Source organism: Pyrus communis, chromosome 14 (assembly GCF_963583255.1).
Source record: "Pyrus communis chromosome 14, drPyrComm1.1, whole genome shotgun sequence".
NCBI classification, from domain to species: domain Eukaryota; kingdom Viridiplantae; phylum Streptophyta; class Magnoliopsida; order Rosales; family Rosaceae; genus Pyrus; species Pyrus communis.
The window spans coordinates 5,925,148-5,995,662 of NC_084816.1; the positions used below are offsets into that span (position 1 = coordinate 5,925,148).

Below are 70,515 nucleotides of genomic sequence, written 5' to 3' on the forward strand. Positions count from 1 at the left end.
AACAATATCAAGAATGTTTCGTTAAAACTTCTTTTAACTTTTTGTTTATTCTACGCAGGAGACTGCGTAGACTGAAAAACAAAGAAGTAGAAAAGAAAATGAATTAGCCAAAAGACCAGGTGGACTCTGGAAAGAGAGCTCTAATTAGCAATGTGATTTATGACCTTTTTATTTAGTATTTAAAATATAGTATAAGAGGTACTTTCCAGTTCCAACCAAGCATGAAATAGTTGACTGTGATATGTCATCACCACATAGGTTTAAATTCCAGTCAAGAATTCAAACTATTATTTCCTTGCCAAAACAATCCCCAACAATTATTCCCACGCGCATTGGAGATGGAGAATTTATTCGGATTTGCTGGGACTAGAGTGGTGCAGCACCCCAAGTTGTACAAAATTTTAGGGACATTGAAATGATGCTAAAATTATTTATTTAAAGTTTAATTGGATTATAGTTTCCGGTGATAGGGTAGTAGAAATATAGCACATTTGATAAAAAAGTTAGGATTTAAATCAATGCTGTGAAGTTTGTTAGGATTTACACTTAAAATTAAAAGTTTTATCAATTCTCTGTTAATTGTTAACATGTGAACCTCCAAACTAAAAGTTTCGTTTTAGCCTCACATGTATGGCTCACGTGCTAACAATTAACGGATAGTTGATGAAATTTTTAATTTTGGATCTAAATCCTAACAGACTTCACTTCATAAGTTTAAATTCTAATTTTTTATCACATAAGTTATATTCCGATTACCTTATCACCATGTAGACTAATAGTTCAATTATACCTTTATTTAAAATTGAACAATATTTGGTTACTCAAAGATGAGTAGAGACTCCTACTCAAAATTTCTCAAAATTGTTTGTTGTCAATTTATAGAACCTCATGTTTTATAATTAGAACTGTTCATATTATAAATCACCATATAAAGATCGCCTTTGCAAAAAAATCAATTAAAACTAAGGTCATTTAATCATCAAACTATTTAAAAACAAATGAATGGTATTGGTAAAAGCATTACACACTCTCTATGTATTTGTTACAATAGATTGACTAAACAACCTTAGTTTTAATTTTTTTTTTTTTTTTTTTTGCAGAGATGATCTTTACAGTGTAGTTCATAGTATGAACAGTTATGATCATAAGTACAAAGCTTCGTAATTAAAACGCTAAAATTTTTATGTAGAAGTTCCTACTTATTTTTGAATAGTTAAGTATTTTTTTTAAAATTTTGCAAGACTTTATGACCACTATCGTCCAAGAAAGTATGGCTCGACTAGCATTGAGAATTACTGATGAATAGAAAAAATATTGTGTGATTACAACGTGTATCCTAATCTAACATTTTGAATTTAAAACTTTTTTGGTTACTGTATTAGAAGTCAAAATTTATTTTAATCACTGCATTTTTAATTCAGTCAATTTAATCGCTACGCTGTTAAAAGTTAACAATTTTAGTCACATCCTTTAGTATGCAGTTTATATATTATCCATTAATTGAATAAAATTAAGAAAAAAATAATTTACAAAAAACTTAAAATTCATTTTATAAATAAAAATATTGAAGAAAAAAAAAGAATTAAGAGATTGCGGGCATGGGGGGAAACTTACAGAGGATAGAGCGGAAAGCATTTTGGCTCGGATTTAACTTCGTTGTTGAAGAATTCAGGAGCAGCTAAGTCTAGTTCTTTTGGGTCACCGACATATAATCAAAGCAAATCCATTGAGTTAAAAAAAAATGTGGCCCTTAAATTGAAACCCAATTCGATATAACCTTTATTATTATTTTTTTGGTAAAAAATCCCAATATAACCAAATTAAGGCTCATTTGGAAATATTTTGAAAATGACTAAAAACATTTTTAAAGAAACTGTTTTTAGATTTCAAAAGCACTTGAAATGCTTCAGCAAAAAGTCTCAATTATGTGTTTTTTGTAAGAAACACTTTTAAGTGTTTTTTTTTCCTCTCTCTTTAGAATTCACTTGCAAATTTACTAAGAATTGATTCTAAAATATTTTTGTCAAAAATGCTTTCAACTATTTTATGAGCATTTCCAAACGAGCCATAAATATAAGATATTTGATTAGAATAGACATATAAACCTAACAAGCAAGTAAAGTGCAAGTGCAGTAGAGACGTTGGGGGAGGAGTGGTAGGACCACCACTCTTTGTCTAATGCATTGTTCAGGAAGAATCTGGTAAAGTGGCAAAAGGTATATCCAATTGAGAGAAGGAAATGATGAGACCCTCCAATTTGGAAGTACCATTTTTTCTGCTGGTTTTTCAAGTTTTAAATCCAGAGGGCGGAAAAGCTTGTTGATGATCATGAAGCCGGCAAAGTTGTTCAATTGGGAATCTCTTCACCCGGGCCCATAACTGATGGGGACATTGCTGTATTAACACCCATGGGCCCTTGATTTGAATTGGATGTGGGGCCATGATTTCTTGGGCCCAAGCTGCCACTGTGCACGAGCTATATGGTATTCGAGTGCAAGTGGAAGCCATGGTTTTTGTAATTTTTGTTCAGTAGTCCGGACTACTCAGTAGTACGAAAAATGAACGGTTATAATTGAATTGAGAAAATATTATTTTTAAACTACCAAAAAATATACTATTTTTAATTATTTTCCAACCAAATGGATATAAAATTAGACTACTATTCAGTAATAAGGAAAATGAACGATTATAATTGAATTGAGAAAATACTATTTTTAAACTACCAAAAAAAAATACTATTTTTAATTCTTTGCCAATCAAATGGATATAAAACTGGACCACCCAATAGTCTGGACTTTTGAAGACTTACCCCGATTTTCGCTTGCAATGGGGAATGAATGTAAAATGAAATTTCGACAAAGTTGCCTAACTAAGACAACTTTCATGTAGGAGAGCAATTTACATAAAGCATCATGTTTTAGTTCAATAATATGATGACGTGAAGAAAAAGAAAATTACACATAACATTGCATTATTGGACCAGAATGTCAAAATAGCGATGAACTCTTTCGCATGCAAGTCCTCCAAACACTTGGTGGGATGAGTGTATTTCGTATCCCGCGTAAAGTGATACACATCAACTTAATGAAGAGAGAAGAAACATGGTCCATGTCTAGTAGGGAAGGGTGAAACCACCAGTAAGATAACATGACACCAACTCTTACTTTAGGCTCAGAGCAGTGATGTTGCTCCATGCACATAGCTGTATATACCGCAGGTCAGAGGAGCTGGCAATGCATCACCAGGATATCATAACATAATGCATCACCGGGATATCATAACGTTTGCCAGTAACTCACGTAACCTTTTCTACGTCTTAGCTTCTTTCTTTTGTAGACTACAAGATCTTAGTAACAAACAAGAAAATATTTGGGGGAGGGGGAGGGGGAATGAACATAGAAGAGCAAATACCTCATTCTGCAGACAGGTTACCATACTGCCATGGGTTGAATTCAATTGATGTAACATCAACCGTATCAATGGAGTCAGAGCTATCAATTGAGGCTCGGTATTCAGTGTATTTATTGTTATATTGATAGACTTCCAAGTCACCCCAAGGTGTAGGTGTAACTTCCTCTGTCAAGTCAAACCATCTTGGCCTAAACTGATGCTGCTTGGCCTCTCGCTCTCTCTTTTCAGCTCTCTGCCTCTCCTCCAATCTGAAAAGAAGAAAACGGCAATCAAAGGGACAATCAGTTTTTCGGGGGAACAAAGACTCAATATGCATGATGACCAATTATGTTAAATTGAAACAAACTGATGGAAGTTTTGCTAAAAAGTTCCAACACCATCTGATTCCTTAATGGAAATAACACAAAATCCTTTTTTGTTTACAGAGAGAGAGAGAGAGAGAGAGAAAGCAAGACCTGCCCTTTTCTGCACCGGATTTGGACAGATCCCCCTTCTCAAGTGCATATCTATCAGGCCGCAAACGAGAGTCTGATGCCAACAACTTTTTAGGAGCAGTGTCAAAGCTATTTATTTTATGTGCAAAATATGTGTACTGAAATTTGTCATTCTTTGGAACATCGGCAACATGCCAAACCTGCAGAAAAGATAAATGTATACTCTTCAGCATCTTGCCCAGCGAACTTAATTGAAATCATAAAAGGTATGATCCACTTTAAAATAAGGTTCCAGAAACAGCGAGCCTAGCGAACAAACTACTCATTATCTTATTGAAACTTTTGTTTCTGTACCAAAGGACGCAGCTGAAACCTGACATACAAATACTAGTGACGACTTTCACTAAGCATGAATAAGTAACACGCTTTTACCACACTGGTGGGACACTAGTTGTCTTAATTAATCACACACTATAATTGGTTATCCAAGAAATAATAGCATCAAAATCTCTTACTTATGGTCAATATATGCGTGCGTGTGTGTGTAATGTGTATGTGGGCGTGTGTGATTTAACTCCAAGAAAGTAAATGCACATGTTGCAGATTAAACTTAAACCGCCTGTATAAAAAAAAATGTCACGGCCAGAGATTTCACCCTTTCCACAGCACCTACTAGAAAAATTTAGTACAACAGACAGATTCCATGAGTAACCTCTTTTAATTCTGTGCCTGGAAGGGGTTCCCCTTCCAAATCACATGGTTGATAACTCAATGACTCGTTCCATTTCCCAGTCATCAATATCTGAGGTTCCTCTGCAGCATTATAAACATATCCATCCACTTCATAGCGGCCAGCTCTGCAACCAAATATAACTTTTAATTGTACACCACTAGCAGGTGACAAGTGACACAAAAGAGAACGGATAACTACTAAGATGATCGTATTCACTAATTTTGGGAGCTACCGATGGACATTAAAAAAGTGTAACAAATCTTTTCTAATTGTAGTTGATTGTATTGGGATAGATTATTTACAGATCCAATAAATCATTCAGAATGAAGCAGCCTTCTTGACCTTGTAATTTATAGTGACATTTGAAGCCATACATTAAGAGAAAAGGCAGGGTCCAAAATCTATAGAACATTGTAGATAGTTCTAAGCCCTCTAGACCAAAGAATGTACCGGCAAGAATTAACAAGGCTACAAAACAATTGAATAATTCATAGACAAACGAGCAGATATTTCATGGAATTCAAAGAAGAAAATATACCCAAACCAGCCACATGGCTGAAAATATATCACAACTTTGTCCCCAGTCGTCAGATTGGTCATGACCATCTCCCCTGGTGAATCAACCCATGTCCGGCCAAATATCAAGTTGTTTACCTTTGTGGGAGGCGGCACTAAATCTAAGACAACACCATTTCTTTTAAGAGTCACACGTGTTCTGCAAACAAACCAATAGTACGCAATTATATATATTTTTCCAAAACTTCCAGCTTAAAACGATTAACAAGATATAGGAAACATGATGATGGTAAATAAAAGTACACTTGAAATTAATAAAGTTTCACAAAACAAACCATCTGCATCAACAAAAGTACAAACCAACAAATTGAATCGACAAACAAATGTCCATAATAAAAAAAAAAGTTCACCTAATATCTTGATATATGAGTAGCCATGTATTGATATAAAAATACAACTCTTATAAGAGCAAAGCTAAAGCAGGTCAATCCCTCACTAAGAAATAGCTTTAGAAATTGCTCAAAAAACGGAACAAGAGGGATAAATGAAAACCCTTCTATTCACACACGGTAATGGCATCCAAAATGCAAACTACAATGTTTGGGAGAACATAAAATAGGTTCACAACTAAATATTTGTTAAAAGAAACATGAAAGCAGTGTATTACCTTCCAACAGGGTAAACATCAAGCGAATTCCCTAAAAATTTAGTTTTAAGTTTTGAAGTCACATCATAAGTGAAATGCTCATTCTCTGCATGCCCAGCACTCATTGGTGGATGATGACTCACCTGGAATAATGATGTATGATGAATCATTTAACATTATTTATAGTGTTAAATGGAAGACAGAAGAACATGCAAGAAAAACTAATGAGGAAGCACTTGAAATTCTACAAATGATTACTCAGACGTATAAAATAGCTTTAGGGTTGGTCCATCTCTTGAAGGTTCCCAAAAGATCTTTTGCGAAGTTCTCACAGAAAGGGTCTTTTTGGAGAGGTTCTGAAATCAACTTATCCAGGAAGATGGTACTTTTACTTATTGAGTAGGGCAAAGGTCTAACGACCTCAAAACTCTCAAAAGCTCATACTCAGGACAACTAAAAGACTTAGGACAGTGGTATCCCCCAAAAGCTCACCTGCTCTGCAATAAATGTTACCCCTGAGTGATTAACCATTTCATAGGTCTCCCCAAGGATAGGGTTGAACGGCTTCCATGTCCGCTGGTAGGCATAGTAGACCGATATAGCCCATGATGCTGCAATGAATAACATACAGTCATGCAAACAGTAATACTTGCACACGAACCGCAAAAAAAATTCAAATGAAAGGCACTCACTGGCAAACGCCAACTGCATATAAGGATCCTCACATTCATCAGCGCGATCCAACAAGTATGAATACTCCATTAACTGTCACAGACATTGCACAATTTATACAATAATCAACTATAAATACAGTGTGCATAAAATCCCAGGCATACCAAACTGTGCAGATATTAAGTAGCACAAACCTCAGCCATCTTCTGCAACATTGTCATCGGCTCAAAAATAAGTACAGGAAGAGTCACCATTGATGTCACATCTGAGCCAATATACTTCTGCATCATCCTCCAGTAACTATCTCGTTCCTTAAACAGTGAAAATGCAGAGAGCTCAATGTTTCAGGATGAATAAGCCATGCAGGCTAAGAATAACGAACAGAATTTTATTTTTGAAGAATAAAAGCAGAAGCGATGCAGTTTATTAGTTAATGATAGGATGCCTATCACAATGGCAAGACCACCAAGATTCCACAAGCTTTGCACTTTAATTGCCGGATTAAACATGGAAATGGCAAATTACAACACCTATATATATATATATATATATGAATAACAAAAATAAAGACGACATGCCTTCCCGAACAAATAGCCAACAAACATATAAAAACACAGTTGAAATAGACAATACTCTAACTCCTAACAACCCACTTATCAGCAAGAAAATGGTAACTAAGAGAAACACATCCCTTGAAAGATAGAAAGTAGAAACAAAAAAATCATTGTACCTCCTGCTTCCATCTTCCTCTTTGAGCTTCCTCCTCTGCATCTTCTTTGCCTCCCTCTGGATTGATGACTTCCACCCCTTCATAACCAAGCAACCTAAAAGCAGCAGGAGAGCCAGATTCTCAACCAACAGAACTCACTCCTTAATAAAATATCATAAGGACTAGGGCATATTTTTCATAATTAGTAAAGTACACAAGAAAATGAATGTAGCGCACAAAAGTACAGAAAAAACACCCAGAATATAAGTAGCACGATGACGATGAACATGAAAGTTATATATATAATGACTCAACCAGATAATTAATATGATGCTTACTCTCTGGTATATCAGGAAAATTCATTATAATTTTAAATGCTTTAAAAATATAAGTAAAATCAAGTTTGTACCAATATCTATAATAAGTTAAGAATTTCATTCCCAGTTAGAGACCTGCCTCTTTAATAACTAGTGGAGTATTATCCAAGGCACCCTTACCTAGCAAGTAATAAGCACTTCTTTGTTCAAATACTTTATAGCAAGAGAATTATGTTAACGACTATAACATGGAAGAACCATCTAATACTGGCCTGTGCATAAATATCAAAACTACATGACCAATTCCTTATTCAAATCTAAGTTTGTAGGACCCTAATGATCTTAGATCACATGCAAACACACATACACAGAGTACTTGTTATAATCTCCAACATAAGACGTCTCATCAGCTGATTAAAACACTAGCTCAACTGTCCCCTAGTAAGGGAGACACCCGAGGCTCGATCAAACAAAAAAAAGAGGTAAAAAAAAAGAGGTAAAAAAAAAAAAAAAAAAAAAAAAAAAAAAAAACCTCTAGCTCAAGTGAAAAATCCAACTTGTATCGTAATTCAAAAGCAGATACAAAGACCACATTGTCTCTTAAACCCTTCTAAACCAGAATTCAGTATCCTTGGTATGATCACTAATCAAACCACGAAATGCTACTTAGCGAAAACCCAAAATTTCCATTCACTATCCTTGTTACGAAAACTAATCAAAACCAAAACTTTCCATTCAACAATTCACTATACATCACAGTCATCAAATGCAGCCCGAAACCCCGAAAGAGTGACACATTTCGGTAAAAGAGTTGGACCGAATCCGATCACATGAAAAATAAAAAATTCACAGCTCAATCAAATTACAGAACCTAAACCAAACCATGAACTGATTACGAGTATATCTACACAGGAAACAAACAATCAGGGTTTGACGAAGACGGCATGAGTTCAATTCCAAAGGAAGAAAATTTCAAGTGTAAAAATGAATTACGAGAAAGGAAGAAAAAAGCTAACCCGCCGACGGATCGGTGCATGGCGTTGCCGAACATGGAGAGGCCAGAACTCATGGCTGCGAAAAAGCCCTTGCTCTGATCCTTCTCTGGGCTACCCATCTCTCTCTCTCTAGATTCTGTGCCAAATGTTAAAAGCCTAATTCGAAAATTGGAAAATGAAAGGGAAGAAAAGTACGAAAAACAGAGGAAAAGCGTACGGAAAATTTGCCAATAGGATTAAGAAACGAGGAACCTAGAAACGGAGAGAAGGGAGGCAGGTGGGGGTAGATCTGTAATTTCAGATAACAGCGAGGACCTGACGCACTGGCGATCAGTTTTGGACGTTTGACGTCTCATTAGTTAAAAATAAAAACTTCACTAATTTAATAATCAACAACTACGTTATGTAACTTTAAAATTTAATTTAAATCCTAACATAGTAACATTATTCGGAAATCAAATCATTTTAGAAGCCTTTTAACAAAACACACGAATTCTAAATAGCCATGTATATTTTTACGAAAATACTCTCAACTTATATTCAATATAAAGTCATATATTATAAAAATGTAAATCAACTCGATACTATATATTGATACTGCATCAATGTATTGTTGTTACTATATCAAAAATATTATTGGTATTGTATTAATATGTTGTTATTATGGTATCAATAAAGTTAGGGGTATTTTCATGTCTTTATATAACCATTTTGGCAAATTAGTACAAATGAAGTATTAGTATACTTCTAGATGATATTGTGAAGGTTGTTAAGATTCGAGCTGTTCGTATAAATTATTTTGTTTGATATTTTTCTTTGTTTAATGTTGTGGTTTTGTTTAATGTTGTGGATCCATAATGTAAATATATCGTTCATTCTATTAATAAAATTACCAAAATATTTTGCTCGGTCTTGGACCCAAATATAAAAAAAGGAATTAGAATAAGATCAGAATTCGATTTCTTTCAACGTGACGTGAAATTGAGTTAGGAATAAGACTGACCTACTTGATGAGAATAAACGGTGTCGTTTTGGGCGTTGGTCTTTTAGAACAATCTGGATACCCAACTTTACCAGCAGCAGCACCAAACTACTTACTCCCACCCAAAAACCCAATCGCATCAGATCTACAGCGAAGCTCTTCCATTTTTCTATTCAATTATTTATTTTTCAAATTTAATCTCTCTCTCTCTCTCTCTCAATCTCTCCGCCCAAATCCAAAACCCTAGCGAGCTCTGATCGTCCCTCTGCAAGTGCGGCAGAAACCCACTGAATTGTGTGAAGGTTTGGGGCGGATTTTATTAATTCCAGTAAAAGTGTGCGCTTTTTCGAAGCATGAAAGAAGGTAAATCAGTGAAATTGAACGGTCAACAGCAGCAGTCGCAGCAGCACCAGAACGGTCACTTGTCGCCGTTCAAATTCGCCAAGTTGTTGGATCCGGAAGCTACGTGGGACAAGGTACTACAACTTCCCCATCGTTGATCACTGTGATTTGTTTGGTTGCCGGGAAGTTCGATGGAGAACGAACTAGAAAAAGAAGTTTGAATCTCGGGTATCTATTGAAGCATTGCAATTTATAATGGGTTCCTGAGATTTTGGAATTTAAGGGCAATATTGAAACGCTCAAATTTATTGAGTATAATGAGCAGAAACTGTTGGGGAGGATTAATAAATTCTGCTTTGGTTAATATTTCGCATGGCTTTCTGATTGCCCTGTTGGTAACTTTGACTTGAATGATTTACTTTGTGTGTTTGTGTATGTGTGCAGGATCAATTGGGAGATGTCTTGCATTGGATTCGACAAGCAATGGCCCTCGCTTGTGGGCTGCTGTGGGGTGCAATACCGTTGGTCGGAGGTATATGGTTCGTCATGTAAGTTGATGGTTGCACACCTTCTTCATTGCTTGTCACAGTTTCCATTTACTCGACGCCATCATTGTTTTGTGTTGCTTATCGGTGATCAGCTCGTTTAGCGAGAATACTCATTCGGATCATTAGGAACCCATCAAATCAAATCTTAGGCTGGAATCTCCCAATGGAACGTTGTTAGCCTAATGCTAAGAAATCAGTAGTAACGGACTTTAAAACTTGTTTGGGGCTGCCGTTATTTGGATTGTCAAAGATAATTACAATTACGCGGAGACTTAGATTCTCTAGGCTGTAGGTGTTACTTTCAAAACATAAAACAATTCATTCATGATTTGTATTTAATCGTTAGGGGTGTTGAGTTCAGAAGCTTATCGCTGCTGAGAATCTTAATAGCCTAGATGAACACTAGTGGATTCTAATTTTAGAAAGTTGTTCTCCGAATCGACATATTAAATGAAGAGCTAGTGAACTATTTGAGTCTTGCCTTCTTTGGGGATTATGTGAAGAAGCCATATAATGTCATAGAGCAGTTACAGCAGCTACCTTATTGAAACGTATGCTAGAAGAGTTACCCTGTTAAACTTTAGTTTTTGTAAATCATATTGCTTGACATGGTCTTGGCCTTGGTGAGTTCAACTGTAAAGCTGGAGCATTCATCAAATTGCTTCTGCAATATTGTACTTCTCAAAAAGAGATAATTGCCGTAACTTGGAACTCAGTGCAGACAGTTTTCAGTTTACTGTACCAAGTTGATAGGTTTACGCAGAGTTTCAGGTCAAGAGAAAGGAACATGTGCTCAAATTGGATGTCATTACTTCCCACATAATCGTTTTATCTTTTGATGGTTTTGAGTTTTCACTAATGTAGCATATGCTTCCACTGTCTTCTGATAACATTTTTCTTTTTCTCAAAATTATTGTCATATATAATCATTTTATGGTTTTCTTTTTTTTCTCTCACAGTTTTCTGGTGATATCAACTGGAATTATATATGGCTACTACGCAATGATACTAAAGGTTGACGAAGAAGACTTTGGTGGTCATGGAGCTCTTCTCCAAGAGGGGCTTTTCGCTTCTATAACTCTTTTTCTGGTAATTTTCATACTTTTACGGCCTCTTACCCCTTGAGAAATTACCACCTTGTATAAATTAAGATTAATCGGTTTCCTTGAGTCATTGACCTTTTTCTCATATCCCCTTGTTTCTGTTTTTCAGCTTGCCTGGATTCTAGTATACAGCTTGGGACACTTCTGATTCGCTATCCATCCATTATCGCCATCATTTCCATTGCGGTGGTGTTCACCTATAGGACTTTGGTTGCATGAAGAACGATAACCTTGGATACGATGAGAAAGTTCCCTTTAGAAGTCGTTAAGTCATTACTGTTTCCTCGTTTCTTTATGATTAAGCAAACGTTATTAGCATGGTGATTAGATGTTCGGGTCAATGTTCCTTCAAACGTCCACGCAATGTAGCAATGTCTGGCCTGCACAGAACTGATGATAATCAAAATTGTTTTGGCAGCCGCAAATAAAAGTACCTGCAAGCATTATTCTTGTAGATTTAGCTGACAATCATTTATGTGCTTGAGCAATTTTTGAGTGTGACGAGACGATGCGCAGAGTACGTTATATGCAGGATTTACAGTCGTTATGGAATGTATTGCTCAATGAGTAGTTTATCTTCAAACTCGGCCCAAAAAAATGGGGCACCGGTTTCACGAAAAGCAGGAACAACTTTTGTGGTTAGTCCCAAAATTTGGATGTGAAACTTTGGGAGTCTTCATTTCAGCACAAATAAACGAAAGGCATCATATTGTCAATTTGGACTAAACACGCAAATAAGAATTTATGCAATCAGATCGACAATTTGATAACGTAATATGTCATATTTTATTCAAAATGAACATTTCCATTAGGTGGAACTCCCTACTGTATATACCGAACAATAATATCAGAATGCGATCGAAGAAACTCAGCTGTCGAATGACCAATGACAATAACTTGTGAGAAATACATTCGGACTGGCTCTATTCAGGTAAGAATGAGGTTTATTACATTATAATTTGGAAAGAAGATGACTTGAATGAATTGTCCTACTGTATATAAGCTTCCAATATGCATTTGTCCTTTGGAGTTCGAAGACATTTATAGCCGTCTTCGGAGTTGGCTTCTGCCTCTTCGCGAAACAAGATAGATACGGCCGTAGACCCATCTTCTACCGAGTGGTGAAACAGATTTCTGCACAAAAATAACCTCCAATGTAAACAAAAAACATACTCAATGATTTGATTCTATAAAATGGCAATGGAACATATATCTTTTCGAACTCCTACATCCATTCAGTAATCAGAGAACCTATCAACATTTCAAAAACATAAAAACGGAAGTATCAACAGAACCAAGGATTTGACCCGGGCAGTTTAGCGCCATGAGAAGAGCGAAGGAGGCACTTTCCCAAGTGAGAAAGTGAGGCCATTTACCACAAAACCTCACAATACCTAAGATACACAACGTGGCAAGAGCGATGCTATATATATCACATTTCTGACATATCTTACATAAGCAGGATTGACTTCCGTAAGAGATATGATTAGCAATGTTTTAAATAAATGTAGTTTTATTGAAATTGCCAAGAATATTCGGTGCAAGAATACTTTCCAATCCTGTTCAGTTACCCTTTACAGAAGCCATTTACAGTAATAGGTTCTGGGTGTGTACTGGTTAAGATTATGAATCCTCAATTAAATTACTGATATTTGCTTTGGATTTTCTCATAATTGTTTTCAGACCTTTACAAAATAAGAACAAATGTTAAACATATGAATTTTCGGATGTGAGAAACAAAAGAGAACTAAGTTACCTCAACCTTGGTACGGAACTCTAACAAGCATTCACACACATGACAATTTGCTCTATGCGGTGAGTTATTAGACTGATCGGATTCCACAAATGCAAACACCTACAGAAAGATTATGTTGAAATCAGAAGAAGAAAACGGATGTCTAAAAAATTAATTGTTTTTAGAGTTCTCAGACTGAATCAACTGACCTCATCGCCACAATTTGGGCATACCCCTTTTAGTGCCACTAAGTCATTTCTCCATAGGCCTTTAAGTACTTTAACTGTGAAAAAGGTCACTTTAGAATATGCTGACACTTCAAACAATTATAATATCATTGAAAGTTATACGTATTCCTAATCGATACCCAACACCCACAGTACATAGCAAAAGAATTTGACATCATATTTGAAAGAAAAAAAAAAGGAAAGAAAAGCAAAATTCCACAACATCTAAAATTCTTAACGCTTTAGAAGAGAATGAATGCAGGTTTACTTACCGGAAGCTGATCCAATTGGGTAACCGATAACACAACCCAGTGTCATGAAGAGAATGGAATTTAGAATGGAAAGAGCAGACGCTTGGTTTATATAAGAAAATCCCGGATTGAAAGCATCTTCATAAGCTAGTCCCACAGAGTAAACTATGGGCACAAGACACGCTGAAGTGCCAAAAGCAAGAAAGACGATCCAAATGCTCGCTAATGCAAAAACCTGTGATAAATCTTCCTGCCCTACATCCATGTCACTCAATATTCAAGGGGAGAAAGAATGACAGAATCCACTTTTTCTATTCACCAAATATCATAGCATAACAAATGGTCCAATAACAAAAACAGTTTGGTTTATAACTAACGTCGCAGTTGGTAACTGAGCCACATACATGAAGGGACGATTGTCAACAATTGATGTATGTAATTCTGCACCAAGTCTCATGAACATACATCAACACTGACAATCATCCAAACGTGCGAGCAAACACTTTGTTTGCTTATTTAACCAAATGAGTGGCAAACTATCAAATCCCAATTACCCTAACGTCAATTCAAGCATAACTATACTTTCATTTCCTCTTATCTTCCCATATTTTAAAGCAATATTCATGAATTAATGCCAAAATTAGAAACAATACTTCAAAAAAAAAAAAAACTCAATAAAAACCAATTACCTCAGCATCTGCATAAGTTGATTGTCTCCTAAGACTACAACGTGGGTATTTCATGACGCATTTCGAGCCGTACCATCTTAGCTTCAACTGTTCTTCCAATCAATTGCAAAATTTGTCAACAACAAAAACCAAAACTTGAAACAAAAAAACATTGGCCTGTCAAAAATCTATGAACTCATAAGTCACAGAATCATACCTCTACTCTATCAAACATGTCATCAACTATCAAAGGGTCGCCACTGTAATACGCATCACGTGCCTGCCACGTGCACCACCAATCAATCAAATTTCAAAATTCATCCAAACCCAGAAAATTAAATTTAGTTAATTGCTGGAAAAAAATATGGAAGGGGCTTACTTGGCTGTAGAGGGCTTCGAGGGTTTCCTTGCTGGCGGTTTCGATGGGGCCGACGTAGATACAGTAGGGGCCCTCGGCGAGGGTATCGCGGGTCGTCGGATAGTTACCGCCGGAGGAGATTCGAACGGAGAACGGAGCTCCGGCGGTTCTAGGGTTTACTCTGGACCCCACTAAGCGCGGAGTGAAGGAGGCGCTCGTGGCCGCCATGGAATTGGAGCTGAAGTAAGCGGTTGAGAGAGGGGAGAGAGAGCGAGAGAGTTTGGGCCACGGAAATGGTTTTGGCGCGTAAATATCTGGGTGGTTTGATTGGCTGTGGTTGGTCGGAAACATGGAGAGGATGCTTTTCAAGGCGATACGCGACGTCGTTTTCATGAAAGAAGGGACAAAGCAAAAATGGAAAATTAAAAAAGACTGCGTTTGCCGGGAGTCGAACCCGGGTCTATTGCTTGGAAGGCAATTATCCTAACCGTTGGACTACAAACGCTCGCTGTTAAGTTCGTTTCTGAAAAGTTACTAACTGTTAAATCTTGAAACATTGCAAGTTAAGAACTTTGCACAAAAAATTGGATTATTACTCACTCAAAAAAGAGTTTGTGTATACACAAATATTTTGAATTCCTTACCTAATGTATGGTTAGTGAGAAGGGTTAGGGCTGGTATAGCATTGTTGAAATTATTTTAAAGGCTTTTTAGCCAAAATGGTCATTGAGATTTAAATAATCCATCACTTTGGTCTATGAGATTGAAAATCAATAGAAATGGTCTCTGAAATTGTCCACCATTCAGTATTTTGGTCCTTCTGTTAAAAACTCCGTTAAGTGTCCCAGAGCTCTTGGCCAAAAGTTGGGGCAATTTTCAAAGCTTCGTAACTCAATCATTTCTTAACCAAATTCGACCCATAATATATCAAAATGAAGATAGGAAAATGTAGAACAATATTATACCTATATGGAAGCCCAATGGTTGCTGGAGATGGTCGGAAAATAGCCTGAAAGGTGATTGGTCTGTGGAAAAACTGAAAAAACTCGTCGGAAACTGGATAAACTTTAAATGTTCATAAATTTTTCAATACTCAACGAAACCGAGTGATTTAAAACGAAAATCATACTTCTTGATGAGACAAAGAGAATGGTACCTTTCTCGACAGCTAAATCGCCGTGGTTTGGCCGAAAAATGGCTCGAAAGTTGGCAATCACTCGATTTTGTTGAGTATTGAAGAAGTTATGAACGTTTAAAGTTTACCCAGTTTCCGGCGAGTTTTCCAGTTTTCTCACAGACCAGTCACCTTTCAGGCTTTTTTCCGCCCATCTTCGGCAACCATTGGGCTTCCAAATAACTATAATCTTGTTCTACACTTTCCCATCTTCGTTTTGATATATTATGGGTCAAATTTGGTTAAGAAACGATTGAGTTACGAAGCTTTGAAAATTACCCAAACTTCCGGCCAAGAGCTTTGGGACACTTAACGGAGTTTTTAACGGAAGGACCAAAATAATGGATGGTGGACAATCTCAGGGACCATTTCTATTGATTTTCATTATCAAGGACCAAAGTGATGTGTTATGCAAATCTCAGGGACTATTTTGGCTAAAAAGCCTATTTTAAAAGCAACTTGTTAAAAAAGATGAGGTTCAAATTGTGTTTTGTAAATTAAAAAAAAAAGTGGTTTTTGTCAAAATCATGGGTCCAAAACAGCAAAAAGCAGAAGCAGCTCTACCTCTGCTTTTGAAAACAACGTTTTTTTTTCTTCCCAAACTAGCCCTTAGATGTACACAGATTCTTTTTTCTAAAAGTTTGAATTTTAAATGCATGATCTTCGTTGACAGTGTGATCCAGATTAGTAAAATTCCACTCTTTTTATTTGGCAAAGGAATATGGAGTACTTTGCAATGTGATTTCAACGAGTGAGTTGTTGTTGCACTCTAAACAAGTCATCTCACACTTTCTTTGTATAAATATAAGAGAAAAATTGCATTGTGAGAAGTGTATGACAACTATTCTAGAGTTTTAGTGACAGTTCGCTTTCGAGGAGCATGTATATTGAAGATATATTGTTCTTGCCAAAGTACCAATGATGAAAGTTGAAGCTCTGTGATTCCAAATACCAATAATTTGAGAGTGAAAAAGAATAACCCTACAAAAGAAGGGGAAAAAACTACAAAACAAAAGTTAATGCACACTACACCTCTCATCTGCCTAAGGCAAAATTTAAATACGCTGTCTCTCAAAGAAAGGATCCCACTCATGTTCCTCCACAGTCCCAAACAAATTGTACTTCCAACTCACTTTCTCTGCATAATCAAAGCTTGTGTTCTTCCCTTCTCTCATGTCCTTCCTAATTGTTTCCACTCTCTCAAGAACCCCTTTAACCGCAATGTCAAATGCATCGTCAAGCGTCTCCAATCTAGACCCTGGATCCGCGTATATCACTCTCGGAATCAGCTTCACAACCTCCTCTCTCATCTCGTAAACTTTCTGCCTCGGAATCTTTTGCAGTGTCGTCTCAATGCTCACCTTCCCGTTTTTTATGTCGAATGCTGGTATGAGGACCGAGTATTTGGTGTAGTCCTTAGGGAGGTGCCATACGTATTGGACGTATGCGGACCCTGGGTGGAAGAACACCGGAATGCAGCCTGCGAGGATGGAATCGAAGATTGATCTTCGGGTTAGAGAGTCTCCGGGAGGCTGTAGGCAGAAGACGGAGCCTTGGAACATTTTCATGACAAAAACAGGCTTGTGGCACTTGTCCGGACCAGTTGTGCATTCTAGGAGCTTGCATTTTCTCCTTGCTGCCCTGCATTGGTCTATGATTTCGTTGCGGATTGAATTTTGGAGATTAGGCCTAGGACCGCCTGCGAAGGAGAACAATATCCGCCGCTTCTGCCTCCTCATTCGGTTTTGCCATTGGAACACCTCATTGTCTTTTGAAGGGTGGAAGTATGTTGGATATGGTATGGCAAAGTCATTGCTGTTCCAAGGGCTGGATTCTATTGCCAACATTGTCATGTTTTTCGATTCGGGCAAAAGCATAAGCTTCGTCCCCCACTCCGAATCCTTGTCAGTCCATCTCCGAAAATCCCATGTAATTCTTCCTGCCACCATAAAATGATCTCTCCCCCACATTTTCTTCCACTCTGGTTTTTCTCTCAGCCATTTCGCAATTTCAAGTGAGCCAGAATCTCTCGTGGATATGCTCGATCCCCAAAGGTAGCGCGCCACGTCTAGGCCAGCGTAGTAAGGTACGAAAATTGCTGAAGCTAGTGATGAGTTTTTTGTCAAACAGTTGTACTGCTTCATTCGGCTGTGGAATATGACCTCTAGCAAGAACTGATTTGTAGCAAACCAACCAGTGTTTGAATAAACTTTTTCCAAATTGGAAAGACGGGGACCAAGGCCAAAGTTTGAAGCGAGCTCACACATGTCAGTCCAATTGCTAAGTGAACCACATTTCTTCAACAAGTCCTTGTTAAATTTGCTAGGGATGTCATGAACATATATGTACTTACCTGTGCATGATTCAGAAAAGGATTCCGAATCCGATTCATCCCTTTTATCCAAATGTTCTTCTGGCTCATCCTCTTCATCCCCGTTCTCAGATTCAGCTTTATTTTCTCTAGGATAGCGCACTTGGTCATTACGGTCATGAGGCTCTGATTCCTTCTTAGAAAGGTGCCCAAATTTTTCAATGCCGTGTTCTTCGATTCCAAAAACATCTTTCGTTCTCAAATTAAAAACCCCACCACTTCGGTCATTGAAAACGATGTTCATATGACCTTCATCTCTTGTTTTTGTATTCCTACTTTCATTGGTTTCTTCAGGCAGAGAAACCGAATCACCGGAATTTCCAGACTCATTAGCAACAGTAACAGAAATGTCGATATTGTGATTACCTAACAATGCAATCAAGCTCTTTCCTACCATGAACTGCGAGTGGTATACACAAAGCAATAGAAACCATATAAGGAATGAGGCACATACAAACCAATATTGGTTGCGGCAGGCTGCGAACGTCACGAAAGGCCTTCCCATGTTTTCACGAAAGGCCCTCAATCGTAACCTTTTTCGATTCGTCGTCGTAATTGTCTCCCTTGTGTAAACCTTGGATCAATGAAAATTAAGAAAACTCAATGGAACAATGTGAGAGGTACAAGAAATGGAACCAACCCAGGTAAGAAAAAAGGGAGAAAAAGAAACCCCAAGAGGAATATCAGAAGATTAATGGTGTTTTTGATTGGAAAAAAATGAAAATTTAATGTGGAATTAGATGCATTTGAGAAGCAAGAAAATGAAATGCATGGGATCCGAAAAGGTTTGCATGGCATGAGTTTCTGCAGAAGAAATTAATGTCCGGTTTGCTTGGAAAGTGGACTGGAATTTCGAAGAGAGAGGGAATGAGATCTAATGGGGGACGTTGCTAAACAATTCATTGTAGCGTTCTAAATATACACAATACTCAATCAGTTTCTTGAAAAACCATCACACTTCATAGAAATTCACTTCAAACTTAATATTTTAGCAAAATTATTTTGTTCAACAATATTTTTAGAGTTTAGTTAGTTCAACATTTGGACTTCGTTATTTAGAATTAAGTATCGAACTTGTTATTTAGAAAAGCCGAACTTGATACATTTTCACTTACAAATTAAAAAAAAAAGGTATTATTAGACTATAGCGGTATTGAATAATATCAAATGGATAGTAAGTTAATGAGAATTGGTTAAGTTGGTAATAATAGTTTTCTTTACTAGATCAAGACCTAAATTCAAGTCGTGTTAGTATGTCCTGACCCGAAATGGAGTAGACTCCCTTCTTTCTAATTTGTTTTTTTTCACCAAAAGAAATAATATCCAATGCCAAATGGTAAATATATTAATACTCAATGTTTTATTTTTTTTAACTTTTACAATGAACAACCAACATTTTAATTTTATCGAAGTGGTCAACCAGAAAAGCCGAAATACATAGTACAAATTTAGTTTGTTGTTTCTCTTCTTCGAATTCTTTATCCACGCTCTATAAAATTAATCAATTTAAGTTCAAGAAAACCATGTAAACTTGCATGATAATAAACAATTCAACGTATTATTGCATGAATATTATAAGCAACATTCAAATTAAAACCTATCATAAAATTGACTATGCAAATACTAATTAATCAAAGAAAGTGTATGAAACAAAGGATCATTTACTACAATGGTGAAAATAAGTTGAGTCTTTGTATGAACGTCCAACCAACATTTTAATTTTATCGAAGTGGTCAACCAAAAACGCCCAAATACATGGTACAAAATTAGTTTTTTGTTTCTCTTCTTCGAATTCTTTATCCACACTCTATAAAATTAATCAATTTAAGTTCAAGAAAACCATGTAAACTTGCATGATAATAAACAATTCAACGTATTATTGCATGAATATTATAAGCAACAATCAAATTAAAACCTATCATAAAGTTGACCATGCAAAGATTAATTAATCAAAGAAAGTGTCTGAAGCAAGTGGTCATTTATTACAGTGGTGAAAATTATGAAAGCGCTCAAATTCCGTTGGTGACTAATATAACAAAATCTATCGTTTGATAAAAAAAAAAAAAAAAGTGTCTGAAAAACTAGCATGCACGAACATTAATCCAAACAATTTAAACCACCACATATACTATAATATAAACCTATGCTGGCTGACACACCCCGACCGAGATCAGGGAATGCTGGCCGTCACGTGGAAGTGACGTAACCATGTGCACAGTGCGGAAGCTAATAAATAATAATAAAAGTACGAATAAATAAAAACCCAGCTATACACAAAGTAAATAACATACATGTGCAAGCGTAAGTGTGAGAAACAAAGTTTAGAGCACGGAAGACCTAATGCAGTCCGGGCGAAACAACACTAAATAAACACACAAAAAGGTGGTCCTACACTGGTGATAATCTGTCAGATAAGCCGGGAAAATCCTTTGGGGAGCCACCAAAAGTGCTAGCCAACCTAGAACCTGGAGGAGCGCAAAACAGAAAGCGTGAGTGGGCAAAAACAAAGCTTTTCAAAAACCATTTCATAAACAAAGTTCTAACTCCTTGCCGTAAAACCTGTATACTTCCCAGAAAATATAATATACATATATATATAAATCATGCTCATAATTATGCCATGCCAAATGCCTCGAAATAAAATGCAAGTACTCAGGTAATGCCAAACAATGCCATGTAATCTGTCAGCCGGAGTCACCTAACGTGACCTGTACGGCTGAATCTAGAGCTCAAATCTCTAACTCACTGATTATACCTGCACACGAGTCAGAACCACCTCAAGTGGTCTGTACGACAGGACTGGGTGTATAATAAGTACGCTTAAGTGCTACGATCACGTGAAGACTGAGCGAATAATTGCGGGTCACATACGAGTCGGAACCACCTAAAGTGGTCTGTACGACAGGATTGTGCACCTAACTTGGATCCAAGATGAGCGTGTGGTGCGGGAGGTGAACATCACGTAAAAGACTGTGCCCAACTCTGGGCGGGAGCACTAACATCGGGGGTGCAGGTTATAAGCTCTCTATGCATCTCAAATCACTACTGAACATAAACATAAACCATAACTTACCTGACACTTACCTGTGCGTCCGCAGCACCAAACATATGTATATATGCAACTAATAATGCAATTAAATGGGTAAACATAATGCATGGCATAAAAGCGTATAAACGTTTCGTTTCACTTTCTGGGAAAAACATAAGTATATAGGTATATACGGAAAACCAAAAGCCCACTCACTAGTAAGTAGAAGGGTCGTAACCTCCTTGCCTCGAGTGACCGCGCTCGTCCTCGGGATAGGTCTCACTTATATACGAAACAACTATAAATACGTAAATTTTAAAGCACATAACCAACAATACGAAATAACTTCTCATACAATACTCAAATGGGGTGTATGAATACACCAACGTGATCTACTCAACCTCATGAACATCCCCATATTTTTAAATTAATTTTTCGACGCCGCACGCGCCCCCACGCGCCGCCCACGCACAGGCACGTGCCTGGCACACTGACGGCGTCAGTTAACGCCGTTAGGAATATTCCGTCCAAACTGACGGAATATTCTATCATCTTCTTCAGCCAACCCCCGGCGCCGTCGCCGGCGTCGGAAAACCAGGAAATTTTCAAAACTTCGTATCTCACTCGTTTTTCAACCAAATTTCACAAAATTGGTACCAAAATGAAGCTTACAACAAGAGAAACAAATCCATACCACTTTCAAGCACTAAAACCCATGGAAACTCGCCAGGAAAACACTACCAACTCTGGCCAAACCTGCAACTCACGATCCCGACGTCCAAAACCTTCAAATGAACCACCCCGAGCCTCCTAAGGACCTCACCAACCTTCCTACAAGCTTGAAATTCCCAAAAACACAATAATTAACGTGTGCATAAACAGTGACCAAATCGGGGGATCCCGAGTTCGACGTGAAAACGAAGGTATCCTTACCCGAAATGGGTATGGTTGAACTCCTAAGGACCTCACGAGCACAACTGTGTAACTTGTTTCCTCGATCTATGAAGATTTCAAGGGTTTTGGGTGGTGTCCGTACGAAAGGATAGGAAAGGGAGAGAGAGAGGGACTCGGGACAGATAGGGAGAACAAGAGAGAGGGATGAGGGATGAGGATGATGATGGATGTGTGGCTGGGATGCAACCAACCAAGAACCCAAAACAACCACCCAAACAACAATTATCCATTAGGGGCAAAACCGTCATTTCATCCCTACGGTACGAAAAGTCCAGGACAGGTTGTCACACTGGCACTTCTGTTTTTTTTGTTCTTCCTTCAATTTTTTATTTTTTAACCTGAAATTCTGTGTTTTGTTTCTTAAGCCTGCAGATGCTTAACCTAAGGTGGATATATGTCTTAATCTGCAGCCAAAAACAAAGGATAAAATGATTTACATAGTATAAATAAAAATTTAGCTATAATCTCTGCTGCCAGTTCTGTTTTTTCTTCTTCCTTCAATTTTTTTAACCTTAAATTCTGTGTTTTTATCTTAAGCCTGCAGATGTTGGACCTAATTAAGGTGGATTGTATGTCTTAATCTGCAGGCAGAAACAAACAATAAAATAATTTATAACAAATGGAGTCTTCAACTCCAATTACTTGTTTGGTAATGTGGTTTTTCTAATTCCTAAACTATCCTCATTTGGTAGGGTAAGTAATGTAATGGCGTGACGTGATGGGAAGGTTTGGACATTACTTTTCCTTCCATTTCCTTCTTTGTTCAAAATTATTCAATTAATCAAATTTTGTCAAGTACTTGTTCCACCTTAAAACCAAAAATCATTTTCCATTTTCAAACACCTTGGTATACTTTTGGAATTTCTCAATCATCAAGTCTTGAAATTATTACCCAAAGAAGATCCGGCTCTGAGATTTTAGGTTTTGTGTAAGACTCAAACAGAGACCCTTATAAGGTCTAAAATTTTGGTTGTTATATATATATATATATTTCTTTTTTCTTTTTTTTATTATGTGTAAATTGATATAACGCAAAAGAAAATAAATAAAAATGAAGCATGGTGTGGTGGTTAGGTACCTATCTGCATCCCCTATGTTTTTGGAATAGATAAGAATTGCGAGAACACTTACACTAAGAGTTTAATCTGGTTAATAGATGCACCTTTAGGTAGAATAAAATTGTAAATCAAGAGTCTCTCGAACTAGAGGCCCTGTGTGATGGCACTACTTACACACCCTTACAGTCGGTTGTTCCGAAAGAGAGCATTTGCGTCATGCAATGAAATTAGTTTGGAAATTAAATATGAGGGGGTTGCCAAAAAATAAAAAACATAGCAAGTTACCAACTTTACATGTAACTAGAGTGATGTCGATGTTGAATACTCAAATGTTGAAAGTGTTCACATGCTTGATAATAGTTAATACACAATTTTCTTTTGACATCACTTGCTACCTACTCATGGGGAGTGGTGATTTAATATTTTTTTCTGAAGATTAAAATAATAAAACTATGTGACTTTGTTGCAATGATAAAAAATTTATCCTCACACTCGAAGTCATAAAAAACGCTCTATTGACCAGAACAATCTACAAGCTGCAAACACGAATTCTCTCTTTGCGCAATATTACACGTGTCAAATGATCCCTTAATTAAAATCTCGACAACAAACATAAAACTTGATAAATAAATTTACACAGCTCTTAAATAGCACCACATAGCAATCTGCATAATTACAAAAATGGCGATGTAATTAACCAACTAATAAGACAATCAAACAAGAACAAAAGAAAAAGGAAGGCAAAGTAAGAAGCAAAGGTTAACAAGACTACGTACCAAAACATCAGTTTGTTCATAACTTGGAACCAAAGCAGATCCCTCCAACCCAAGAAACATAAAAAAATAAAAAACAAAATCTCCAGAAAGTAGAAAAAAAGAGAGGCAAAAGTAAAAACCCATTTCATTCAATTTTGTCCCACATTTTGATTTCGATGAGATTGCAATCAAAACTCAAATGGGTTTTCTGGGTCTGAATCAAAATCAATACACCGAAAAAGGGGAGATTTTTATGGAGAGCGGCCAATCTGCTGCGCCGAGCAGCTTAGATATAAAGGTGGTGCGTCCACGGCGGAGCGACAACGTTGTGCAACCGGCGGGGCAAGGTTCGGTGACGCCGCAGCCGCGGCGGTCGTTCAGCGACTACAACCCGTTCAAGAGTTGGGTGTCATGGCTGGTGCCGTTGATTGTGGTGGCCAACATTGTCGTTTTTGTGGTGACAATGTTCGTGAACGATTGCCCCAAGAACTCCGGCAGGTGCATTGGTCGGTTCCTCGGCCGCTTCTCCTTTCAGCCCTTCAAGGAAAACCTGTTTCTTGGGCCATCTTCAAACACGTAAAGCATCACTCTTTGATTAGTTTCTATGCGTATGAATTTGTTGGGATTTGCAGTTTGGATTGAAATTTGTGTTTTCGGATTGGCTGGGTGTTTGCATGTCGAAATTTTGAAAATTTTAGTTGTGGATTGGTGTGGAACTGCTGTTTGTGGACCGGGAAGCCACAGTGGCAGTGAACGTGTTTCATGTAAGTTGATCTCGTTTCTATTTTTTGGTGAAATTATGATGAGAAGGGTTGGATGGTTGGATTGATTTTGATTTGAAATTAGAGTGGGATCAATCAAGGATGAGACTCTTTAAGGTAAAAGTAACTGAAAGTTATGTATTTACACTTTTTGTAAAAAACTTTTGACTTGGTGATTTGGAATTTCGGTTAGACTAGATATATTTGTAAAGAAAATGGTTGAACAGTACGAAGATTGATGTAATTCTGCTTTTAATTAATGTTGGACTTAGGAAAACTAATGAATACAGAAGCGAATTTGCGATTAGTTTAGAAACTTAAAGGAGATGGGCAACTTTAGTTTTAACTTTTATGTATTTATTAACATTCAGACAATACTTGATGTCTATTTGATGTTGGCATATGGGAAATGCTTGATCAAAGAAGAAAGGTGCTCGAAGAGCTGCAAGTATTGAGCTACCTTGTTTGATTAGATTGTTGTGTTATTCAAAATGTCCCCTGTAATATGTTACAAGGTTAAAGTTTTACATTAGTGTTCTTTAGCAACTTAGTTTCAAAATTTTTGTTCGATTTTCCTTGCCCTGTGAGGCCAATGGTAGAACGATTATGGAAAAATGAATTTTCGTTTTGTCTTAATATTTCTGGTAAGAGGGAGTATGCATTCTTCAAGGACTTGTTTGTGATTCTTTTTAGCTGTTTAATGTGCTCATTTCAGTATGCATCATCCAAAGTCTATAAATGCTAGAAGTTGTAAATTTGTGATTTAAGGGGGAGGGAGCAATTGGAAATAAGAGCCATAGACATGCCCCATAAGGGTCAATAGGTCTCAGTTGCATATCTAACTTGTTTCCCATGTGTTTTCATCCTGAAGATTAGAAAAGATGGGTGCTCTAGATGTGCAGAGAGTGATTCATCAACACCAGTGGTGGCGGCTGATCTCATGTATGTGGTTACATGCTGGAGTTTTCCATGTGCTTGCCAATATGCTGAGTCTTTTATTCATTGGAATTCGGCTTGAGCAAGAATTTGGATTTGGTATGCCTCTGGATTTTCAGTTTCATGTATGTCATCATGCATGTATAGCCACATTCACAGATCTTTGTAGTAAAAGATAAAGCACAAAGACATAAATTATAAAATATAAATTAGGTACCAAGTGCAAAACTTCTTTCATAATTCTAGAAGAGAAATACTTTCCGGATGTCTTTAGCTACCTTGCTACAGAGGGTTTCTATGCATGAATTTTGTGAATTATAATCGTAGAGTAGTGGTCAGTAGTGGTGTTTGCATTATAACTCACACCAGTATGTTGATAGGTTTGATGGAAACAAGAGGACATTTTATTTGAGCAAAGAAGAGAGTTTATACACCTAAGCTGGGGTTCAAGAGAAACCTTTTTGTGGAAGTAGCTTGGCAGGCTATTCAAACTTTAGTTTAGACATAGTATTACATTTTAGAGAATAAAATTGCTTGGAACAAAAGCTGATAGGTTATTTCAGTTTTCCGTCGCTTCTGTAGGAACATGGAATGTTTTGGATATCCTGTACGTGTAGACATAGTGCCTCAATATTTTGAAATGTCTAAAAAAATAATAGTTTGATGCTGATCTATATCATGTACAGTTGTTTTGACGAACTTCATTAAATTTTTTGGTTTGAAACTAATGTTTTTCTGATTTGTTCTTCTGCAGTTCGAATTGGTATTCTATATGTCATGTCCGGTTTTGGCGGGAGTTTGCTTTCAGCTCTTTTTATTCAATATGGTATTTCTGTTGGTGCTTCTGGTGCACTTTTTGGTTTACTAGGAAGCATGCTTTCGGAGCTCATATCAAATTGGACAATGTATGCAAACAAGGTAAATAAAGTTTCTGTATATTCAACGATGCACTCTTTATAGTATATGCACGACCCTTTGATCTTACAGTTTCAGATTTCTATCCGCAGTTAGCAGCATTGCTTACTCTCGTTTTCATCATCATAATAAACTTAGCAGCGGGACTTCTACCACATGTGGACAACTTTGCTCATATTGGAGGATTTGTTTCTGGATTTCTTTTTGGATTTGTGTTTTTGATCCGCCCCCAGTTTAAATGGCTTACCCAACGGAATGCTCCCCCAGGACTTATTACTACTCCAGTTAAATCCAAACACAAGACGTATCAATATGTATTGTGGGTCCTCTCACTGATACTGTTGACTGTTGGGTAAGCTCCTCCTCGATCCCTGAAATTTCATTACTTGACTTCATAAACCTAATTCCCTGCATGTGGTAGGCACAGTTGATGCGTGCACAGTTTCTGATCAAATCAGGGTACTTGATTTTGTACAGATGTGTAGATATTATGCATCCTGTAATATTTCTTCGTTACTGTCATTGTGAAAGTCTCTGTATCTGCTTGTTTCTAATCAGAATGGTTTGGAGAAGGCCTTGTGTTATTGCTGTTCTCTATGTTGTAATACTAATTGGTCACTCTGTTGATTGCAGGTTCTACTTTGTTGTTTTGGGTTGTATGTGTTGGCAACACTTAGTCGTTTTGTTATTGGAAATAAAAGTTCAGTTTCTTTGTACTTGTGTAGTATCAGTATATGCGGGCATTTTCTGATAGAAGTCATGTTTTTGACAGGTATACTCTTGGCCTGATTACCCTTTTTCGAGGGGTCAATCTAAATGATCACTGTTCCTGGTGTCAGTATATGAGCTGCATCCCTATTTCAAAACGGAGTTGCAAATCACAAAATGTTTATTGTTTGGTAATATGCTGTACTTTTCTGCTCATATTTACTTCTGCCTTAATATTTGATAGTTGGAATCATAGAAGTGCTTGCTTATTTATGTGATCATGGTTGCATTCAGTCCTTCTAGTTTCGGCATTCCGTTTAATCTAATGTCTTCAGGAAACTTAATTTAAGAAATGACTCGAGAAATTCTGAGTTGGGAAATTGCTTCTTCAAGTGAGTACTAGAAATTGGTTTTGTACTGACATATTGTTCTGTATGTGCACCAATCTTGCAGTCGAGCCAGATGGGGAATCAACTGAACTTAACGTGCGTAAGCAATGGTAGAAATGGGACATATTCGTTGTTGGATCCTAGCGCCTCCCGGGCTCAGCAGCTATGCGCTGAGCTTTGCAGTTGACCATACACGTACAAATTCCCGAGTTGATAGAATGCTGATTCATATGATTCATTCTTATATCTGTAGGAAGTATTCAATTTCTGAAAGATGATCTGACATTTCTTATCTAGTTCATTCTCTAAAGATCAACTTTGTGAAAAATCAACTAAATCAGAAATCGTTTAACCATTTGATTTAGTTGTTTTAATAAATTTAAATCGTTTAAATCAGAAATCGTTTAAATTTAAAATGGTTAAATCGTTTAAATTTCACAACTCATTCTTTGCACACAATTTTCGGAAATCGAAATTCTGTTGTGGCTTATGTAAATTGTTTAGCTTTTTCATGTATGACCTAAAAATTGGACAAACAAATTCCCATTATCACATCACCTGTCTCTCTCAAATGAGGATTCTGGTTGTGTAGCATGCTTGATTGCTTGAACAAGGCATTCAATCTCTTCCTTATCTTCCTAGAACATTACTAAAATATGAGCAGCCAAGCCTGTCGGCTTAATTATATTTAGTTAAGTATGGCTAATTACATCGCCCACATGTCTCCATGTTGTAAAATCTTTGATCCATCTTCAAAAGTCAAGCCTTTCCCGCCGGCCGGCTTAAATTAACTCTTCTCTTAACTTCACGCCATATACACATAAAGAGTTGCTAATTTCTCCGGTTAACATTTGAAGGCAATGAAATAATTTATTCTTTATGTGGACGTCATATGCTTTTTTTATCTTCTTATTCTCTGCCGCTAGTTGACTTTATACACTTTCTATTTGAATTAGTCATGGGAGTCCAATTACAATACACAAATACATTTTTGCCCTCATACAGTTGTCATGTGACGTCCGTCTGACCAAAATAGATGAAAAATTAGATAATTTTTTTTTAAATCTAACGCCAGGTTAAAATTGATTATTTATAAAAGTTCAGGAGGATAATCGGCTAAAATTAAAGTTCAAAGGAGAAATTGGCAACTAATAAGTTATCTTGTTATTGTGCGTACTTAATGATCCAGGTTCTTCCAGTCATATGTATAAATTAGCTTAAGCTAAAATGCAATTTACAAATTTCACATCGCACAACCGATTATTCACAATGGAGATTTTGGTTGTGAAATTTATCCTAGCTTACTTATCAGTTTGCAGTGCAGTGACTCTTGTATGCTGTGGGAGCTCCAATGAGACGGACAGGCGTGCATTGCTAGCCTCAAGGATCAAATCATGGAGGATCCTCATCAAATCATGAGCTCCTGGAACGAATCCATTCACTTTTGCATGTGGCGTGGTGTCACATGCGGTCGACGGCATCAACAGAGGGTGACAAGGCTGGAGCTTCAAGGTCAAAATTTGGTGGGATCCCAATCCCCACACATAGGTAATCTGAGTTTCCTAAGGATACTACAGCTGCAAAACAATAGCTTTAGTCATGAAATTCCTTTACAAATTGCGCATTTGCACAGATTGCAGGCACTATATATATTCAATAACTCATTCACTGGCTCTATTCCAAGCAACATATCATATTGCTCCAACCTCGTCTTTTTGAATTGGGTTTCAACAGGCTGGTTGTGGAACAATTCCTCCAGAGATTGGGTCCTTGTCGAAGCTTCAACAATTGGTTTTACAAAATAACAATTTAACAGAAGAGATCCCTCCTTCCTTGGGTACCCTTTCGTCTCTCGAGGCATTTGCTGCCTATGGTAATAACTTGATGGGAAGCATCCCTAGTTCTCTAGGTCAACTGAAAAGGTTAACATTTTTGTCATTGGGCATAAACAACTTGTCTCGTGTCATCCCTCCCTCCATATATAACCTTTCTACTCTCCAAGCTTTACACGTAGTATTTAACCGAATTCAAGGGACTCTTCCCTCGGACTTGGGAGAAACTCTTCCTAATATCCAAGTTCTTAACATTGCCCAATATCAATTTACCGGATCCATTCCTCTCTCAATATCCAATGCTACAAGTGTACCGACCTTTCATGTTGGCTTCAACAATCTAACTGGGCAAGTACCCAACCTCCAGAAGCTTCATAACCTCCAACATTTTAACATTCAAAATACTCATCTCGGAAGCGGCAAGGAAGGTGACTTGAATTTTCTCTCGGACTTGACGAATGCCACAGAGCTAATGTGGCTGATTATGCCTGTGAACAACTTCAGAGGAACGCTTCCCACATTAATATCCAATTTATCAACTACGATTGAAAGATTTTGGGTTTACACAAACCAACTAGATGGAAGCATCCCAGTTGGCATGGGGAAATGGATCAACCTGCAATCGTTGGCTATGGAGGACAATAACTTCACAGGTGATATCCCCTCGGACAGTGGGGAGCTTTCGAGAATTGCAGAATTAGACTTTTCAGCAAATGAATTAACTGGAAGCATTCCGTCCTCTCTTGGGAACTTAACCAAGTTAGGCAGACTCTTCTTGCAAAGAAATAATCTTCAGGGAATCATCCCTTCAAGCCTAGGCGAAATCCAGCGGCTACAAAATTGGGATCTTTCATATAATAACCTTAGTGGCACAATACCTCCAAAAGTTCTCAGCCTCTCCTCCTTATCAATATATTTGAACTTGTCTGCAAACCATTTTACAGGTTTCCTTCCCATGGAGGTTGGAAAGATGACCAGTCTAGGTGAGCTGGACATTTCTGATAACATGTTAACCGGAGAGCTTCCGAGCAGCCTTGGTAATTGCGAGAGTTTAGAAGTTCTACACTTGCAAAGAAACCTGTTTAAGGGGTCTATCCCTTCATCTATGGCAGCGTTGAGAGCTATTCGAGATTTAGACCTTTCTCGTAACAATCTTTCAGGTGAAATTCCACAATTTTCAGATGATCTTGTATTCTTGGTGAATCTGAACCTGTCATTCAACGAGTTTTGGGGGTCCGTACCAACTGAAGGTGTATTAAAAAATGCTTCATCAATTTCAATTGTTGGACATACAGGACTCTGTGGAGGGATTGCTAATCTTCAGTTGCCTAAATGCAACTCTAAAGGGTCCACAAAAGGAGGATCATCTCGTAACCTTAAATTAATAGTCCCACTAGTATCCGGACTTGCATTTCTAGGAATAGCAATGGCGCTGTCCTATTTCTTTCTTTGCTCGCCAAGAAAAAACATTGAAGAAACTCCGGGGAGGACTTTGACGAACACTTATTTGCAAGTGTCGTATTCTACTCTCCAACAAGCTACTGGTGGATTCTCTTCGACTAATTTGATTGGTGTGGGTGGTTTTAGGTCTGTATACAAAGGAGTTCTTACTGACAAGGATGATAAAACTGATCAACTTGTTACTGTGAAAGTGTTTGACCTGTTACGCCATGGAGCATCAAAGAGTTTCATAGTTGAATGTGAGACTCTAAGAAATATCAGGCATCGAAATCTCGTCAAGATTATAACTGCATGCTCAAGTGTTGATAATCATGGCAATGATTTCAAGGCTCTAGTTTATGAGTTCATGGAAAATGGGAGCTCAGAGGAGTGGTTGCATCCACCTACTGATATTGAAGCGATAGGAGATCATACACCCAAGAATTTAAATCTTCTTCAGAGGCTAGACATTGCTATAGATGTTGCTTTTGCAGTAGATTATCTTCATAATCATTGTGAAACACCAACAGTTCATTGTGACCTCAAGCCAAGCAATGTTTTTCTAAACGCCGAGTTGACGGGACATGTTTCTGACTTTGGATTAGCAAGGTTTCTCCCACCACTATCAAGTAATGTCTCAGCAAATCAAACCCAGACAAGTTCAATTGGAATACGAAGAACAGTTGGTTATGCTGCTCAAGGTCCGTATCCTCATATCCTATATGCATAATACAAGTGAAGATATTTTTGTTTTTATATATTTACAATTGTGGTCACATTGTTGTTTTCTTATATTTGTATGTAGAGTATGCTATGGGAAGTGAGGTCTCAACAAATGGAGATGTCTACAGCTTTGGCATTCTCCTATTGGAAATTTTTACAGGGAAGAGACCCACTGACAACATGTTTAGTGACAACCTGAACCTCCATAATTTTGTCAAGATGGCTGTCCTTGGACGAGTTTCCGAGATTACAGATGCACCACTCCTTCAAGGATACACAAATGAGACTCCCAATCAAAGCAGCTCGAATGTTCAAAAAATTGAGACATGCTTGAGCTCCATATACAAAATTGGAATTGCATGTTCTGTTGAATCCCCAAGGAATCGACTACAGAATATCAATGATGCTGCATCTGAACTCCAATCCATTAGGAACACTCGTCTTGCATAGAAACTTCTTTTACGAGGTTTTGTGAGAGGGAAATGGTCTTGTGCTGCGTGTGAAGTATTCTATCTTGTTGGAGCTACAGTAGATGTGGTAATTTGCATAGTGAATAATGAACAACGACTCGATGAGGTTCTTGTGTGAAAACTACACTATTTCTTGTATTGCCTAGATCCCCCTATGTTACTTAAAAGGAAAAGAAAAGTCTATCACTTCTTGTTCTATTATGTATATATTCTACATAACATTGCATCTAATTTGTTATCCAATTCAATCCAAATCTCGACTCTAACCGAGGCTTATACATAAACATAATAATTTGCTTGGTTGGGAAGCTTCTGGATTATTTCATGGAGAGTTCGTAACGTCGTCGTACCAACAATATGTTTTTATAGGTTATTGCGTCCTTTTTTATGTCACAGAAGCGATGAATTCTAAAGGACAATAGTTTTGTAATAAAAACAATACTTAGCTATTCAAATAATGAGTAAGAATTTTTACTTAAAATTATTCATTGTCGATTTATAGAACTCCATTTTTATAATCAGAACCGTTTATATTATAAATCACTCTATAAAGATTCCCTCTGTAAAAAATCAATTAAAACTAAGGTTGTTTAGTCATCGAACTGTATAAAAACAAATGAACGGAATTGGTGAAAGCATTACAAACAGTCTATGTATTTGTTAGAATAGATTAACTAAACAACTTTAGTTTTAATTCATTTTTTACAGAAATGGTTTTTACAATGTGATTTTTAATATGAACGGTTCTGATCATAAGCACAAACTCTGTAATTCGAATACGAAGAGTTTTTGAATAAGAATTCATACTCATTTGTAGCCAAATATTGTTCTTGTAATAATATAAATAAATTTAACTGACTTAGTTTATAAACATTTTATTTATTCACTTTCTTGGCAGTAAGGGACAGTAGTCGTTGGAAAGAAATGTCAAAGACTCAAAGTTTAGCTCGTGCCACGAATTTGTTGATTAAATTTAAAACCAATTGATTATTCCTATTCACTCTTTCGATATTGACTCTCTGGCCCTCAAAATCTACATGGTCTTCAAATTGGACTAAAATTCTCTCCCCTGTCATTTCCTTCCCATTTTCTCCTTTCTTCAAAATCTACATGATCCCACTCCCTTCAAATTTATTACCACTTGCATTTCTCTTCAAGTTAATCCTTGAAAGCAGGACCAGTCGAACCTTTAATGATTGGGATTTTAGCTAGAATAGCCCCTTTTATACAACAACAGCAGCAAAGTCTTATTCTAATAAGTGAAGTCGACTATATGAATACTAAAATGGCATATGCCTTCGGTTTTGTGCTAAATCTTTCGTTAACTTCAAGTACTCCATGTCTTTTATTAAAACTTCTATCCAAGTCTTCCTAAATCTTCCTCAACTCCTTTTCATCTTGAGTCTTTATCTCATAATTGTATTTTATTACCAGAGCATCTGTAGCTCTTTGTTTCACATGTCCAAAACCACCTTAACCGATTTTCTCTCATCTTATATATTTTCAATCTGAAAGTGTTTTTTGTAGTAGTTGTTCAATGTTCAGGGCCGACTTGCTTGACATCTATTTTCCAGGATGATATTATGTTTGGTTAATTTCTGGAGTCAATTTGCTTCATTGTCCCGTTTTGGAATAGTACATCTCGGTCCTTGGAGTTTATAGAAAATTCGGACCTGCTGTTGTCAACATTGTAAGCATGCATTTAAGTTTCGTCTACGGAAGAACAAGTCAAAGTGGTTGTCATTTGAATTTTCACGAACCAGAAACTGCAATGTAGGTTCCTCTTATCTTTCTACAAACTTTTCTTGTCATTTGCATCTCAAATGAAACTTACCAATTTCACAATCCAATTCAGAAATGAGGGTTTCCATTGTGAAATATGACAAAATAATATACAACTTATACATGGGATATTCCAACCCTAATATTATCAAGGTTTGTTGTGATAAAACTCAACATCTAGCAATATGAGGTTAAGTTAGGACAATATCGGTGATATTGATGGTGGACCATGCTAAGTCGACAAAGTTTATCAGTGATGTATCCAGGGATCCTCTTGGTTCCCTAGGACCCTACGAAGAAAGTCGTCAAAGGACCCTATGACCATCTGGTATGAGACCTGAGTATACCCACAAATTGTTCGATGAATACCTTTTAGGCAGAAAAAATGCCCCCACGTGCTCGACTAAATTTCTCGATGAAAAGGCTGTGCGTGCTTGAATCTTAAATTGGAACCCCATGTGATTAGAGTCTTGAATCTGCCATTGCATATGTATACACATACATTTGGATGGAAGTGTTCACAGACTATATTTATCTGGAACAGAATGATATTTTTGTACATAGTTAATCAATTTAAAATGAATTAAAACATGCCAAATTAGTGTTCACAGTTACGACCCCTCACAACTTACAGACTTCAAATTCCCATTCATAACTAGGGTTGCTCTGTTAGGGTAATTTTTATATTGGGTGATGCCAACGTGAGATCTGATGTGAGTGAGAAGCTTCACATTGGATGAGATCTGAGGTCACATGAGGCCAAATACATGATCTTCCACCTGGTTAGTAATGTGTTTTTTTGTTCTCTCTCCGATACTAATGATTGTTGTGTGAGCTTCTCGATCCCTCAAATTCAATTATTTGACCTCATATACCTTAAATTGATTCCCGGCCGGCCTTGTGAGAATTTTGAAGGCTTATTTGATGAGTGCTTATTTATTGCATCGCTGTGCAGAAGAGATATGCTAGGCAGATTTGCCTCAAAAGCAAGTTTCTAACAATTTGCTGGACAAGTGTCCCTTATATCGCAACAATTAATATTCATGTTTGGGTCCATTAAAATAAAAATAAAAAAATGTTAAAATTGTTCTCTGTCTCCTCCAACCTATCGTCTCTCCAACCCGATGAACTCAAACAATCTAAAGAAACCAAGAAATGAAGATTGTCTCATAGCTTGAAACTAATACGCCCTTTAGTATTTGGACTTAATCTTCTAGGAATAGCTAGCCATGGTGTTCTCCTATTTCTTTCTTTATTCGTCAAGAAAGAAAACGATAGAAATTTCACTGAGCACTTTGGAGAACATTATTTTGCAAGCGTCATATACTACTCTACTTAAAGCTACTGACAGGTTCTCAACGGCTAATTTAATTGGTGCCGATAGTTTGGGGTCTGTGTACAAAGGAGTTCTTGATAATAATGATAATGCTCATGATAGTTTGGGGTCTGTGTACAAATGAGTGATCAATGATAATGATAAAGCTCAACTTGTTGCCGTGAAGGTGTTTAACTTGTTACGCCGTGGAGCTTCGAAGAGTTTCATAGCTGAATGTGAAGTTTTGACAAATATTAGGTGTGGTAGTAAAAGTTCATTGTCTTCACTCTTGAAATTGTACTTACAAATAATTAAACATCTTTGGACAAAAACCAAAGCCACACGCCCAAGGAGTGGAGAGAGTTTGGCCAATGGATCTCTGATGCCTAAGTTTATCTAAAAAGAGCGAGTTTAGAGCTTGAGTTCATGGTTTCAACTTACTTGAGAAGTGCGGAATAAGGAGTATTTATATGGTTTGGCCGGGCACACAGGGTGAAGGATCTCGCGCCACATGTCAACATTCAGTTGGCCAAGTTGTGTCATCCATTGGATGAGGAAGTAGTCTTTCATGAGGAAAGCTTAAAGGTAGGATTTAGTTATTAATTCTACTTTTCATTCCCTTGTCTTATCTCCTTGCCATGGGTAGAGGAGTTTGGAGATAGTGTGTTCAACAGCTTGTGTCTTTTTGGTTGTTGATATATGCATGGAACAGATGAGGGCCTTACCAATTTAATAAAGGTTATTCTCATCAATCATGAACAAAAGTCCATGTGTCAGCTCTAAGATTTTTTAATTATTTTTTACTCCACAAATGGAAGGTGCATGAGGTGTAGAAATCCCAAGTTGAGTGGGCTAACAAAAAGTGGATTCCTTGTCTGCTTTGAATTTTGAGCTCAAGTGTAGTAAAGTATTATGGGTGATGAATACCAATTGCCTCTAGAATTTATTTAACTATACCTTAAATAAAGGATTAAATAAACCTAGAGAGCAATTATTTTCCAAACACGAAAGATAGAAAACCAGAGAATTGTTCCCCCTCTCCCAGTTTTTTCTTTGCTTGCTTCATGAAGAGTTGATCATCGTCATTGGTAGCGCCTCCAAGGAGTTTTTGATGATGATGATAATAATAGAGCTCAATATGTTGCAGTTAAGGTGATTGATTTGTTCCGCCGTGGAGCATCAAATAGTTTCATAGCCGCGTGTGAGGTTTTGATAAATATCAGGCATGAAAGAGTTTAATTCTAACAATAAGGTTGACTAGGGACCAAAGCCTAAATGATCATATTATAATTCTGTGTTCAAATGTTGATTTTCAGGGTAATGATTTCAAGGCTCTAGTTTACGAGTTCACGGACGACGGGAGCTTAAAGGAGTGGCTGTATCCACATTCTGGAACTAAAGAGTTAAGAGGCCAAATAACATGATTGACTGGTGGAAATTTTATTTTGAAGAGTCATGTACCCAAGAATTTAAATCTTCTTCAGAGGCTAGAAATTTCCATTGGTGTTGCTTGTGCATTGGAGTAACTTCATAATTATTGTGAAACACGGATAGTTCCTTGTGATCTCAAGCCAAACAACGTTCTCTTGAACAACGAATTGATTGGACATGTGTCTAACTGGATTAGCAAGGTTTCTCTCACAAGTAACGAGAAATGTTTCAGCAATTCAAAGTCAGACAAGTTTCGTTGGAATAAGATGAATGGTTGGTTATGCAGCTCTAGGTAAATATCTTAGATATATACTTCATTATATTTCCTCTTTTATTTTGGAGTATTGACTTTACAAAATTCAAACTGAGCTATTAGAAGAGAATGTTTTGAATGATATGTTTATTCTTCTCAAGAAGAGGTATAATATACAATCCTAAGCCTAATCAAATAGGGAAGAATAATTACAGGAGATTACAAAGAGATTTCTCCCAGATTACACGGGATCCATCATAAACTAGGAAATCCTAAATTATAGGAAACTATACAAGTCAACATTCCCCTCAAGTTGGTGCATATATGTTACACATGCCCAACTTGTCCAAAAACTTGGAAAACTTTTCACTAGAAACTGCTTTGGTGAGAATGTCAGCTATTTGATCTTCCGTTCTAATTAAAGGCATTTCAATTATTTTACCCTCTGGCTTTTCTTTAATAAAGAATCTGTCAATCTCTATCTGCACCGGATTATGAGCAATATCGCGAGCAGCTTTATTATCACAAAACAACTTCATTGGTTGACTATGTTTGACACCTAAATCTCGTAGTAGTAGTTTAAGCCATAAAATCTCACAAATACCAAGGGCCATACTTATGTATTCTGCTTTTGCACTTGATCTTGCTACTACTCCCTGCTTCTTGCTTTTCCAAGTAACTAGATTTCCACCAACAAAGGTAAAGTAACTTGATGTTGAACGCCTATCATTACTCGAATCGGCCCAGTCAGCATATATATAACCTTCAATACTAAAATGACCATTCTTCTTAAACAAAATCCTTTTTCCCCGAACTTCCTTTCAAATAACTCAATATCCTTATAACTGCATTCATGTGTTGTTCTCCTGGATTATGCATGTATTGACTAACAACACTCAAGGCATGAGCAATGTCTGGTTTAGTATGTGCCAAATACATTAATCTTCCCACTAACCGTTGATACCTCCCTTTATTTACCGGTACTTGGTTCAAATCAATGCTTAACTTCATTCCTTCTGCCAACGGAGTAGTCACAGGTTTGCAAGCTGACATGCCAGTTTCTTTTAACAGGTCAAGAATATACTTTCTCTGTGACAGGAAGATTCTTGACTTGCTCCTTGAAACCTCAATTCTAAGAAAATATTTCAAAGACCCAAGATCCTTCATCTCGAGTTATGTACTTAAATATTTCTGTAAGGCTGCACACTCATCCGGATCATTACCGGTAACTACCATGTCATCCACATATACAATGAGTGCTGTAAGCTTTCTGTTCCAACGTTTCAAGAATAACATGTGATCACAGTTGCTTTGCTTATATCTAAATGCTTTCATAGACTTAGTAAATCTACCGAACCACGCTCTTAGAGACTGCTTCAACCAATACAATGATTTTCGAAGCCTGCACACCTTTTGTCTATGCATCTTTGGAACGTTACTCCCTGGTGGGAGTTCCATGTAAATCTCTTCTATCAAGTCCCCATGCAAGAAGGCATTATTCAGATCGAACTGCTGTAATGGCCAATTAAGATTTGCAGCCAAGGACAACAAAACATGAACTATATTGATCTTGGCCACAGGGCCAAATGTATATGTATAGTCAATTCCATATTTTTGAGTGTATCCTTTTGCTATTAGCCTTGCCTTGAAGCAATCCACTGTCCCATCAGCTTTGTACTTCACTGTATAGACCCATTTGCATCCCATAAGTTTCTTGCCGACTGGCAAGTCTATGATCTCCCAGGTAGCATTCTTCTTCAATGACTTCAACTCTTCATTCATTGCTGCTTGCCAACGTGGATCAACTAAAACCTCTTGCACATTGTTAGGAATATATACAGTAGATAATTGATGCACAAATGATTTATTTGATTCTGATAGGTGACTAGTAGACACATAATTACTTAACGGGTATAACACATTAGACTCAGGGTTGGGCTTACTCATCGGATACCTAGTTTTGCATTTACGGTCGACTTCATAAATAAGTTTAGAAATACCTCAGTTGACGCGATCAGAGAGACGACATGGTGGTGGTGCATCCAGGATTGAAGACGATTGATTATGGTTATTGGGACTCAAGATCGACTATGAGATAGTTGGCGACATAGGACTGTCCGGTGGTGAGGAAACTGGTAGTGAGTTATCTGGAGATGTCGACTCGTCCCTTTCAAGGTTTTCAACATTATTTCCATGTGAATGATCACCACTTGTCTCCAAGACATTACCACTTAGTTCCAATTCATTCACAACATTGTTTTCTTGTGAATGATCACCACTTGTCTCCAAGACATCACCACTTAAATCCAAATCATTCACAGTATCTATATTTGGAATAGTATAATTAAGAGTTTGAACTTCTGTCTAATTCTCCCCCTGAAGTGAAGTCTCGGGATTGGTAAAATACATATCATCATCATGAAATGCAACATCCATAGTGACAAACAATTTTTTCGTCGGAGGGTGATAACAACGATACCCTTTTTGATTTGAGGCATACCCCACAAACACACACAATAAGGCCCAAGGCTTAAGCTTACTTCCCTGCTGTTTATGCAGGTGAACAAAGGCCATATAACCAAACACGTGAGGGAGAAGATTAGGAACTGTAGTAACATCAACATATGAAGAAAGAGTCTAAAGCAGTGTTTGAAATTCGACTGATCGGGATGGAACACGATCCATGAAATACGTAGCTGAGGTGAGAACTTCTCCCCAAAAAGATAACAGGAGACTCGCCTCAATCAAGAAAGGCATGAAGTTTAGAGTTTACATATTCGCCGCCATAGTCACTCATGAGAACCTGTATTTGGGACTTATATTGTACTTGTACCATTTTGTAAAACCGCTGAAACAAAGAAGTAACTTCACTTTTGGACTTCATCACACAAACCCAAGTCATATGTGTGCAGTCATCAATAAAAGTAACAAACCAATGAGCACCACTAAGTGTAACATTTTTAGATAGTCCCCAAACATCATAATGAATGATCATAAATGAGATTGAACTTTTATTCAAACTAGGCAGAAACAAAGTACGATGACTTTTAACCATTTCACAAACACCACATGTAAAGTTAGAAATATCATGCTTACCAAACAAGCTAGGAAACAACCTCCACAGATAATCGAACGAAGCATGTCCAAGTCGATGATGCCACAACCAAATCTTCGACGCTTTATTCCTATCCCCTGGATTTCCTTCCACAACAAGAGCTTGAGTCAACATTCGAGAATTGTTTGATGTCAGCTCCAAGTAGTAGAGTTTCCCTTTCCTAATACCATAACCAATCGTCTTACGAGTCCGAATGTCCTTAAAAACACAAAAAAAAGGCCAAAAAAATCACAAGACAATGTAGGGCGACAATTATTTGAGCAACAGATAATAAATTATAGTCAAGAGAAGGAACAACAAGCACGGTATCAAGACTAAGGGTATCTGAAAGGGAGATGGTTCCTTCCTTGATAATAGGGGCAGGATTATCGTTGGCGACACTCACGACAGTTTTGGTGGATGGTTTTAGGGTTTCTACCTGTCTAGAATCACAAGTCATATGTTCATTAGCACTAGAATCAATTATCCACGTGTTATTCATATCAGAGGCAGAAACCTTTAAAGCCTCACCATTGTTACATGTATTAGTAGAGGCAAACACTTCTGTAACTATATTTCCAGAATCTACCTTTGCATCAGCAAACGAGGTACGAGTGGTCGTATTCTTATGTCCGAGTTGATCGGATCGATTTGGAGACGTACAAGTCCAGTCTGCCATTCCCAAACAACTTTAATCAATACGTCACTCGATGATCGGTAAAGCCCAAATTTCCAAGCAAACCAAGCCCAAGAAGCTTCAATTTGCACGGGCCACCAAGAAGGATAGCCCAACAACAATTAAAAATAATAATAATCTCAAAAACCGCAATTTTTTTTTCCTTGCCGTGTGGTCCTTAAACAAACTGCCAAAAAATAATGTCTTTTTCTTTTTTTTTTCCTTATTTCCTTTTTTTTTTTTTTTTTTTTTTTACATTCCTTTCAATCTCTATTTCTAGGAATCCTCGCCGGATGCATTCCTAGGGATTCTAAGGATCATGTAATCGTGTCCGTTTATCGTATATTGTGTGGTCAGTTTTCGTTACGTACTATTTATATTTGAATTTTAAATGATTTATGATTGCACGATATACGATGAACGGACACGATTGCGTAATCCCTAGGGTTCTAGGGAATGGATCCGGCGAGGATCCTGGTTCTATTTCTGGGCAGTGTTCTCCAGAGAAAACAAGTCCGAGTGCAGGTCTGGGATCTCAATTCTGGGATTCTGGATGCGATGAGATAGCAGCAGCGGTGAAGTTTGGATCAAAGCGACGGCGAGGATGCGGGTACAGGGAGTGCAGCAGATTCAGAGAATAGTTGCAGCGGCAACGTATATGTTTGTGGGTTGCTAATTTCGATCTGGGCAGTCGAATATGTCCCCGTGATGCAGTAGCGGGCACAGGTCGATGAAGTGAACTCGGGGTCAGCAACGACGGAGTCGCTTGCTGGTCGAACAGGCGCGATGCACAACTGGCTACCCGGCTGGTGGTTCTCGGGTCAGCAACGACGGCGTTACTCGCTGGTTAGACAGCTCTGCACAACTGGCTGTGCAGCTGATGGTTGTGGTTCTGTGCACAGCGCATTGTTTGTTTGTTTGTTTTTTTTTTCCCTAACCTAAGCTTTGGTGCCAAGAAGAGAATGCTTTGAATGATATGTTTATTCTTCTCAGGAAGAGATATAATATACAATCCTAAGCCTAATTAAATTGGGAAGAATAATTACAGGAGATTACAAAAAAAAAAAAAAAAAGAGAAAGAATGCAGTGCTAGAGTTCATAAAGTTGAGGTGTGCTTAAATTTGATATTTAGAACTGGAATGGCTTATGGTTTGAACCAAAAAAAAAAAAAAAAGAAAGAATTGGAATGGCTTGTTAAATGCTGAATCCGCAACAGATCGTCTAAAGAATATCAAATGATGTTGCATCTTAACTTCATTCCAATACGTTTCTTGGATAGAAATTTTCATATACTGCTTATGAAGTCTTAGCGTTTTTGTTACCATAGTAGATGTAGAAGTTTGCAATGTAAATAATGACCAATTATGTTCATTGCCACACTTTCTGTTTTGCGTTCTTTCAGGACTTGATAGATGTGTTCTCAAGCTTTTAAAAGGTGTACTAGACACTAGTCGGGCGGCGGGCAGTGACCTAACACCTAGACGATTTTTTTAAATTTTAATTATATTTAATATATAACATATAAATAAATGTCTAATTATTCTTAAAAAATACATAATTATATTGGAATACACAAATTACAAAATAGAATGACATAGATTACAAAGTATTAGAACATATTGAAAACATGAGGAACTGCATATAATGAATGTTCATCCAAGTATTTAACAAGTCTCTTACCATTTATTGAAAAAATAAAATATAAAATGAAATTATCTATTTCCTATCTAAGTAAGAGTCGCGACCTAGATGGGGGTCAAGGCCAGCTAGTCGAGCTAGAGGGGTGCCTTGGGGGGCTAGACCGGTGCCTAGGCATGTCTAGGCGCCTTTTCCTAATTTCAAACGCATAGGTATTATTCGGAGCAGTGGTCAGTCGTCTAGTGCCTAGGTGGCGCTATGCGGGGACTTTTAGAATAGTGTACTCTGGCAGATATGAGGGTCATTAACAGTTCTGACATCCATTTCCGATAATATAGGAAGCTTTATCTTTATTAGTTTTTATTAATATCTATCATACCTAGGATGACAAAATTCTGTACTTTCGCTGCACTTTTATCTACTCTGACATTACATGCATTGTCATAAGGGTATCACCAACACTGCGCACTCGTGGTTAAATTTAATTTCAGACTTCAATTTATTCGTACTTTTACACTTCACTACATGTTATGGTTTCGTCAACTTCCTAATGTCAACCAACATACCTAGATTTTCATTGTCCTCGTGGATATCGGGATCAGAGTGTTTCAGTTTGTATTACTACTTGTTGTACTTGGTGATTTGTGCAATATTCACATTGATTAAAGTCTAGTTCGTGCCACGAATTTGTTGAATATTCACATTGACAGATTCCAAATTTTTGAAAGATTCATAACCTCAAGACCCTCAACATTCAACAAAATTCTTGGAAGTGGTAAAGATGGTGATTTGAGTTTCCTATCAGACTTGACCAGTACCAGTTTAAGGTGTTTTCCAAAATCAAAGTGCAATTTCAATTGTTGACAACACTAGATTCTGCGAGGGAATTCCTAATCTCAAGCTGCCCAATTCCAAGTCTATAGAGGTCCAATAAAAGAAGATTAACTCATAGCCCTTCTCTTTCTTTCTTTCTTTCCAAATTTTTTTAATAGGATGATAATGGTTTAGGCTAGTCGAGTTTCACATAAGGCTTGGTCATTAGTCTGCCAAAGTAGTCTTACTCTCCAAACCAGCACAAGACGGTCATAAAGAACCAAGACCCTATGATTTAGTCATCAACTACAAAGTAAGTTACTTCCTTCTTGCTCAGAGCAATTAGATTAGTTCATAGCTTGAAATTAATAATCCCTTTTAGTATCCGGGTACTTCCTCTATTTTGCAAGTGGCATAGCTACTTTCTCAAAAGCCACTGATGGGTTTTCTTCAGTTAATTTGATTGGTGTTGGCAGTTTCGAGTTTGTGTACAAATGGGTTCTTTATACTGACAATAGAGATCGGCTTGTACTTGTAGCTGTGAAGGTGTTTAACACGTTATGCCACGGAGCGCCGAAGAGTTACATAGCCGAATGTGAGGCTTTGAGAAATATCAAGCATATCAAAATCTTGTCAAGGTCATATCTGCATGTTCAAGTGTTGATTTTCGAGGTGATGATTTAAAGGCTCTAGTTTATGAGTTCATGCAAAAAAGAAGCTGGTTGCATCCACCTCCTGTAATGAAAGAGGTAAGATATTGCCATTGGTTGCATCCACCCAAGAATTAAATGTTCTTCAAAGGCTAGAGATTGCTATTGATATTGTTATTGTGCACTGGATTATTTCCTCAATCATAGCGAAACGAAAAGGTTGATCATTTGATTATTTGTGACCGAAAGATCATAGGTTCGAGTCGTGAAAATAGCATTTTTTCAAAAAGCAAGGGGAGTTTGCATATGATGGACATTCGCGTCCCTCCCCCCAACCCTGACCCTTACAAATCGGGGAGCCTTGTTAGTTTGGAATCGCCCTTTTTATAGCGAAACACTGATTGTGATCTCAAGCCAAGCAATGTTCTTCTAAACACCGAGTTGACTGGACATGTTTATTGAAAGTAGACTAATCTCAGACTTATTTATATGAACTCCTCCATAAAGTGTTACCGAGCCATATTATTAGAAATAACGAAAGCATCTCTAAATACTCAAAATTTCATATCCGAAACGAGTTTTAAGGGGATGGGGTTCAAGTTCGTTGGTATGGTTACTGACGGCCATTTTAAAGCCCATGGGCTATCACAAATCAAGGTTTTCTAGCATTGTTTATTCTCCCATGTGTATTCTGAATTCTGGTCGAATGGTTTACGAGTTGTTCTACCAATCTTGACGAATGGAAGAGTCCTAATAAACCCGCAAAAAATGAAAAATCTTAGCCGTTCATTAATTTATCTTAATTCAGATTTGTTACAATTGATAATGATTTGTTTTTGGACAAACAATCGGTATACTAACAAATATGTTTTTACAACAAAGGTACCATGTGTTAATAATCTTTCAACTTACTGCTCTATCTTTACCGCACACCAATTAATGTCGTCTACTTATTATTAGTACTTAATGAATTTCATCATAAATTGTTACCCAAAATATTAATTATGAAAGTAAATAAACTTGATTAATTTATAAATTTATCGAGACCCAGTTGGTATGGTTAGGAGATGAATCAATTTTGTTCATTATTTTCCTGCCTTCAGAATGAACCAAGGGACTAGCTGTTTTTTTTTTTAGTACATTGATATTTTTATACTTGGAGGAGGGAGAGTTCAGCTAAGCCACACAATGGGCAGCCTAATTTGGTATCGAATTTGTCATCCACCAGATTTGAACCCAAGACCTCTCCCTTCTAAGCGAAGATGGGTAGAACAATACCGTAGTACTGAGTGGCCAGCTATCAGCTGTTAAGTTGCAAAGGATACGGTGGTATAATTTGGTCCATGAATTGCCTTGTGCAATTTGCATGCATGCGGTAGGTGACTCCCAAATAATTCTTATCAACAAGTAAATTAAACACTATTAATTACTAAAACTCTTTAATTATTACCTCTCTATTTTGCTTTTGGAAATAGGATTCTTGACCCTTTTGTGTACAATAATTTAAGGGGCAGTTAAGTTAGTTGCTGTGGTGGTTGGTCATTAGGGTTTTGGCCGTTTTGCAGAAGAAAAAGAAAGGAATGACCATTTGATATTTGGACAGACATCGTGATGGTGCTAGCTGCACCTGCATGTTGGTATTTTAAAAGAAAATAAAAGAGTGAGAAAAGGGTACGTAAATTGCTCTCTTTGGACATTATGATGCCAATTTGCTTGGTTGAGAAACTTGTGGCTTTTCTAATGGGGATTGCGTAAAGGTGCAAACAATTCGTTTTGTTTAGTATAAGCATAAAGAGTGATTGTGCAAAATATATTTCATATTTGGGAAAATTATGGTCCCTACGTCCAACCAAATAATAAGGTTTTTGACGATCCAAGGCATGCGAACTTGAGCTTTATAATGTTCATGATTTTGCTTGGATCAAAGTTAGTTTGGTTGGTGAGGACAATGTGTTTGCTTTTTGCATTCAAATTTAGATTCTTCTTCCGTAAATTAATTTAATATCGCTTTATCAAAGCTAAAAATAACTTAGTTTTACTGGAATTTTGCTTAAATATGCATGTTTTCCAAGATTAAATGGAAACCTCCTAAACATACGTAGTATTATTGAATTCTAACCACCACAACCACCCTCATAAAATTAGGGCAAAAGGCCAATTGAGAGAGCTCCTTTAAATCATTTTGTACCCCTGCATATTATTGCGATTCAATGAAACTTCCCTTTTAAATGAATTGCACAAAATAGGCTTTTTAGCAAAAATGATCTTTGAGATTGTTATAACTTCTTACTTTGGTCCCTGAGATTTTCGTAACTCTTCATTTTGGTCCCTGAAATTTAACAAAAATACTATCAATTTAATGGAGATTATTACGGAAGAATCAAAATGATTGACGGTGGACAATCTCAGGGACCACTTGTAATGATTCTCAATCTTAGGAACAAAAGTGAAGAGTTATGCAAATCTCATGAACTAAAGTGAAGATTGATGCAAATCTCAGAGACTATTTTGATTAAAAGCTCACCAAATAGGGTAGCTTTTCTATTGTGAATGCAGCTATCCCCAAAAATAGTGCTCCACCTTAAGTACAACTACAACCAAAGCTTTTATGAGGGGTTGCTCTAAAATTGAAACCTCAATCTTAAATACGGTTGCCCCATGAATTAATTAAAAACTGTTTGACAATAGTGTTTTTTACTTCAACGAGATTCGTAGAAAGAAAAGAAAAAACTGGTTCCCCAAAACTGGCTAACAATATAACGTTACTTTACTATTAAACATTTATACACAAACTTAAATTGACGAAATTTGTACATATACATACTGGCCATTGATCAAATGAGCTGTACAAACAGTAAAGTTCGAACTCAGGACACTATACAACTTCTTCACAATTGATTTAGGCGTATACACCCCATTGTTGAAAATTCTATTATGTTCATCAATTTTTTTGACTAAGATCCTTGACCAAACATCTAAACGCCAAAAACTCGTTGAATAAGTATACTGAAAGATACTAGAAAATCACCCATCGCACCAAATCTATTTCCTCTCACTTTCGACATATCATGTTGATTTCTACAAAAAGCAGCCCTGCTTCCCTGCTTCACTGGAAGCCTTGTCCTCCTCCTCTCCCTCCAGTCAAACTGCCTTACAGTCCCATGTCCCTCACCACCACCACCCACCCCCCACAAATCTCCACCACCGCCTCCCCCCCCCCCCCCCCCCCCCCCCCCAAATCCCCGGTCCACTCATTCCCAAGTGCAAGACTTTGTTCCAGAAATTATTCAGTTATTCTATTAAGCTTTTGCAACCCTTCTGCTGCTTTACTGCATCGATGAGAACCTTCATGTCAGTACACATGCAAATCAACCCTACACATGATCTAAACAAATAATAATAATTAAATAAATGAATAAATCCGAAGAAAATTGGGTTGTAGATAACGAGTATGCATGACGTTGCAAATTATTTTCTTCATTTATTTTTCGGGGTCACACTCATGGGTCACATAAGCCTCAAATTTTGACAAACAAGATGTCGTATGAAGGATCTGTTTAGATTAAGATCATATGGAGGAAGATGGCAGATACGGATAGGAGATGTATATGTGTGCAATCACTAAATATTTTGTAGGGACATATTTCAGTTGTTCCTTTTGCCAAGTTTCTTCCCTGATCTACTTTCTCCTCCTACCCACATGGATATATGGGTATATATATTTATCTTTCTTTAATTATCCCACATGGAGTGCTAGTACTCCATTAATCTGGAAGATGTGGTTATCGTACTTGAATTCTCACCCATCTTTTAATGTGACATTGCAAGTGATAGTGTCCCTTTGAAGCTCCTTTCAAACCAAGTCGAAGATATCCAATAAGGAATTGAACCACATCCCATTCCCATTTGGTTATCACAATTTCGATTTCTAGGTGAGAAAATGTTATGTATATTAGGAATCTCATTCTACTGTAGCAATAACAGAATAAGTTATCACTATTTATCTCTTATGTATTTTATATACTGATTGTATATTACTTGTTTAAAGTTTTCAGGCCCGTAATTTGGATTAACACCTAGATATTATATGACCGGTGTATAAGTGAAAGGAGTTAAATTGAGTTTATCTTTTAATATGAGAAGAAATAACTAATAGACTAGGAGCTAGTTAGTGTAGGAAAAAAGTTAACAACCTATTGACTTCAAGAGTGTCATGTTCTTTTTTTGAGCTCAAACGGAAAAAGTTTCATCTACGGTAATAATTTCGCTTATGATGAAAATTATTTATAATAACCGCATTAGGCTACGTTTTGTATGTATTATATAAAATTTGCGCAACATTCACTTACACAACTGAATTTTAAATAAAATGTGATCGATAAATATGCTACATGTTCGTTTATCCACAACTACGACATTCAACCTTTTGCATGCCTTCATGAGTTAGAGACCACCAACCAAATATCATATATGAGGTCAACATTCTTGATGTACTCCGCCTACATATTGTAGGCCATGCAATTGCATTTTGTCTCAACAAATTGCAGTTTACAAGTATGACTGGATTCTTCACTTCCAATTAATCCCACAATCAAGGCTAAATTGGAGTCGCGATCGGAATTGTCCATATCACCAAGCCATATTCTCCCATAATTGTCTACAAACCATGAGGGACAACATCATTAGCTTGGAATTGTGTTGGAACGAGGAGAGAACAACTGAATGCATGACATAGATACGCCGTCATATGACATTTCTTATCAATGAAATAACAAATAAGGATGCATGGATAAAAACTTACACTTCTTTTTATTTCATTGGCATGAGACGTCACCATAACAGTATACCCGTGTCATGTAAGTCATTATCTGAAATGAGAGCCTTCCAATATTCAAGATTTAATGCCACTTAGTACTATGGTCTAGTGGTATTTCTCTTAACTTGTAAGTGAGAGGTCTTAGATTCAATTTAGGTTCAATTCTCGCCAAAGGAAAATTTGAATCACATTATTGTTAGCCTATTGTGAGGCTAAGCCCACCCCCTCCCTTTGGTGTGGATAATATGGTATTCTTTTTAACTTGTAAGTGAGAGGTTTTAGGTTCAATTCTCGCCAAAGGAAAATTTGAACCACATTATTGTTAGCTTATTGTGAGGCTATGCCCACCCCTTCCCTTTGGTGTAGATAATATCGTTTGTTAAAAAAAAAATTCAAAATTTAATATCTACCAATGAATTAACGTTAATTGCATAATTGATTGCGAGTTTTATGACATATTCAGAAGCCAACCATAGGTTGTATGTAGTCCTTAATAGAGAATCGAAATTGGATACCAAACGGATTCTATAATATTGAGTTGCATCATTCACTTAAAAGGGATAGTTAGTTTCAGATTTGGAATTGAAGTCATGTAATTTTCGGAAGATTTCTATTAAGGACAATTTGCTATATCATGAAACGAGATATTTTTATTTATTTTAGATTTACTATTATTAAGAGAGAGAGAGAGAGAGAGAGAGTTCGAAACTATTATAATCATAGGAGATGAGAGTTTCAAACCCGGGATGCATGAGTACAAGTCCAACACCCTGTCCACTAGAATACTGAACCACATACATGAAACGAGATTTGATGATTTGGTCACAAGATAAAAAAACGTATTGTAGACATCGAAATTTCAATATGGAATGGCAAATTGACCATTAATTAATTAGAGCATGGTAAGTACATGAATATTATTTTGGAAGGGCATAACTGATTCTTCTTAATGGACAAGGATACTCTCTGAATCTTCTTTGTGAGGATTTTGGAGACCACTTCATCATTTATGTTCATTGTATATCGTGCGGTTAGTTTTCGTTAGATACTATTTGTGTTCAATTTTAAATTTAAAAAAAAAAAACTCGAAATGATTTCTAAGCGTATAATAACAGATGAATGAACACGATGAAGTGATCTCTGGGATCCTCACAAAGAGAATCCGAATAGGATCCTATTCCCTTCTTAATTGAAATCGAAAACTTACTACAAGTCTACAAGGCCTCATCTGCCATTGTTGAAACTACAAGACCCTATGTTAAATAAATGTGAAACTGGAAGGACTACAATTTAATTTGGCCTTTTTTCCTTTTCTCATTTCTGAATTTAGAGGTTAATCATTTTTTATGTATCAAGTGACATTAGTGAAACTTAAAAAAAAAACACTTAAAACAAATAGAAATGATTTCATAACAATTAAATGTTACGAGTAGCTTCATTCTGTGATTACATTAGATTTTAACTAAGGAGTCGTCGGATAATTATTTTGTTTTTATTATTTACGAAACTAAAATGCTGTTTGGTAATTACTTTCAGTTTTTGAAAGAAAAAAAAATCCAAATTGTAAACTATTTTCTTGAGTTTTCAAGATTTGGCCTTGAGTTTTCACTTTTTATTTTTATTTTATTTATTTTTTAAATTGAAAGTAGTTATGAAACAAGATTATATTTTTTAATGTGTGGTGCATGCTACACACCTATGTTATGTCTCACACACTCCTTCTAAGTTTCGACTGTTTGATCGAATGAATTGATAAATATCAATGGACAAAAATTAACAAGGGTGTGTGAGAGGTAAAAAAAATGTGAATAGCAACCCCTTTGAATTTAAAAAAAAAAAGAAAAAGAAAGAAAAGTAAAAGTTGAAAATGAAGTAATTATCAAACAGTTCCTAAACTATCAAGAGAACATGGTGAGTTTTTTTTTTTTTTTTCCTAACAACCCATAATCTATTGATGATTTGTAAGACTCAAATTCAAACTATAAACGATAAGCAAGTAAATAAATTAATCAAGTGTGACAAGCCTAAGGTAAAGAACAAAAGGAACTGCTTGGTTGATATGCTTGAGCTATTATAAGCCAAATTGAAACGTTCCAATAGCATAGGTCAATCACCTTTGATTAGTTTATTTTTTGATATATTTTTTAATGAGATCACCATATTACATAACATGAACATGAATACTAAAGAAGCGAAAAGAAGATGTCAACGAATTCTTAAATGGGGCTGAAAAAATAAAATGAATCAACCAAGGGCATGATCAAATATCAAATAAATTGAATGCTTGTTCTACCGCCATGGGTAAAAGCAGTGGCAGATTTAAGATTCGAACATTATCGAGTTTTAGTGTTAAAGGTATAAGCTTTCAACAGAAATAGAGCGCGAAGCATGTAAAAGAAATTTTTAGTTATTCATTGATGCATTTTGTCGTACGCTTGGTGGGTTTATTGTTGTCAACAGAACTATGTTGTCCACATGTTAACAGATATCGACATATGCTGAAGCAATTTGATAAGTGTTATCGAGAAATTTCGTTGAGTGTTCTCGACGCAACCTGCTTAGTAATGCCTAGAAGACATTACACCACACTTGGTAGACATAAAAAAGACTCATACTAAACAGTTGAAAAGTCCATATAAAGTCTTCACATGTATATTTTTAGGACTACAGATGGTCCTAAGACCACCTTGATCCCCGATATACATCTATACTGGGTAGAAGTTAACATTGATTTTTTTTTTTCCTTAAACGATAGAAGATTTTATTAGACAAATTGATACGTGTGGCTGTTGGATCCTCAATTCATGTTTCTTTAAAGGTTTTTATCAAAATGCTCCCTAAAAGATTGACGAAACTCTTCATTTTTGTTCATCAATTTTAAAATCAATCAATCTTGTCTCAAAAATTTACCACCACACATCGCAATTGATGTGCGCCAGTGGTATAAAAACTTATTCAAACTAATTTACGCTCTCCAAAGATACCAAATTCATTTTTTAATCTTCTTCCCACCAAACAAACACACAGGTTAAACAAGATGAACAGAGCTTAATTGACTATTAAATCCAAATTTCCTAACCCACTATAAACCCTCGAGACAAAAGCAAAAATCCTGATTGAAATTCACGTGGATGGTAGGTGGCTAATTTTCCTTTTAAATTTATTTTATTATTATTTTTTGACTTGAAGAACTATAAATCAAGCAACAATGATGAAAGGCACATGGCTGCGAGTGAATCGCACGCTCTAATCAGAGATCATCATGCATTGGTCCCGCACGCATCCAATCCCAACCCCCAACAATCTACGTGGTCAACATCCTGTGGTTCCACGTTTGAGGTCCTGTCTAGAGCAGAATCAATAGTGATGTGGGAGGCACATGGGGAGCTAAATTCATGGATGTGACCCATGGCCCGGCGGTTCAAGGATTTTATATTCTTCCTACATTTTTTAACAAGAATTTAATTTTAATTCAACTTCCTTGTGATTATATTGGGTACATTTGTCTCAACAATTTTGGTAATTTGCAAGCGAGAGTGTTTCAATTAAAAAGGTAATTGAAATCTCGACGACAAAATTCACGAGGAAAGATATAGAAATCAAGATTATGTTATTTTATATATGTTTCGTAGCGATGATAATATAGTTTCTATTTATAGTTGTTTTTTTAATTAGTTAAGGACGTTTACTCCTACATAGGAAATCTTATGTTCAATTTCGTCTTGTAACAAATTGAGCTTCCACGTAGTATTTGAGGATAAATATATAAAGATTTTAACTAATTTCAAAATGTACAGACTCAACATTAATTCAATGGATTACAACTGTCTATAACAATTATAAATACTCTAAAAAGTGTTCTGGTGTGACTGGTATCCAGAGACCAATAATTAAACATGCATTACTGCTTTCATCTCTCCTCAAATATCGCTTGTTTAATGAAAACGACCGTTTACTTGGTGCTATGAACTTATACGTAGGTGAGTTTCCTTTGTACCTTTCATCGATGGTTTCCCTTTTCTCTTCAAAGGCCATGTATGAAGCTGCATTGTTGGATACACTTTTTGTCATCTCATTTCTTCACTTCTCTGCTGTATAACACAATGACAAAATATCACTGTAAATGTAAGCTTCCCACCAAAATTTGGCCTCTACGGGATTCGAATTTTCTTGCAAAGTCCACCACAAAATCCACCCTTCCCCTTCTTTTGATGTATGCAGTTGATACTTTGATGTGTTGACAAACACAGAAGGTTCCTATATTTTCCTTTAATTAAAGCAAAGGAGGGAAAATGATAATGGGTAAGCTTAATCCTAATCATTTCACCGTCTTGTTTCTGATATCACGGGTATCCAATGTAGTAATAATTTGCATAGTAGCATGGAGAAAAAAATGGCACTACTGATGCATGCAACTAAAGAAGTAAAACTTTACGTCGTTTCTCTCTTTTGCGATGGCTTTACGTGGCTTCGCTTTTCAGTAATAATTTGTTGTAACTACTAGTATAAATTTGTTGCGTCTATTGTTTTGTGACAAATTAGTATAAGTGGCGTTATAGTTTTTCATACATGTGGTAGCCGTTTAAGGGTTTAATATAATTGTATGTTTAAGCAAATTTACTCTAGATCATTTTCTTGATCACCAAAACAATATACCCAATTAGCACCTCTGTATGTAGTTGGGATAATCAAATTAACACAATATCAATCTATCATTTCTTGTCAAGAAAGGAAAACGTAAAATACTACAATTCTATCTATCATTCCCTTCGAATTGAAGTAGCCTGTAGCCAACGTTGATTACATACAATCATCTACAACTCACATAATATGTTAAAATTTTGATATGTACCTGTGACTTGTGTGGGATTCGCTTCTAAAATGTTAACTATAAATACCCATATAACTTAAAAATGTTTTTCTTACCACACATTTCATGTAAACCACACGTATGTTGTTTTCGTTAAATAAATATTCGAGCCTAAAACATCTAAGCTCACAACTAATCCCGACGTGAGCCACCCATGTAGCTAGGTTGCATTCAGCCAAAGAAAGTTATAAGCTAAAGGGAACATACATGTTTGCATGTAATTATTTAAAATAATGGAGTTTAGTCTACGACTCTACAAAAACAATGGGGTTTAGTCTGCTATATTACTGCTTGCTGGGGTTGTGGCTCGAGATTGAGAGGCATAATTATGTTATTTTATAATTAATTAGCTTATTGTTATGTGCTGCATGCCATTGTGTTTGTGATTGTGCTTGAGCCCCCACTCACAGTTAAAGCCAGCGGAGTCTATGGACCGATGATTACGGGATTAAATGGGTCCTACAACCCACGTTGGATGCTCTCTCAGTTCCAATCTCCAATCTCACGAAATTTCTGTGTGTTCTCGTCCAAAAATTTTGAGATGAATCTTTTAAAAGTGAGATACTCTATAAACTCTTTGTCATCTTCATATTTTTAGCACAATATTTCATAATGTTTGGCATAAAAATTAACTTTAAATTGTAAGGTGACGAATAGTTCATGGAGAGCTTCACTTGTTAGAGAGTCCCTTTAGCATTTCCTTTCCAATAAAAAGAATGACTTATATAGAATATGTATATTGCTATTTTAACGTTCTGATTCAATAGCACAATATTATGTATTGCATTATTGAATTTGAACATGATATAGTGATGAATATGTTCTATGTAAGTTGTTCTCCCAAATACGAACATGTAGTGTTACTATTTTACTCAATCACAATCTCCAATATAATGAGAATTACTGTGAAAATAATACACTCATAAAAGAGACATAGATCAACTTTGTCGTCTACTCATATTATAACGTGGAATGTATCAACATATGACAATATCCAAAGTACACACAAAATTTATCTACTCTTAAACTCTCATTAGTTTCTTCTTCTAGTTGGTCATTAGGGGTGTGAATTTTGCTTTGGGCACCCCCTTGCACCCACTCTTTTCCGATACACCCATATGCAATGCAATATTTAGCTGAGTGGGTGGGGGCTTTTAGATTGTGTTTGCATAACTTTCTATCCCTCTCATGCCCCATAAAATATTTTGATTGGTCCCCCAAAGCTAAAGGAATGTCCTCGAATCACAGCCGCTGATCACGGCTCAACTTCAGAATGACTCAAAGTTGCTCTCCCATTGAGTCCAGATCTAAACAAACCCTTTTACTTTTCTTGTGTACCCAATTTAAGGTTCAAAAATTTTATTTTCCACAAATTGCCCTTTGCCCTAATTATCCCTCTCTCTCTCTCTCTCTCTCTCTCTCAAAAATTCTATTTTCCACAAATTGCCCTTTGCCCTAATTATCCTCCCCCCCCCTTCTCTCTCTCTCTCTCTCTCTCTCTCTCTCTCTCCATTTGTGATGTCACATTAGGTATACTTGCTTCGCATGTCATTTAAGTTCCATTACGTACACGATTCAAAGACTAGGGATGCTACCCACTCTTGGGTAGCCTAGTGGCTAGGGCGAACTTATCCCTGTGTATCCAAAGATCATAGGTTAGATTGGATGAGACTAAAGTTTTAAGTTGGAAACTATGATGGTGGGTTGCTATGTTAGTAATCGTCAAGTAACGGGTGTACCTGATAGAGTCGATACACAATAAACTTTTTCGTTAAATTGCAATAAGAAAAAAATTTAGAATTATAGTTTTCAAGGAGGAGCCAAACAGTATGTAATATTTTGTTCTCTCTTAATCAAGAATGCATACATGTGTGTGTATATATATAGATCTATTCATAATTAATTTCTATTTGGAGGTATATATACTTCTTTTGTGGTTACTTATGAAGAGCATGTGCATGGTGAGAATGTGCCTTTTGACAAAGGACAAAGCAAAACGAGTTTTTAGGTGTGGAACAAGGAAAATCGAACAACCCCTAATAAATTTTCCAGGAAAATAATAGCAAGAAAGATAACCACTCGCGCGTAAGAGCGTGCAAACTCAACCTCCCACCGATTGGGAAATGGGGGAATAACGTATGCAGGTCCCACGCTTATCCGTACAAGGCAGCCCGATTGGCTGATAAAATGCACGCCAAAAATTGAGAATGGGATTGAGTTGATTGTTATTTTTTCATTTAATCTGAAATTCCAAAATTAGCCCCTGAAGACGTCCCAAGTCTGGAGCCAACCTCCATAAGTAGTCCACCATCCCCTCCTTCAAGCCCTCACCCAATCAGTACCTCACTGACTCTCTCTCCTCTCTCTCTCTCTCTCTCTCTCTCTCTCTCTCTCTCTCTATTTTCTGTTTGTTTCTAGGGAAAATTAGAAAAAGAAAATGGGTGTGGTGAGTGTTTCTACTTGCATTGCCACTCTACTAATCTCGCTAATGTGGGTGGCTGAAGCAAGAATTCCGGGCGTCTACAGCGGTGGCGCATGGCAAGGCGCTCATGCCACCTTCTACGGTGGCTCCGACGCCTCCGGAACCATGGGTACGTCACCAAACCCTGCATTTGCCCTTTGCCTCAAAATTTCTTTTTTTTTTTTCGCAATGTTCACAGAAATGCCGCATTCTAATATCTCAAGCTTATCATGCACTGCATGCATTATGGCATTCTCTCGTGATACTGCCTGATTATCATGCACTGCATGCATTATCGCATTCTCACGTGATAATGCCTGATTGGTTTAAAATATCGTCACATTGACAGAATCAAACAAAACCCTTTAAAGATCTACGACAAAGATATTAATCAAGCCTAATTGTCAACTAATTAACTAAAAAATATTGTGTTTTTAAGGTGGGGCTTGTGGATATGGAAATCTATACAGCCAAGGGTACGGAGTTAACACCGGAGCCCTGAGCACGGCACTGTTCAACAATGGCCTCAGCTGCGGAGCCTGCTTTGAGATCAAGTGCTCAAACGACCCCAGATGGTGCCACTCTGGAAGTCCATCAATTTTCATCACTGCCACTAACTTTTGCCCTCCCAATTTTGCCCAACCAAGTGACAATGGCGGATGGTGCAACCCTCCTAGGCCCCACTTCGACCTCGCCATGCCCATGTTCCTCAAGATTGCCGAGTACAGAGCTGGGATCGTCCCTGTTGCCTACCGTAGGTTAGTAAAGATCACATCTCTGTTTTTGTTCTCTGTTTTTTATGCTCTGTTTTGTTCTCTGTTTTCTTGCTCTATTTTTTAGGTTTGGCTATTTTGTTTAACCATTTGAGAGTAAAAATCTTGGATTTGGAAGTATTTGAAACTTTTTTTACTAAATTAATTACTATTTTTTACATAAACGGATTTGACCGTGAGTTTAAAGAGCTAATTGACCTAACTTACGTGGACCTGGTTTTTCTGTCCTTCCACTTTCCATACACTTTGATTCTCTTCTATTTGTGTGGTCACGAATAAGCCACATTAATATTTTATATTACTATTGTTTTTTATCTTATTATTTTTATAAAATATATATATATATATATATAATATTAATTTAGCTTAACCGTGATCGTATAAAATACAAGAGAATGAAAGTGTATGAGAAGTTAGAGGGTAGAGAAGCCGGGTGCAACTTGCGTATGCGATTAGATGTCATTATTATAAAACACTACGTCTAACTTTTTAGCCCAATGAAAATGCAGTTTCCGGAATTTCCAATTAGACCACTTTTTGCTATATAGTTGTACTGGAAATCCATCTATTTTTCCATCTATATAGTTCATTGGGCTAAAAAGTTAGACGTAGTGTTTTATAATAATGACATCTATTACTCCATTCAGTAAGATATTAAATTTCTTTTCATATGAAACAAATTAGACTACTTTTCTTTTTTTCCTTTAAAGCTTTTTTCAACCTTTCTCAGTCTTGTGGGTCACACTTGTGGTACAAGTGAGTTGGATCCTGGTCTGATTTTTAATTGCTTTTGTAGAATGTCTATGGTATTCTGAGTAATATTCTGGATTTTTTAATCGTTTTTATTTATATTTTTGAACAAATATCAAATGATTAAAAAACTCGAACTATTTGATACTCGGAACGTTATATAGAAAATTTAATCAATCTATTTGATGACCATGTGGAAAGAGCTCACTTGAAATTGACTTGTTGCCCCAAGTTCTTGATATTTTTAGTTGATTCTTTCTTATGGTAGTTAATCGGTTAGTTAATTTTGGCTCTTTGGTCGTTTTTTGGTCACTTTCAAAAGTTTGAACTTTTCCCAATTGGTCCCAAATGCTGAAAGCAAATTAATGGGCATGGCATGAGGAATATTTAACTCCCCAAAAAACCCTAGTTTTTAACATATGCTACTAGATTTCAAGAAAGTGTCTCAGTTGCTATTATGTCATCCTTTGGCCTAACTCTAGGCCTTTTCTTATCCACTAGATCACACGCGCGTCCTAGTCGTGCAATTAAACGTATTTTATCAGATTGTCTGACATGTTGTGTTGTAAACCAATGTTTACATTGCTTGTGTAAACAATGAGCCCAGTAATATTAGGTTTAAGAAAGCTGTTATGCAAATGTTGATTAAGTCTGTTAGTCAATGTTGTGTGTCTGCCCTGTTATCCAAGTTTAAGTCCAGTTCAATGCCTTAAAAAATAGAGTTGTTATTAACATTTCAAATTATAAATAAAATTTGACTTATAGTTCCACTAAACTTGCATTAGCTACCAAACCTACCTCTTTTCCTTGGATTATGGTCTTTTTGGTCCACGACAAGATCTGCACCGTACGTACATTTTTGACCAGTAAATCATACGACTAAAAATAGTTCACAGTTTCCTACGTAGAAAAACCAGAGACCGTACCAAAGCAGTCCCCAAAAGTCCGAGACTCGTTGATCAATGTGAAAAGACCAATTTAGTGTTCAATTTTGATTGGCTCATTTATTCGCGCCCACCATAAAACACGGTCCGCGATCCACGTTAACATTCCCAAGTTCGAATTCCGAACATACCCTCACGTTTTTTGACTTTTTTCCTCAGGGTGCCGTGCCGGAAGCGGGGAGGAATCAGGTTCACGATCAACGGCTTCCGTTACTTCAACCTGGTTCTGATCAGCAACGTCGCGGGCGCAGGGGATATCGTGCGGGTCAGCGTGAAGGGCGCCAGGACTGGCTGGATGAGCATGAGCCGCAACTGGGGCCAGAACTGGCAGTCGAACTCCGTTCTGGTTGGTCAGTCGCTGTCCTTCCGGGTCACAGGCAGTGACCGACGCACCTCCACCTCCTGGAACATCGTCCCGGCCAACTGGCAGTTCGGTCAAACATTCACCGGCAAGAATTTCAGAGTCTGAAAAACCACCCCCAAGAGTCAACATATTTTTTATGATTTCCCGCCCCTTTAAAGTTTTTTCTACTAGATGCTGTTTTTGACTGGGGGTGTTGGAGAATGTGAGAGTGTTTCGGGGGCAAGTTTGACTTTTCGATCGGTGGGATTTGGTGTGACTTTTCTGAGTGGGTGTGATGTGTAGTGATATGGGTATAACAAAGTAACTAAGTGCAAGGGGTAATTTGGGAATTAAATTTGTAGGAGGAGGAGAGGTTGAGGCGGCTGCAGAGAATTTGTAGCCCGCACCATATTAATATTTTGCTAAAATTAAAGTTGTAATATATTCATATCATCATTATATATTTATATATGCATGAGATGTGTATTTGTAGTAATCTTGTTTTGTTCATTTGGTTTCTTTCAGTCGGCATTTTGCTAATTTTAGCTTAATTCAACAAACTTTACATGATTGTGTTTATCATGAATAAGCAAAGCATTTGTAAGATTTCGGGGTTTGCTCGAACGATGAAGAGATTGAAAAAATGAATCAGGATTAGGATAGGCCGATGATTCGTTCTCTTTCCAATGTAATCGAAAGACAAACATTTGCATTAGAAAAAAAAAAAAAAAAAAAAAAAAACTCAAACGGGAAATTTCCGGTTCATTTCAAAAAGAGTTTGCAAACGAATGAGTAAAACATTATATTTGAAAGTGCAAACAGCCTAAAAGAAGAGCGCCTAAATCTCGAAACATATGGTGAAGGGGAAGCTTCCCATTAGTGAACCCATGACTCCAAATGGGTCAGATCAATACCAAACCTGCACATGGGTGGGTTTGGGGCTGTGTGTGTGGTGAAGTTATTCTCCATCTTCTTCTGTACTTTACAGGACAAACATCTTTGGATTCCATTCCAACACCAAAAGTAAAGTTACAATGTTCCTCCTCTCAAATTGGTTGAGCTTCAACTTCAAGGTTTGGCCTTTTGTTTCAATCGTTTGTTTGATAAACATTTCGTTTTGGTTTTTGGTTTTCATTTTTTGTGCTAGATAAAGACGAGAAGTATATGGGAGAAATTATAACGAACAAAGGCGGAGGGAGGGAGGACGGACAAAGAAAGGAGATTAGTTGAAAACCAAACCTTGAAAGTGAGGTTTTTAATTGTCATTTTGTGTATCATTCCCGACACATTTCTTCCATCATATTTTCCATATCCGCATACTTTTCCTCTATTTGTAGCAGAGAAAATGAAAACTTGAACCGAAAACTGAAATGATTACCAAATGGGTCTGAAGTTTGAGATTTAGAATCTTTTAGGCAATTAGTTACAAAAAGTAAGAAAAAATAATTTGGTTATGAAGCTCAGAGCCTCACTGCAGTCCTACTAGTTATGAATTCCAACCCTGATATCTCCACTGCGACTGCCAGTGGCTGCTTGCTCCACTTGTTCCAGCACCATGTCTCCTCGCCGCAGTAGCGGCCTCAACATGCCTTTGTCCGGAGCGATGATTATTGAAATCCGTCTCAGTAAGACAGACCACATTACATAAAGCGCAAGTCCTTAAAGCTTCGGGTGCTGCCCCGCTTTCAAGAACCTTCCTTCTCTTAGTTTCTAAATCCTCCCGAGGTTGATCAGCTGCTCTCCTCTTACTGTTTTCTCCAGGGATCTTTTTGCCCTTCAACTTATCCAAATTCATCTTGTGCTTTTTTCCCTGTTTATGCTTGTTGAGTACATCCTTGGTGTCGCAATAAATATTGCATACCTCACAATGCAGTTTCGGAGTACCGTTTCCAGAAGGACGAGGAGTAGCATTTCCAGCCGGCCGAGCACTAGTGTTACTCCATGAGGCAGCATTCGGATTTGCAGAAGCATAGTGATCTGTCCCATTTGATGGTATAGAGAAACCCTGAAAGAAGGTGATTAACTTTGACATGAACAACAATACATTGAATACAACACATGCAATGCATCCACTGATTGACATAAACTCAATCCATAATAAAGATTCTCCCATCGGTTGAATTTGATTGCTAACAGCTATTTTTGGATCCTTCTACCATGCAGGGATAAAAGTCTCTATGGGTACCCTGAAAGGTTGCGGACATGCAGTACGTAACTGTTGTCTACCGTTTGAGATTAATTTTGAAATAACAAGCATACAGCACAGATATGCAATGCATGCAGTGATCAATGTAATCTGAGTTGCTGTTTTCAGAAGTGCAGGGGACACAAAGCATATGCCTTGAACCATAATGATCAACCCCATACCAAATAGCTTTTCAGCAGAACAGAATATCAACACATCAAAATAAAAGCAGTGAAAACGCCGTAGACCTGATAAATGGACTAGCAAAGAAAAGCTCCAAATAATCACAAAAAAAAACAGACCAAGTAATACTAGAAGAATGAAGAAGAAACGTGAAAAGAGAAGGGTAAAAACAATAAAGCTTCCTCTAAGCTAGTGGGATGATACTGAAACCTCCTCCAAGCTAGTGTGTTGGTGCCAAAATCTTGTCCAAGGCACTGTTTTTCTTCAGAAATATCATGTGTTGCAGTGAAGAGCTTTCTAAATTCCCAACAGGACACCTAAAAGGAAATTTTCTTCCAATGTTTTCAGACGATCTGGGGGATAATGGGGTTTTCCTCTGGCTTCTTATGATTATTTTTACATTTGGAAGGTGCATACCTAACGCTGTTGTGTAGGCCTGGAACACGGAAAAAATATAATAGTAATAGTCATTGCATGAGAGGTTTACACCCTTTCTAAAAGAATTAGGGATGAGGTGTACACGACAACAGAAAGGATTATGCCTTTGGGGCATTTGGCGACTAATGAATGCCTTAGCCCTTTTCCAATGGACTAGCCATGCCTCATTTTGTCCCCTAAACTCATTTTCCTATGGACTAGTATAGAAGCTAACAGCTAAGGAATACAGACCATTTGCTATCTTTGGCGGTCAATCTATCAGTACTACACAAGGGGAGAAAAAAACACTAGAATGGAGTGGTAGTGGAGTAGGCTGGGTTAAAAAGCTAAAACATACAGCCAGAAATGATTTTTTTTATTTTTTATGCCTGAGATGACCTGGGCTATGCATCGTTCCATTCCTGCTCTCTTATGTGTCTGATTTTGTAAATAAATAGGCACATATTTATTCTCTTAATTTTGTGGGGTTTCAGCCATTTTAAGCAACCACAGAAACTTTTTCTGCCCCTTCGATTATTTTCCGACAAAGTGTAGAAGGGGAATTTGTCACTATAACATAAACTTTGAAGCTAGCTAAACATATCCGGGGTCTTTGAAAATGACATCGAATATTAGAAAAATCAATGCTGACAAAAGTGTTATATTCAAATGCTTTAGGGAAGTACATTGAACACCATTAAATACCACAAAGAAACACAATAAGGAAATGAAATAATAACAAAATGTCCATAAATTTTTTCCACGTAAATGCCACATCAACTTGGTTAACAGAAACACAACAGACTTGATGGAATGGGGTATTTTGAAACACAAGGCATATCATAAGGAGGGAAAGAGGAGGGAAGAAAGAAGGAGAAGCGGGGGTGGTTGGGGAAGCTAGACGCATATCATAACTGTAACAAAGCCTAATAAATATTCTTCCATTGATTGAATCTCCCCGCAAGAAGTTTTAATTGGGAAAGCATACAACATGCCATATTCAGATTCTTCTACCATACAGACAGATTACACAGGCCCTGGTCCCAAAAGCTTGATGTTAGGGAATGGGTGAACAAGGGATGCCAAGCTTACACCCTCCCTCACATGCAGCATGGGCAGCATGTGGAGGTACAAACAGATGGAAGGAGAAAAAGAACATAATATTGCAGCCTGACCATGCACCATTCACACAGCATAGAAGCAAGCATCGAGATTAAAAGTTTTGAACCCAATACCTCTTGCAAACAAGACTCTAATACAATGTTAGATAACCACTCGCCCCAAAAGCTAAGTGATGAGGGAATGCAACCGCAAGAATTACAAGGATTACAACAGCGACTAAACATCCATGGGTTGACAGAAGTTAACCCACCACTGCATTTGCCTCAACACGAACAATAGATGTACCTATACAGTCCTGATATGATAGAATAACCCTAGATATTCAGTTATGTCTTTTAATTGGAATATGTTCAGATAAAATTTGGATTGACAAGGTGTATGATCAAATTTCTATATAAAAATCTCAGTTCATTTATTTCTTTTGTGTTTGGAAAGTTCTAAAAACTCAGTTCAACCATAGTTTTCTATTGGAAAGATTACTTTGTACAAGTTTGATGCAGAACCAAGTGGGAGAAGAGTATCGATAGATGCTTTTATTTTCGTTGAACATCAAATAAGTACTGGAACAACTAGAAGTCTTGAACAAATGTGAAAAATCCCAATGGCAATGCACTAACTTAAAATTCAGATCACATTGAAACTGCACAAAAATGCACCATATGCAAAACCAAAGTTAAATTGATTTAAGTTGAGAGAACAATAAGAATATACCATTTGTTGCAGGTGAACTTGCCGCTGCTCGTTTTCTCTGCTGTGATCTTTCTTAAGATCTTTCCACTGAGCTTCAAATTTCAACAGGGCCCTGCCCTGCTCTAAGAACGACTTCTCAAGGTGGTACCTCAATTCCTGAAAGTTTTGATGCAATTTTGCTATTTAACAGAATAAAAAAAGAACAAAAATAAATCTAGTAAGCTACTACAGGCCAATCAAATTGTAACAAAAAGAAATGAAATTTAAAACATGCAGCCATTATCAAAGGCAAATGGAAACATGGGTATCTAATAAAAACTCAAAACTCACCAATTGCATTATCCAATTCCTCTAAGCAGTTGGCCATTTCAGAACTCCAGCACAATAAACCCACCTGGGTTTTGTGCTTTTCTGGCAGATTAAGCTTGTGGGGAATCTGGGGATCTCTGAAACTGCAATTTTCTGGGAGTTAGAAGATCCCACATGCAAAAAAAGTGCTTTTGACAATTGGGCAGAAAGCAGAAGCAGATTGAAGAAAGAAGCAGAATTTACAGTCAACTATGTGACTGTGATGGAAATTGAGGGCGGTGAGGTGAAGGGGGCTTCGATTCCCCAGCCCACCAATTAGCTCTGTTGCATGAATTCATAAGGAGAGCAGGTTTACTATTATTTATTTATTTAATTTCCATTTTCGGGGTGAGAAGAGAGCTGGGTTTTGCGAGAGAAGAAAATCTGAGAAGTGTTTGTTTGACCTGGACAGTAGAACAGAGAACTCGGAATTCTTGGGAGGATTTCTCAACGAAGAAGAAGAAAGTGGACTACTTTGCTCAGGCCCACCAGCAAGTATATTGGTGGGCCGAACCCACTTTTTATCTCTGCCACATGAAAATAAAAACAATTTGAATTAGCGTTTTTTCCTAATACAAACGATATTTTACAGTAAGAAGAATAAGAGGTTGGAATTCAGGACACCATGAGTTGAAGAAGAAAGACTAATAGATGTGATTTAAATCAACTCTTTATCACAACACACAGTGGCATGAGCGGGGGAATTCAACACCATAAGGAGGAATTCATAGACCTTCATATTCTACTATGTACCCTAACAGGAGGCGTATGGCAATAGCCAAGTTTATGATAAAAGGATAGGACAAAGGGAGAGGCTTGTAGCTCAGTTGGTTAAGAGCATTTACCGTTGCACTCGAGGTCCATATATGTTTGTCCATGTGATTCTCATGACTCACTGATTAAGGAGTTGTTGATGTTATCAGTTTGTTTGTATCGTCAGTTTTGTTCTAAGTACAATGTGTTTGGATTAGTATGTGGAGGAGAAGTATCCTCTGAGACCGTCATTGCCTAATAACCCTCGGCTAAAAGTTGTTAATCTCCAAGTAAGTTAAGGAACTCGTTTTTGTTCACAGCTGGGACACAGCCAAGAAACATAAATTTGCATTGCATCAATACTTGTGCAAGAAGATTCTACAAATGCTACAGATTCTATAGCACTTGAAGGGCTTTCTGTTTTATTTGTTTTAGACAAAATAAAGAATAGGAGTTATCTTTTCCTTGATCGCAATAGGATGCTGCATATAACAACACCACACCCCTAAAAGTTAAAATGTAAGGCGAATTCAAATGAAATACCACCTTTCAATAAAGATTTTAAGGAAAAATACCACTAATCATTTCTAAAAATTGTGAATAAATACACTTACATAGAAACATTTATATTTTTGTCCCCATTGCACGCGATACACATACCACCAATGCCAATTTCAAAAATTGTTGTCGGCCAGAGTCCTTGTGGTTATAAATTTTTTGTAGTCGCTGAAAATTGTCAAGTCACTTTTACACAATGACTTAAAAAAATACGAGCAACTTTTTCATTTTTAATTATATTTTGTTGTGTGAGTTTTACTTTTTTTCACATATGTAAATACAATAAAATTAGAGAAATTATGAGAAAATTCATTACTTAGCATGTTCTTTTGAAGGTCATTGTTAGAGAGTGACATTGAAACTGAAAAAAGTTGTCAGTCGCTTGAAAATTTGAAGGTCATATTGGTCACCGGAAAATTTGATCAATTGGTTGCAAGAAAAAGTCGCTCGGTCGAAAAACATGGTAGAATTAAGTGATAATCATGTAATTAATTTGAATTAGTAATATTTCTAGAACTGTTTTGGTTGACTTTTCCATTGATAGCTAAACTAAAAAATCATGGTATTTTGGTTATTCATATCGGCATCAGACCTCCTGAGAAACGAGAGATTCCCCAAGGAATGAAGGATCTGTCCTGTTAAATTATACTTTTCTAAATTAAATACTTCAGACGCCTGCTATATTGTTTTCTGTAATCCTTGTCCTGAGCTAACCCGGCCTATTCAGGTCTATCATAACCACCTTCCACTTGGCCGGTGGCAATGCCTCCATCTTTGCCCAGCAGCAGCTCATCTGCTTCTAAAAACCAAGTCATATCCCGTCTAATGACCAATCTACTACTTTCATGCAGCGTCAAACATTCCACGGTCACGGTCTAAACTTTCAGGCCAGGCCGTGCGGCGGAGCATGGATATGTCATCTAACACCTCATCGGATTATTTGATGACACTTGAGGCTAACTATTGTCCTAATTTGCTTCATGGTGAATATAAACTCAATCAGTGGGCCGTATAGTATCACAGTTTCAATTGTTATTTCAAACGGGACATGCAAATAGTTCTATTTTTGTAAAAAAAAAAATGCAGGCAAGTTGATAGACAAATAATAAATGCGTAAATGTGTTGAACTTGCAACCACCAAGCCACCAAATGTCTAAGTGCAGAGGTGGAAAGGTAACTACACGACGCCGCCTACCACTTTAGATACATAACAGAGTTTAGTTTGAACTCTGAACTTGCACAATTTCGTATATACCTCGCCATTTTTCTCTTAGATGGAATTATTGTTGAAATCCCAGTGGGTGAAAATTAAAATCATGGGTTTAAATATGATTGCCCTACTTTAATTAACATTGTGGTTTTTTTGTGGTAAAACCTCATACCTAACGGATTTGACAGGTGATAAAGTTGGAGACAGTATTAGAGTGGGACCCACGGGCTCGCCGATCCAAAAATCCAACAATTATGTACATCGATTTAGAGGATACGTGTCACATTCATCAAGCTATACATCTCAACTACGTAACTTCTTTAACATTAAAATACTATAATTAAGTTTTGATATGTTGGGATAGGTATGAGAATGACCACAATTCCACATTTGAGAACATAAACAAAAAAAAACCTTACTGAAATTTATCATAAAGTATTAGAAAATCTCAAACAAAATTGAATGACAATTGATAAGATAATAGGCTAAACATTTTATCTACGGTACCTCCTTTTGTATATAGCCCTAGAAACTCTAGGAGACCAAATACGAATACAATTAACAAAATTAAATGACAATTGATAAGATAACACGCTAAACATTTTATCTACGGTACCTCCTCCTATATATAGCCCTAGAAAATCTAGGAGACTAAATACGAATACAATTAAACAAGTAACAAAAAAATAAAAAACAACAGTCTCTTTGAAACGTCAACACATTATAACAATGAGTTTGATGTGCATCGTCAGTCTTTTTGAAACGACATATAATGATTTCAAATCAAACACTAAAGCTCAAATTAATCTATAAAGCTTTACCACCAAAATGCAGAAGGGCATTAGGGGCTAGAAAGAACTTCATAGTCGCAGAGAACGCGGTATAAAAGAAGGATACCGGCATGTCGCATTCATCAAGCTATACATATCAATTACGTAGCTACTTAAGCATTAAAATACTATAAGTTAATTTTGATATGTTTGGATAAGTTATGAATGACCACAATTCCACATTCGACAACATAAACCAAAGAAAACATTACTGAAATTTATCATAAAGTATATCAAACAAAATTGAATGACAATTGATAAGATAACATGTTAAACATTTTATCTACGGTACCTCCTTGTGTAGATAGCCCTAGAAACTCTAGGAGACTAAATAGGAATACAATTAAACAAGTAATATAAAAATAAAAAACAACAATCTCTTCGAAACGTCAATACCTTCTAGCAATGAGTTTGATGTGCATCGTCAGTCTATTTGAAAAATGTAATGATTCCGAATCAGACACTGAAACTTAAATTAATCTATAAAGCTTTATTCTTGCTGCTCGATTTGCTTTCGACTTGATTTTCAGTGTGTTCCGCAATCTAATTTACATCAGTCCCTCTCATATAGAGGAGCCCTCTCCTACACTTGTGAGACAATTATTTAGTTGACCAAACTCATTATAACACGTGTAACTTCTCCACTATTATAATAAAAATGCCTGCCAACTTCATGACCAAATTAAGGGTGAACCGGATAAATGCATAGCGTTGTGTATCCTGGTCGGTATTTAATCGCCGCCCCCTTCCATGTCTTACATAACTGTATATTTCAGCTGTACGTTTGTTCAAAACCAACCAATTAGGACTCATAAGAACTGAAGAAATAAAATTCGGACAACGACAGATGCCTAGCTAAAATTTGGCACCAACCATATTTTCAGGTGCCTACCGGGCACCTATATAAGAAGGAATCGGAGTCCTTCCATATCAAGATCTATCCATTGTGAAGTATACCCACAAATTGTTCGATGAATACCTTTTAGGCAGAAAAAATGCCCCCACGTGCTCGACTAAATTTCTCAATGAAAAAGTTGTGCGTGGTTGAATCTTATATTGGAACCCCATGTGATTAGAGTCCTGAATCTGCCATTGCACATATGTATACACATATATTTGGATGGAAGCGTTCACAGACTATATTTATCTGGAACAGAATGATATTTTTGTACTTAGTTAATCAATTTAAAATGAATTAAAACATACCAAATTAGTGTTCACAGTTAAGACCCCTCACAACTTACAGACTTCAAATTCCCATTCATAACTAGGGTTGCTCTGTTAGGGTAATTTTTATATTGGGTGACGCCAACGTGAGATCTGATGTGAGTGAGACGCTTCACATTGGATGAGATCTGAGGTCAGATGAGACCAAATACATGATGTTCCACCTGGTTAGTAATGTGTTTTTTGTTCTCTCTCCGATACTAATGATTGTTGTGTGAGCTCCTCGATCCCTCAAATTCAATTATTCGACCTCATATACCTTAAATTGATTCCCGGCCGGCCTTGTGAGAATTTCGAAGGCTTATTTGATGAGTGCTTATTTATTGCATCGCTGTGCAGAAGAGATATGCTAGGCAGATTCGCCTCAAAAGCAAGTTTCTAACAATTTGCTGGACAAGTGTCCCTTCTATCGCAACAATTAATATTCATGTTTGGGTCCATTAAAATAACAAAAAAAATGTTAAAATTGTTCTCTCTCTCCTCCAACCTATCGTCTCTCCAACCCGATGAACTCAAACAATCTAAAGAGACCAAGAAACGAAGATTGTCTCATAGCTTGAAACTAATACGCCCTTTAGTATTTCGACTTAATCTTCTAGGAATAGCTAGCCATGGTGTTCTCCTATTTCTTTCTTTATTCATCAAGAAAGAGAACGATAGAAATTTCACTGAGCACTTTGGAGAACATGATTTTGCAAGCATCATATGCTACTCTACTTAAAGCTACTGCCAGGTTCTCAACGGCTAATTTAATTGGTGCCGATAGTTTGGGGTTTGTGTACAAAGGAGTGATCGATGATAATGATAAAGCTCAACTTGTTGCCGTGAAGGTGTTTAACTTGTTACGCCGTGGAGCTTCGAAGAGTTTCATAGCTGAATGTGAAGTTTTGACAAATATTAGGTGTGGTAGTAAAAGTTCATCGTCTTCACTCTTGAAATTGTACTTACAAATAATTAAACATCTTTGGACAAAAACCAAAGCCACACGCCCAAGGAGTGCAGAGAGTTTGGCCAATGGATCTCTAATGCCTAAGTTTCTCTAAAAAGAGCGAGTTTAGAGCCTGAGTTTAAGGTTTCAACTTACTTGAGAAGTGCGGAATAAGGAGTATTTATATGGTTTGGCCGGGCACATAGGGTGAGGGATCTCGCACCACATGTCAGCATTCAGTTGGCCAAGTTGTGTCATCCATTGGATGAGGAAGTAGTCTTTAATGAGGAAAGCTTAAAGGTAGGATTTAGTTATTAATTCTACTTTTAATTCCCTTGTCTTATCTTCTTGCCATGGGCAGAGGAGTTTGGAGATAGTGTGTTCAACAGCTCGTATCTTTTTGGTTGTTGATATATGCATGGAACAGATGAGGGCCTTACTAATTTAATAAAGGTTATTCTCATCAATCATGAACAAAAGTCCATGTGTCAGCTCTAAGATTTTTTAATTATTTTTTACACAAATGGAAGGTGCATGAGGTGTAGAAATCCCAAGTTGAGTGGGCTAGCAAAAAGTGGATTCCTTGTTTGCTTTGAATTTTGAGCTCACGTGTAGTAAAAGTATTATGGGTGATGAATACCAACTGCCTCTAGAATTTATTTAACTATACCTTAAATAAAGGATTAAATAAACCTAGAGAGCAATTATTTTCCAAACAAGAAAGATAGAAAACCAGAGAATTGTTCCCCTTCTCCCAGTTTTTTCTTTGCTTGCTTCATGAAGAGTTGATCATCGTCATTGGTAGCGCCTCCAAGGAGTTTTTTATGATGATGATAATAATTGAGACTTTGCTCAATATTAATCTAATGTTAAGCGCTGCATGATAGAAATTCCCAGCAATTAATGAAATGTAGTGGAAGTTGGAAGTAGAGGTATTATCTAGAGAAATGTAGTTATTACAAGATAAGAAAAGGTTGGCAGTAATACAGGATAAACGACTGGTTCCATCTTCAACACTTACCACAAATCTTGATTGAAATTCTACAAACTCCATCTATTAGACCAATCATCGTCGTAATTATATCCGCTTACAAACATCAATATATAAAAGCTAAAGATTAAGAAGGCTTGTGTTGGGCCAGGTACGCAGGAAACTGAACCATCCATGAGAGGAGCAAGGAGCCCTACTAGGAAAACCGTGAAGAAAAATCCCGTGGCATAAACAAAGATGCGAAGCCATAAAACGTGATACACTGTCAGTGCAACACCAGCCAGGAATGACGAGGACATCATG

The 70,515-nt window shown here is 37.0% G+C and overlaps 8 protein-coding genes, 1 non-coding gene and 1 pseudogene across 10 annotated transcripts in view; 4 read left to right on the forward strand and 6 right to left on the reverse strand.

Annotated features, from left to right (window-relative positions):
* Positions 1–2,939: 2,939 nt before the first annotated feature.
* Positions 2,940–8,693, reverse strand: LOC137715853 (oxysterol-binding protein-related protein 3C-like). The gene is made up of 10 exons (XM_068455203.1): positions 8,455–8,693; positions 7,143–7,236; positions 6,607–6,723; positions 6,433–6,505; positions 6,233–6,351; positions 5,762–5,883; positions 5,117–5,293; positions 4,558–4,702; positions 3,867–4,045; positions 2,940–3,659 (listed from the first exon to the last, which is right to left on the reverse strand). Exons 1-10 carry the CDS (start codon positions 8,550–8,552, stop codon positions 3,413–3,415), a joined length of 1,371 nt encoding a protein of 456 aa, XP_068311304.1. The 5' UTR covers positions 8,553–8,693; the 3' UTR covers positions 2,940–3,412.
* Positions 8,694–9,510: 817 nt separating this feature from the next.
* Positions 9,511–11,858, forward strand: LOC137716050 (uncharacterized). Its single transcript, XM_068455443.1, has 4 exons — positions 9,511–9,891; positions 10,202–10,305; positions 11,265–11,394; positions 11,518–11,858. Exons 1-4 carry the CDS (start codon positions 9,769–9,771, stop codon positions 11,554–11,556), a joined length of 396 nt encoding a protein of 131 aa, XP_068311544.1. The 5' UTR covers positions 9,511–9,768; the 3' UTR covers positions 11,557–11,858.
* Positions 11,859–12,281: 423 nt separating this feature from the next.
* On the reverse strand, positions 12,282–15,040 carry LOC137714266 (uncharacterized). The gene is made up of 7 exons (XM_068453517.1): positions 14,669–15,040; positions 14,507–14,569; positions 14,311–14,397; positions 13,643–13,871; positions 13,353–13,426; positions 13,165–13,263; positions 12,282–12,542 (listed from the first exon to the last, which is right to left on the reverse strand). The coding sequence occupies exons 1-7, from the start codon at positions 15,038–15,040 to the stop codon at positions 12,450–12,452; spliced, it is 1,017 nt and encodes a 338-aa protein (XP_068309618.1). The 3' UTR covers positions 12,282–12,449.
* Positions 15,041–15,080: 40 nt separating this feature from the next.
* TRNAG-UCC (transfer RNA glycine (anticodon UCC)) lies at positions 15,081–15,152 on the reverse strand. The gene has a single exon. It is a non-coding gene; the product is annotated as a tRNA-Gly (tRNA).
* Positions 15,153–16,876: 1,724 nt separating this feature from the next.
* Positions 16,877–18,697, reverse strand: LOC137714765 (probable xyloglucan galactosyltransferase GT11). Its single transcript, XM_068453897.1, has one exon. It carries the CDS (start codon positions 18,695–18,697, stop codon positions 16,877–16,879), a length of 1,821 nt encoding a protein of 606 aa, XP_068309998.1.
* A 5,361-nt stretch (positions 18,698–24,058) lies between these two features.
* LOC137716422 (RHOMBOID-like protein 1) lies at positions 24,059–27,957 on the forward strand. The gene is made up of 6 exons (XM_068455878.1): positions 24,059–24,563; positions 25,620–25,783; positions 26,439–26,602; positions 26,692–26,951; positions 27,372–27,498; positions 27,761–27,957. The coding sequence occupies exons 1-6, from the start codon at positions 24,187–24,189 to the stop codon at positions 27,881–27,883; spliced, it is 1,215 nt and encodes a 404-aa protein (XP_068311979.1). The 5' UTR covers positions 24,059–24,186; the 3' UTR covers positions 27,884–27,957.
* A 1,008-nt stretch (positions 27,958–28,965) lies between these two features.
* On the forward strand, positions 28,966–32,308 carry LOC137714132 (putative receptor-like protein kinase At3g47110; annotated as a pseudogene).
* Positions 32,309–55,845: 23,537 nt separating this feature from the next.
* Positions 55,846–59,248, forward strand: LOC137715531 (expansin-A4). The gene is made up of 3 exons (XM_068454883.1): positions 55,846–56,090; positions 56,400–56,718; positions 58,587–59,248. The coding sequence occupies exons 1-3, from the start codon at positions 55,937–55,939 to the stop codon at positions 58,894–58,896; spliced, it is 783 nt and encodes a 260-aa protein (XP_068310984.1). The 5' UTR covers positions 55,846–55,936; the 3' UTR covers positions 58,897–59,248.
* Positions 59,249–60,013: 765 nt separating this feature from the next.
* Positions 60,014–64,328, reverse strand: LOC137716383 (uncharacterized). Of its 2 annotated transcripts, none has more exons than XM_068455829.1 (3): positions 63,698–64,328; positions 63,389–63,546; positions 60,014–60,775 (listed from the first exon to the last, which is right to left on the reverse strand). In XM_068455829.1, the coding sequence occupies exons 1-3, from the start codon at positions 63,732–63,734 to the stop codon at positions 60,257–60,259; spliced, it is 714 nt and encodes a 237-aa protein (XP_068311930.1). In that variant the 5' UTR covers positions 63,735–64,328; the 3' UTR covers positions 60,014–60,256. The 2 variants fall into 2 exon arrangements, with proteins under 2 accessions (XP_068311930.1, XP_068311931.1); XM_068455830.1 differs by having other exon boundaries at positions 60,015–60,775; positions 63,389–63,523.
* Positions 64,329–70,146: 5,818 nt separating this feature from the next.
* Positions 70,147–70,515, reverse strand: part of LOC137716410 (protein ACCELERATED CELL DEATH 6-like) — a 3,085-nt gene continuing 2,716 nt past the window's right edge. The window contains exon 4 of the mRNA XM_068455858.1: positions 70,147–70,515. This exon is cut by the window's right edge and continues 416 nt beyond it. Coding sequence (XP_068311959.1) covers positions 70,263–70,515 — 253 coding nt within the window. The 3' untranslated portion in view covers positions 70,147–70,262.

Bases quoted from the DNA above. Each gene is read 5' to 3' on its own strand.
- LOC137715853 (XM_068455203.1), bottom strand. From the start codon at position 8,552: ATGGGTAGCCCAGAGAAGGATCAGAGCAAGGGCTTTTTCGCAGCCATG. The intron at 6,352-6,432 runs GTGAGTGCCTTT...TATTCATTGCAG, and splicing joins TATGCAGTTGGCGTTTGCCA to CATCATGGGCTATATCGGTC. The intron at 4,046-4,557 runs GTTACTCATGGA...TCTTTTCTGCAG, and splicing joins CAGGCACAGAATTAAAAGAG to GTTTGGCATGTTGCCGATGT.
- LOC137716050 (XM_068455443.1), top strand. From the start codon at position 9,769: ATGAAAGAAGGTAAATCAGTGAAATTGAACGGTCAACAGCAGCAGTCG. The intron at 10,306-11,264 runs GTAAGTTGATGG...TTTCTCTCACAG, and splicing joins GGAGGTATATGGTTCGTCAT to TTTTCTGGTGATATCAACTG. The intron at 11,395-11,517 runs GTAATTTTCATA...TCTGTTTTTCAG, and splicing joins CTTCTATAACTCTTTTTCTG to CTTGCCTGGATTCTAGTATA.
- LOC137714765 (XM_068453897.1), bottom strand. From the start codon at position 18,697: ATGGGAAGGCCTTTCGTGACGTTCGCAGCCTGCCGCAACCAATATTGG.
- LOC137716422 (XM_068455878.1), top strand. From the start codon at position 24,187: ATGGGTTTTCTGGGTCTGAATCAAAATCAATACACCGAAAAAGGGGAG. The intron at 24,564-25,619 runs GTAAAGCATCAC...TTCATCCTGAAG, and splicing joins CTTGGGCCATCTTCAAACAC to ATTAGAAAAGATGGGTGCTC. The intron at 27,499-27,760 runs GTAATATGCTGT...CCAATCTTGCAG, and splicing joins CACAAAATGTTTATTGTTTG to TCGAGCCAGATGGGGAATCA.
- LOC137714266 (XM_068453517.1), bottom strand. From the start codon at position 15,040: ATGAAAACGACGTCGCGTATCGCCTTGAAAAGCATCCTCTCCATGTTT. The intron at 13,872-14,310 runs GTAATTGGTTTT...GATGTAGGGCAG, and splicing joins CAACTTATGCAGATGCTGAG to GAAGATTTATCACAGGTTTT. The intron at 13,427-13,642 runs GTAAGTAAACCT...CCTTTTTCACAG, and splicing joins CCCAATTGGATCAGCTTCCG to TTAAAGTACTTAAAGGCCTA.
- LOC137716383 (XM_068455829.1), bottom strand. From the start codon at position 63,734: ATGGCCAACTGCTTAGAGGAATTGGATAATGCAATTG. The intron at 63,547-63,697 runs GTGAGTTTTGAG...TCTGTTAAATAG, and splicing joins GGAATTGGATAATGCAATTG to CAAAATTGCATCAAAACTTT. The intron at 60,776-63,388 runs GTATATTCTTAT...ACCTTCTTTCAG, and splicing joins AAGTTCACCTGCAACAAATG to GGTTTCTCTATACCATCAAA.
- LOC137715531 (XM_068454883.1), top strand. From the start codon at position 55,937: ATGGGTGTGGTGAGTGTTTCTACTTGCATTGCCACTCTACTAATCTCG. The intron at 56,091-56,399 runs GTACGTCACCAA...TGTGTTTTTAAG, and splicing joins CGACGCCTCCGGAACCATGG to GTGGGGCTTGTGGATATGGA. The intron at 56,719-58,586 runs GTTAGTAAAGAT...TTTTTTCCTCAG, and splicing joins GTCCCTGTTGCCTACCGTAG to GGTGCCGTGCCGGAAGCGGG.